This window comes from Microcebus murinus, chromosome 15, assembly GCF_040939455.1.
Source record: "Microcebus murinus isolate Inina chromosome 15, M.murinus_Inina_mat1.0, whole genome shotgun sequence".
Lineage (NCBI taxonomy): Eukaryota > Metazoa > Chordata > Mammalia > Primates > Cheirogaleidae > Microcebus > Microcebus murinus.
The window spans coordinates 62,796,518-62,848,419 of record NC_134118.1 but is presented as its reverse complement, the minus strand read 5'-3'; the positions used below and the strand labels follow the sequence as shown (position 1 = coordinate 62,848,419).

The following is a 51,902-nucleotide window of genomic DNA, read 5'->3' as shown; positions in this document are numbered from 1 at the left end:
GCTTTTAAAACTGTCCTCAAATGAAGAAAAGTTCCAGTGAGCTCCACAAACCTGATCGGTTTCAGCGTGAAATGTCATCTCTCTTGGGATCAGCAGGAATAGGTATCTACTTCTGTGAATCTTCCAGCTTGATACAGTTGTGCTTGTTTAATTGGCCCTTGATTTTTGATACCAAAGAATAACAACAAGGAATAGGAACACCATTTTGAATCTCTTGTAGTTTCAGTGTACAAGTACTGCATTTCTTTTATTAAATTTGTTCCTAAGTATTTCATTTGTTTTGTGACTATTATAAATAAAATGGATTTATTATTTTTAATTTTATATTGTCCATTATATAGAAGTACAATTGATTTTTTGTATATTGATTGTATATTTTGCAACCCTGCTGAAATCATTTATTAGCTCTGATAGGTTTTTTAAAATGTGAATTCCTTAATATTTTTTATATATAAGAGCTGTCATTTGTAGGTAGAGATTTTTTTACATTCTCCATTCCTATATGGATCTCTTTTATTTCTTTTTCTTATCTACTTGCCCTGGATAGAATCTTGTACAATGTCAAATAGAAATGATGCAAGCAGAGCTGATATGTCTGTCTGGTTCCTGACCTTAGAGAAAAAGCTTTCAGTCTTTCACCAGTAAGTATTATGTTAGCTGTGGGCTTTCTGTAGATGCCCTTTATCAGGTTCAGGAAGTTCCCTTATATTCCTAGTTTGGTGAGTGTTTTTATCATGAAAGGCTGATGGATTTTGTCAAAATCCAGCCTTTCAAAATTCTTTGTGCCTATTGAGATGATCATGCAGTTTTTGTTCTTTTTTCTATTAATATACATAGTGTATTACATTGATTAATTTTCATATGTTAAACAACCTTGTAACCCTGGGATAAATTTCATTTAGTCATCATGTATAATCCTTAATATATTGCTGGATTCTGTTTGCTAGTATTTTGTTGAGGATTTTGGCAACTGTATTATTAAGGTATATAGGTCTATAGGTTTCTTGTGATATCCTTGTCTTGGTTTGGATAGCTGGGTTATACTGGTCTCATAGAATGAGTTGGGAAATGATCCCTCTTCTTTGGTTTATGGAAAAGTTTGTGAAGGTCTTAATTCTTTAAACAATTAGTAGAATTCATCAGTGAAGTCATCTGGTCTTGGGCTTTTCTTTGTGGGAAGTTTTTAATTACTAACTCAATGTCTTTACTTATAGGTCCATTAAGATTTTGTCTTTCTTTTCGAGTCACTTTTGATAGTTTCTGTCTTTCTAGGAATTTGCCCACTTCATTTTAGTTATCTATTTTTTGGTGTATAATAATTCATAAGTTTTTCCCTTACATTTCTTTTTCTATCTCTGTATAAGTCCCATGACTTATTCTTTTTTTTTTTTTTGTAAATATTAACACACACTTTTTTTATTATATTAAAATCAGGCAATGGTGTGACAATAAAAAGGCTGCTTATGGAATACTGTTACGTTAAACTTTGCTTACAGGATGTTAAATCCTTAGAACTAACATTTTCCTCAGAAAAAGATGAATGGAAATCGCTTTTCAGATTTTCGACAGTTGCTGCTCAAAAGGTGGTTTTACACAAATATTAAATTAAAAAAAAACCAACTTTAGTACACAATGAATTGCTTTTATTTTGGTATGCATCCACATTTCAGCGTTTAGTGGTCCTGAATAGAAAGTAGAAAACCGCAGCAATTTGCCAGGAAGTCAGCCCGCCAATTTCAGGGATCTGCTGTGCACATTTAAATCTTTCTGGATCCCTGCTGAGGGTCTTGAGAAGCAGCAGCACCAAAACCAAAGTATGCACTGAATTCAAGGTTCTTTTTGTTCAAGTTGTCAGATTCCAAACTAGACCCCATTGGATTGCAAGGATGACCACATGAGAGCCCTGTTCAAAACTTCTTCAATGTTTAAAAGCAAAAGCAATTCCAGGAAAATAAAACAATTCAGAGGGACCGTGTGTGCTTAGGAGTGTCTTCATGTGGGCTTTCTCCAAGTTTAACCACCAAGGACTCTGAGAGCTGGCAGGTCTGAGTAACCTTGGTGACTGTTCTTTTCACCTTATCAAAACCTGAGCTAAGAACGCATCAGGTGATGATGACAGCAGAGAGTGGCAGGGCTGAGGACCCCAAATTCATTTCCCAGGCTGGTGGCATGAATAAATGAGGTTCCAAAACTAAACGAGGGAGGTCAGAGACTCTGTCCAACCTTACCTGATGGCTTCTGGCCAAAGCAAGGAGTGTCATGGAAAGTGTTGGGTGATGACAGAGCAAAGAGGGACTTGAGGAGGAGGGAGGAGAAGCAGCACCCCTCGATAAAGGTGGGGGAGAGAAGATATGGGGAGAGCCCTGAATTCCTCACCGAAGGCCAATCTCAGAGGGGAGCAGAGGGGTTACAATCCACGCTTTGGCCAAGGGCGGGAGTGGAGGAGAGTGGGGAGGGGACAATGGCTTGGAAGGAGGTATCGTTTAAGACTTAAAGAAAGAAACCAGGGGTGCAGGCAAAGCACCCCACACACCCAGCAGTAGTCCCACAGGCTGCGACCTGAAACCTTCACACTCATCTACTCTAACAGGCCCCCAAGCTGGAGGGCTGTTGCAGGGAGGGACGGAGGCGGGGGAAGGGGAGAGAAGGCAGAGACCCCAGGCCAGGTAATCAGCAGCAAGGTGATTGTGTGATGTGTCTTTTCACAGTCGAGTTAGATGTGCCCCACCAGTGATGATGGGAACCAATATAAATATACTTTCTTGATCCCAGAAGTCAACTATGTGGACAGTGGTTACACTTGACAGGATGATTTGTTATAGCACAACTTATGTATATCAAATGGACAAAAAATTAGCACCACTTGCAGTATCTTAAGATAAACTGCCTTTGAATGGGAGCTTCTTTTCCAGTACTTTGAGGTATACAAGGCGTATCTAGAAAATTTACTACTATGGAAAATGAAGAGTGCTTAAATCGAATGGGGGTAAGGGGAAGGGCCTATGGTTTTTCCTTTTGATTAATTGCTGTAACACTGTCCTTCAGGTGGCGGAGGGAGTTTCGTGTTTTCTTTAGACATCATTAGGCGCCGAAGCTCTTGCAGGACAACTTTGATGCTATTTGAATTCTGCCATTTTGCTAGCACTGATATGGCTCTTGGATCCACCACTCCATTAGAACTATTAACTCCATTCATATTCATTTTTGTCACAAATCTTACAAAGGGGGGTGCTTCTGGGTATGTAGGTCCACATTCTATTTTAAGGCTGTATATTCGGTTTTCATAAATTGTTCTTGGAGGCCCAATTATCATCCCTGTCCATCTTGTAAGTGTCATGTCTTCGTCATCTTCTAGATCCCAGATAACTGTGCCATCTCCTACTCCTTTCTGGCCTTCTTCGAGTTCTTCCAATAGTTGGAAATTGCGAGGGACTTTTACTCCCGAGCCCGTAGTGGCTGCCATCTTGCGTCGCTGTGGCTCGAAGGCCCTCCCCTGTCTTATTCTTGATTTTAGCAATTTGAGTCTTATCTCTTTTCTTTCATTTACTTCTTATTTATTTTATTTTATTTTTAAAATTTTGTAGAGATAGAATCTCACAAAATGAGCATTTCTTGCTCAGGCTTGTCTCAAACCCCTGATCTCAATTGATCCTCCTGCCACGACCTCCCAGAATGCTAGGATTACAGGCATGAGCCACCATGCCCGGGCTATATCATCTTGATTTAAAATTTACTTATGCAAAGTACTTATGATAGAGGAATCAACTAGGTTTTAGATATTGTATTATTTTTTGAATAATGGATAATGGAGTTGTGCTTTGGGTTTTCATAAATTATGACATACTGACATGCCTTATTGCTAGAGTAAAGGAAACATATCATTGGAAATTCTATGCATACTTAAAGACAGAGTTTTCAGGAATTTAAAAAGCTAATGTTAATATCTGGTTTTATGTTCTTCTGATATGAATGAATAATTGATAATATTACTAAAAAATCTGAAAGAAGTATAAGGCAGTCACTTCTTAGAGGTACTTTGTTTTAAAATCAATCATATAAAATATTTTAATTAGCTTAAAAAGGTCAATTTGTAAATACCTATTTTGTTATATCTAGACTTCAACATGTTTTACTTTTTAGGTGCTCAATATATGTTTTTTGAATGCTTTCCAAAATGAATTGAGATCTGAAAGAATTATCTTGAAATGTCATATAGATCAGGCCAATGGTTTAATTACTTGAATTATCTGAATGTCTTCATTTTTTCTTCAGTCTCCTTTTTTTAAGGCTCAGGATACAGATGGCACAGCATAAATAAAAAAAGAACATTAGGCCATCGTGATATGATAATAAACAATACTGGTTACAAGGAGAAGTTTTTCTTAGGATGGAAATCAGATCTGTTCAAAGGACACCTTGGCAAATTTTGCAATTAAGGTTGTTGATAGGAGACATCTGAAGCTCCATTCTGCTTTTCTTGGGGTGTCCCATGTTGGGCAATTGACAAACTGTCATATGTAGAGATGAGTAAACTGTGAGTCACATTAACCATTAAGTTTTATTCTACTCTGTTTACACAAGTGCAAAGATATGTAATAACTAGAATTGTTTTTATTTAATCTGTCACTCCATTGTTAAAGTGTATCAACTCTATCCTATGTTCACTCTGAAAAAATAGCAATCTAGTTACTCATTAGTCCAAAGTTCATACATATCCAATTTTCTCATGTGTTCTAAATCAGTTGCCATTCATTTGCTTTCTAGCTTCCACATTTTTAAGTTTATATCCTTCCCAGAACCTTTGACCAAACATGTAATATATTTGGGATACATTTATGTCTTTGATCTCAAAAGTTTATTTTATTTTTTAATAGCTCTGTTAATGAACATATGTGTTGGTGCAGAGCTTGCGATCTCAAATGTCTATAGAGGACAGGCAGGTGTTCTGGATGCTCTCACTGGGTCAAACCCTTGGCCAGGTCAGAGTCAGATATAATTGGTTAAGTTTGGGAGAATCCAGAGCAATAAAACTGGTGTTCTTGCTCCTGGCTGGGAGGCAGCGGCTACAGTAGTGTAGAAGGCAGGGTAGGTGTGACTTGAGGGGGTGAGACACAGGGCCTGAGAATCTCCACCCTGCTACTTCCCCACCGTTTGAACTTGAGGGGACAGTTTCAGAAGTTCTCATGTGTCCCCACTGAGGAACATGGACAGTCGGTGGGAGATGCCAGTCAGGGGCATTGCCACGGGGCCACCTGGAGCGAGAGGCAAAGGAGCACCACGGGAGCCTGCATGGCAGACTGCCTGGGCTGGGGCCAGCTGGAGTGAGCGCGCGTCTCACACACAGAGTCCACGACTCCAGGGAAGGCCGAGCTGAGAGTTTTGGAGGTGGGCGTGGAGGTGGGGTTACTGCCTGGGCCCAGCTATGTCAAGAAAACAGACCACAAGTGAAACCATGGATTTCAGCAGTGGATACAAGCCGGACCCCAGGAAACCAGCCACCTGTGCCCTCCTCAGGAGGCCTCTAAATTGGCCCCTGCTGGAGACGCCATCTTGGGAGGGAGGAAGAGGCAGTGGTGAGCCACTGAGCAAGGAGCCACAGGCCTGAGGGACGTTAAACCTTCAATTTGACTGAATATTCATCTGAAAGAGACATGGACTGTGTCAAAGCTGAAGAAACTGTTTTTGTTTTTTTCTTTTTTTTGAGACAGAGTCTCACTCTGTTGCCTGGGCTAGAGTGCCATGGCATCAGCCTACCTCACAGCAACCTCAAACTCCTGGGATCAAGTGATCCTCCTGCCTCAGCCTCCCAAGTAGATGGGACTACAGGCATACGCCACCATGCCGGCCTAATTTTTTATATATGTTTATATATATATATTTTTAGTTGTCCAGCTAATTTCTTTCCATTTTTTAGTGGAGACAGGGTCCCACTCTTGCTCAGGCTGGTCACGAACTCCTGAGCTCAAACGATCCACCCGCCTCGGCCTCCCAGAGTGCTAGGATTACAGACGTGAGCCACAGCGCCCGGCCTGAAGAATATGATTCAATTTGAAAGAGACTGAATTGCCTTTAACTAGCAAATTTAAATGTCCCTCCCAGCAGCAGAAATTTGGGGCTCAAAGAAAGAGTACAGGAGTTATAGAAACTGGAGAAACCACATTTTTCTTAAAATATTTGAGTTGTCAGTGTACACATCAAAATATGTTGGGCCCTCTCATTGAAATGTCGATGTTACCTGAATTCATTGAATGCCACTCCATTAGGTATTTTAAAAATGTTTTGTGTGTTTATTATGTCTGTTGCATCCAGTGGCATAATTGTTCGAATACGAAACTAAAGAAATTCAGGGACTTTCTCCCAACATGCACTGTAATAGTTAAAACAGTTACAGACAACTATAGATCATGCTAGAATACAAGACTGTTATTTGGTATTTACCACAATCACAGAGTCAACTTGTCGAGGAAAGACAGTTAGACTCACTCAAATATCTTGATGTTGACATGTTGGATGCCATAATATACACGTAAATTGTGGCGTGTGACATACAAAAGTTATTGCTTTAAATGTCGTTATTGCTAGCGCCAAAGATAAAAACAGTTGCAAAACATAGAGGTAACTGTATGTTTTTGTCATATAGCTGGCATCTGCCTCCCATCTCTTTTCCTCAATACACAATGAAATAAACGTCTAAAAGCCTTGGCTTCAGATTTGGAGTCGACAGTCTGCGAGATCCTCTGCCCAAAGCCATGAGGTTCTCCCCGTGCAAGTGCGCGTGGTGCGTGCGGGCGGCCTCAGTGGCGGGCCTAAGCTTTGGGGTACAGAGTGACCGTGTCATAGCCCTCGGGCGGCCGCGTGCGGGCTCTCGCGTGGGTCTCGCAGTACAGCTCCCCCTCCACGAAGAAGTAGCCCTTCTGCTTGAGGTTGAGGCTGCAGTCGGCGCACACGAAGCACTCGGGGTGCCGGTACTTGTCCCGCGCCTTCACCACCGCGCCGCTGTTGGGAAAAACGCGCTCCAGTGAAAAGGCCGCAGAGCACAAGTACGACACACACACAGAGAACACTCCACATAGGAGCTGTTTGTTGCAGTCAGGAAGCAATAGCCTCCGGCTGTCAAAGCGTGCACAGCTGTGAACAGTCCTTGTCACAGACAGCCAGGATGACCACAATAATCTGTCATGTTTCTCTCTGATGTTGATGTGTGAATATTTTTCAGATTTCCAAACATGTAGTTTATGAAAAACTTGCAGGATTCCACTGCATGATCTTTCCCCAGCCTTTCTTTTAGAAAGAGGGAGACGTGATACAGTTAAGGCAAACACCTCTGCAAAAGAGCTGATTTTGCCCAAGGCTGCTGTCTCCCCACTACAAGTCCCCTGATTGCTTTCTGTCTGGGTGGTCCAGCCTCTGTTCTATGGAGCACAGAGAAAAGAGATCAAGAAGAGAGCTGGGATTCCCACCGAGTGGGTGGACTGGTTTCTACTGTCAAAACAGCTCACTCCAAGTTAGGCGCAATAATTGCTTTTGGTAACATAATGCATAATGTAACAAATACATAATGCATACTGTATTTCACTGAGGTCCTCTCTGCTCACAAGCTCCCTGCCTTGCTATGTCCCTTTGGTCCCCAATTCCCTCCTTTGCCTGAATAAGGTCTATCCTGCACTGCCCTCATGGGATGTACGCTGAGATGGTGCCTCGGTGTGTGAGCTAAGGGGGGGGGGAGATAGAATAACGGATGGAAGAAGTAACCACATGGCCACATGGGACAATATGCAGTGGAGAGATTAGAATGATCTTAGTTAACCTGAAGATTTAAACTAGCAAGGATGGCAATTTAAATATAAAGCCCCTTGCAATGAAAGTTGACTGTATTTTTTGAAATTCTATTTCTTTAACCGAGAAATTGGGTAAAGATAATGTATTTTAATTAATAACCTCATGGTTCCTGTATCTGTTTCCCTGGGTTTATCCAGAAAGGAAAGTATTCAGTGACCACACATTAACAGAGGCAGGGCTTTTTAATGTTAAGTCATTCTTGGAAATAATTTTTTAATATACTTTTGGGCAACTTTTTTTCAGGAGAGTATATCTGAAATTATAAGTCAAGATTGCTGATTTACATTAAATGGCAATTTGGAGATACATCTAAGGAAGGCTGGTTACAGTGGGCTAAATGTTGGGGACCTTATATTTCAAGGTGATGAATAGAAATTTAAGTTTTTCATAATGGTCTTTTCTAAATAACGACTTAAAGTAGAAGAAATGGAGAACTGCCACCAAGATTTGTAGTGAGTTCCTGGGTCACACATGAAACTTACACGATGCCACTCCCACATTTGTCACAGAAGGGCAACTTCTGTGCCCCGCCAGCACCTCCGTGGGCTTTTGTAACGGGAGCTCTCACACTCCGGGTTCCAGCGGGACGGTCATCTGAAAAACAAAGCGTTTCCATTTATGGCAGGGGAGCAGCTGGCTACGGTTTGTGCTTTGCTTCTATTTTAAAGTGTGCACTTTAACCTAAGGAATTCTTAAGTTGCATCTGCACTATCTTTCCAAAAGGAGACTTTGTTCTGAAACAAGGCCTTACAAAGCAGAATTAGTTAAAACATTTTGCTGTCGGAGGGAGCTGTTATAAAATGCTCAAAGGAGCAGAGGGCATTGTTCATTTTCTCTTTTTTTTCTTACTGTGGTAAAATATATATAACATGAAATTTACCATTTTAATCACTTTTACTTGTGTAACTCAGTGACATTAAGTACATTCACAATGTTGTGCGACCACTATCAATGTCCATTTCCATAACTATTTCATCGCCCCACACAGAAACTCTGCACCCATCAAACAATAACTCCCATTTCCCCTCCGCTCCTCGTAACCCCAGGTAACTCTTTCTTGCTTTCTGTCACTATGAATTTGCCTATTCTAGATCTTTTCTACAAGTGGAATCATATAGGATGTGGTATTTTGTGCCTGGTTTCTCTCACTCAGCATAACATTTTTAAGGTTCATTCATGTTGCAGCATGTTTCAGAATTTCATTCCTTTTTAAGACTGAATGATATTCCACTGTATGAATTGACTATGTTTTGTTTATCCATTCATTTAGGTTTTTCTCACCTTTGGGCTGTTGTGAATAATATGAACATGGCTGTACAAGGACCTGCTTGAGCCCCTGCTTTCAGTTCTTTTGGGGATATATCCCAAAGTGGAGTTGCTGGAGCCTATGGTAATTCTATGTTTAACTTTTTGAGGAGCCCCCATGCTGTTTCCCACAGTGGCTGCACCCCTTTGCCTTTCCATTGGCAATGCACAGGGTTCCATTTCTCTACATCTTCCCCAACACTCACCATTGTCCATTTTTTTTTTTTTTTGATAGTTGTTATCCTAAGGTGACATTTTGCATTTTGTGTGACTTTTAAAGGACAGTCTGTATCTTTTGGGCGTGGAAAAGCATAGGTAAGAGCAGGAGCCCCGAAGATGGCTGGAGTGGGCTGGAGACCCAGCTCAGCTGCTCTGGCTGTGTGGCCTTGTGTAAGCCCACCCTGCCATGCCTAAGCACTCACTTGTTAACGAGGGCAAATAATAGCACCTACTTCACCAAGTTACTGCGAGGATTAAATGGTACAGTATGCAAAGCACTTAGCACAAAATTTGGAACATGGTGTAACCAGCTCTATGAACAAATGTCCATGACCCCTATATGGTTTTTTAACAATCCTCTCCCTCTCATGTTTAGATTCTCAGGCCAGTAGGGCATGATGACCAGAACCCTGAAACTTTTAACTAAGTACCTAACCTTTCTGAATTGTTTCCCAGAAATGGAATTTCTGCAAGACAAGGAGCTGAGATTCTCATGGCCCCTGAGTAGACTTCCTGACACCAAGACTCACTATCCCCAACAACCTACTCTGAATGTACTCTCCCGTTAGTTACACCATGACCTGCCCCAGCGCACACAGCCCTTCCTTCAAAATCCCAAACTCTCCGTTAGTTGGGGACACATTTGAGGCAGCTCCTCTGGTTCTCTCAAGAAGACATTGTTCTTCTTTAAAAAATTCCTTTCTTCCTTGGTGACGTGATCCAATAATTGGATCTCAGAGTGGGGAGCGACTGGACCAAGCCTGAAACCCCTTGTGGTTTTCATAACAGTAGTAAGGGGTCATTACAGCGTTATTATTATTTTTTGATGATGATGATACCCTAAATTGGGGTGGGGGGCAAAGCTGAGAAATTTTGCAATATCCATTTAAAACTGTACCTCCTGGTTCATTAGCTGAGCTAACCCTTGACTCCCATGGATAGAATTTGTCTTTGGTGTCCTTTTTCTTGACTGGTTTCAGTTGCTGGCTGCTTGGACACGCCCTGGAAGCTCCTTTCCTAAATGAGGCACCACCCAAATCCCTCTGAGCAAAGATTCATTTGTGACTGATGAAAATCTGGGTGACGTCCATTCCCTCTATGTTTGCCACCCTCTCCTCCCTGCCCTTCCAAGGGCCGCTATCGATAGTGTCTTAGCAGGTGGCGGCTGCTCACCGGGGCCATCGTTCACCAGCTCCTGGAGCACCCTGAAGGAGCCCGACTGGCGCGGCTGAGCGGGCTCATCCCGGCTGTCGTGGAGCATCCGGTACACGTCCGACTGGGGCGGCGCCGAGGCTGTGGGTTCACTGAAACACAAGCACCACCCGCAGAGCACGGTCAGGGCGCTGGGACGCCACGGATGCCCGTAAGCAGCAATGTCAGCAATCGCTCTAGGCCCAGCAACTCCCAAACAGAGAGCTGGTACTTTCAAGTGAGTCTCTATTATAATGAAAACTACAATGTGAATTCACACGGGCTGCCTTAAAACATGTCATTGAGCAGTAAACCTGGGAGTCACATCAGCACTTCTCCATTTGGCAAAATTCTTTGGAGGGGAAAGATGATTGATAGAAAGATAAAAGATAAAAGATGATTGATAGAAAATAGTAATTAAAAAAAACAAGACTGGTGTCTAATGGATATAGAATTATAGATGTGAACAAAACTTAACTTTTCTAAGAAAAAAGACAAAATATGCAGGATAGAAAGTGCAGGAGTGAGCCCAGTTTGATTATTCTCAGCCATAAAGTTGTCAATAAGATTCAGATTCACTTTTTTTTTTTTTTTTTTTGAGACAGAGTCTCACTTGTTTGCCCAGGCTAGAGTGCCGTGGCGTCAGCCTAGCTCACAGCAACCTCAAACTCCTGGGTTCAAGCGATCCTCCTGCCTCAGCCTCCCGAGTAGCTGGGACTACAGGCATGCGCCACCATGCCCGGCTAATTTTTTCTATATATATTAGTTGGCCAATTAATTTCTTTGTATTTATAGTAGAGACGAGGTCTCGCTCTTGCTCAGGCTGGTTTCGAACTCCTGACCTTGAGCAATCCGCCTGCCTCGGCCTCCCAGAGAGCTAGGATTACAGGCGTGAGCCACCGCGCCCGGCCCAGATTCACTTTTGATAGTAAACTAAAAGTATATGGTTTGACTTTGTTTTTAAGGTTAATTTGTTTCATTAACTTTTGGAAATAACAAAGATATCCTTTTACTTGTAAATTGAAGAAATTCAACTTCTCAGTGTTTGAAAACCCATAATATAGAAACTTTCATTTTTACATCTGTTATATTAACTACACTGTATTTTTAAAATAGCCACATTAAAATCCATTTACAATAATGATAGCAGCTTTATTTTAATATGCTTTCTATAAATACATTCATGAACAATAAAAATTATAATACTATGTCAGAGACTAAATACTTTATTATTTATGTCATTTAATTGCATTATCTAGAAAAGATAGTTGCTATCTATACATGTATTTATTACCTTCATCATACTTGAAAACGATCAACTTATTTAAAATTCTTTACAAAATGGCTTTGAGGTATGTTGTTATTATTAATAGCTCAATGTATTCATCCCAAAAGACATCTTTGGCATATTATTACATAGCACTCTTAAACATTATAATACTATAATTTATAAAAAGTAATTCTGTAATAGTGAAAGAAGTAATAACATTTTATCCTATAGTTAGTCTTTTTAGTCAAAAAAGCTTGATGGCAAAAATACTTTGAATAAATAGTCATAAAGAGAAAATTAGTCAAAATGAGCCCAGCGAAAATTAAGTATCTACATTAATAGCCTGAGGGTATTCATTTATAAACCTTTATGCATGATAAACATTTTAAATGGAAAAAATAATTACCTCTTCACAAGCTGCCGCCAGAATAGATAATAGGTATCATCTCTTATAAAATTCCTCTAAGCCTCTCACCCCCTTCCTAACTTTTGGGTCCCCAAGGACAGACTATACTGTAAGACAGAGTCTACTAGATTATAAATCAATTTTGAGAAGTATTAAAACAGATATTTGTAAAATACATTGCAGCTTTCAAGACACATATACATTTCGTCCTTACATGGTCTCATTTTATTGATCTCTGTCACATAAAGCTCCAACTTAGATAATCTCTTAAATCACTTTTATCATCAGGCCTAGACACTTGCAATAAATGCTTTGTAATTTTTAAAAAGCTTTCCACATAGCTTTCTTTCAATGAAGACGATGTTAAAAGACACCATTAAAGCTGACATTGCCCACGTGTTTAGTTAACATGCCCATGGTTCAAAAAGACTCATATTACCTCATTACGGGTGTTTCCCCTAGAGCTGTTGAAACCTGACCCTGAAGTGTTTCCATAATATTGTCATCTGAGTACAACTGCATAGGTGTATTAAACTGAGCATGGACAATCTTCACACCGGGAAGTTCCATTTCCAAAGGAATGTTAGGGGCCATCTTAGCAGCAACTTTCAAGTCACCTGGGCAAATGGTACTAACAGTACTGACAGAAGAAGGCGTGCTGCGTCCACTGCCGCAGTCAATGCCGGAGGGAGTGTTGCATCCACTGTGTTAATGACCACGTCACACAGAGGTGGCACAGAGAACCAGAAAATCCAGACAGAAGAACACAAGAGAACAAGTGCAGAGAGGTTAGAAGGAATAGAACACAAACAGTAAGAAGTGAATTATATCAAACTAAAATGCAATGTTTATTTCTGGCTAGAGTTTATTTTAAAAAGAGAAGATGTTTGAAAAATTCATGATTGAAACAAGTTTAATAAAATTTAAAAAGGGTCCAGGCGACACTGCATTTTTTGGCTGTGTTCTACCCGGTCGATATGTATGTAAGTTGAGGGCCACATGTAGAAAACCTTGCATATAACAGAAGCAGAAAAAGATGCAGCCATCTTCACTTTTTAAAAAATAGGCCAAATAATGTAAAACTTGGCACTATCACAGACAAATGATGGAGGGAAATTACACTGGCTGGACATATTTTTTACATTTCTGAAGTGCAATACGTGAAATTAAAGTATTAATGATTCTTCATAAATAGTAACAGAACATGCAGCATGAAGATCCAATCAAATACTTAGGTTGCACGTTTCCAAATCAGAAGCACGTTTCAGTAATGCAATTGAACTTTAACTGAATAGTGGTAATTGGCAACTTGTAGGTTATATGGTAAAGATTACATTTGAAGGCTATTTTGTAAATAATTTATTGTTACTATTTCAATATTTTCTATTTTTTTCTTTCATTTTGTAAAGAATACACTTTAAAGAACTGTTCAGTGGTTTAATACAGGCCCTAAAACCAGCCAATAAATGCTTGTCACCTTGAAATTAATGATTAGAAGGCAAATAAGTTGGTCTTGGACTTCTGGATGCTATCTAGGGCTAAGATATATTTTGAATACATAGACATTTCATGTACAATTTCAGAAGCACACATGTATTTCCATGCATAGTTCTCATTTCCTTTTAAAGACAAGTTGCAGGGACTTATTGTTAAAATATCAGAAAGGTCAGTCATGCAAGTTTAAGAACTAGGGAGATTTTATATTCTATATGAACCTAAAGAAGAGGTCAGTTACAACTGACATGCCAGTGACTAAAAAGTCATTTTTCTATGTGCATTTTAACTGCAACACGAGAGATGAATTTTTATGAGAAATTGGAATATACTAGGATATTTTTCTAAAAGTGTAGTCACAAGACAAAGCAAAATGAAATATTAGTATTAACATAAACATGCATCATACCTGCCAGTTAGAGTCCAGTTAGAATGGATTTATATGGTGTGTTTCTCTCAGGTCTGAGGATGGCCCCATATTTGCATTTATTCTCTGGAGTTACTAATGGTAATCTCAGTCCCAAAAACCAAAAGGATATTTATTGGGCAGTGATTTTTTTGACTTCATCAGTATTTCAGCCTGATTAGTCTCAACAACACATGTCACTAAATGGATTGAAAAATATTTTTTGTCTCATGTTACCTGGTGTAACTACCTACACAGCCTGGACCAGGCAGGTAAAAATGGGCTTGCTCCCTCACTTCCTGGGTGTTGAGTGCCTGTTTAGAACTCAATCTGTGCACTGGTTAGATCGCATACAAAAACGTTGAGAGGCCTATTCACCATTTTTGTAGGCTCAACAATACTCTAGCTCTTGAAATTGACTTCAGCTGGTAAAAGAATACAAGCAAATTCTCAGCTGGTAAAAGAATAGAAGCAAATCTTTAGACAGGATCACATTGATTTGACCTGCATGTAATGAAGTGTATGAAATTATAGTTTAGGGATTTACTACACTGAGTTAAATCTTAGGAGACTTTGGGCTTAAAATAATGAACCTACCCAACAAGCATCTATGACTCCTCTGTGTGCCAGGCATAGTTTTGGATACCGGATAAACTATCATCAATTTGGAACTTACAGATATGCCTTATCTTATAGTTGCAATTACTATTCTTTTTCCATTGTCAGTGTTCTTGTACATATGCGTTTGTGTACATAATTTTAGTTAAGCTTGCAAAAATTGAGTCTTCTATTTCTTAGTTCCTTTATCATTTCATTTAAGGGCCCATGTCTATTAAAAAGACAGGGATTAAACCCAATGCAAACAAGAATGACCTTTTTTTTTATAAATTTTTGGAACAATTTCAAAAGTCTCTTGAACTTTAGTTCCTGTGGTTATCATGACAGGTCCCCACAACATGTTCCTGATAAACTGGAAGGGCGGGTGCTGCGAATGAGGTTTCCTGAGGTTGGCTTCCTTGGTAAGATCACCCATAAGGTTGATGATGTGATCAATTACTTCATGCCCAGATAGGTCATTCAACAGAGAATTAATTTCTCTGGGGTGTGAACAGACTTTTGCGGGGAATGTTTCTGAGAGAAACTTGTCCAAAAATCACTCACAGAATTGTATTTTATCATTTGGATCTAAAATACCTTGTATGTATTTTTAATTATAACATTAGCCTTAAAATTTGTATATATTTTCATATAAAAACACCAGTCTTTTAGAATGTTTCAATTATGATGAAATAATGAAAAGAACTAGTAGCAAAACCCCAGGGCAATTAATAGGTTAAAAATTTAGCATGTCCAACTTAACTTCTGATTAAAGAAGTTGTGAATAGTATAGTTACAGGGTGACTAGAATTAACAATACTTAATTGCATGTTTCAAAATACCTAGAGGAGTAGATTTGGAATGATCCTAACAAAAAGAAATGATAAAGGTTTGAGGTGATGGACATCTCAGTTACCCTGATTTGATCATTATACATTGTATGCTTGTATCAAAATGTCACATGTACCCTGCAAATAAGTACAACTATTACTTTCCCATATACATTTAAATATTTTAAAAATAGTGTAGTTATAGCTTTATATGTAGCCACTGAAAATTCCACCTAGATGAAGAATCATTTGGTGGGAACAAGAAATTCAGAAGCCAAAGCAAATAGTTAGGTGGCACAGAGGAAAGGAGGGATGGTGGAGGCATTTTCAGAGTTAAGATTAGTGCACTGACACTTGTGTTTTAAGCAAACCCTGTCTTCTCACTAATGTTGATTCTTCAGTGAAAAAAAAAAAAAACAAACCCTGTCATTCTTGTTCCTACCCTCCCCTCCTCCAAATTCAGCTATATTAAAAGGTACCCTCAAATGACAAAATTAGTAGTGGCTTGGCATGTTTCAATCAAAATGAAAATATACAAGAAATACATTATATACCTGTGTCTCTCTGATTTTCCCTGATTTTTTGTACACTTCAATGCATTACAGGTGTTTAGCAAAGGCAGGATATGTGCTACCCTACTATGTCATTTTATTCAAGCCTCCTGAAGTCCTATAGCTTGAGTTAGTGGACTTAGTCATGCTAACCTCAAAAGAATGCAAGTACTTGTGATTAATTTTACTATGTTTCATTGGGAAGTATTAATATGTATATTTATTCACCAGTAAAATAACATTTTAACTTTTAACCCAGTGTTGTTATGTTACTGGGTATGTGATGGAGTGGAAAAGCTATTAAAAGTGGAGAAACAGGGAAAAGATGGAGAGATAAACAGAACAGGAACAAGGGAAGGAAGAGAAATAGAGAGGAACTATGCAGAGTTGCAAGCCAGAGGGAGGGATGATAGCTCCAGATTCTTCTTGCTACTCACCCAGGTAATATTATTGGGCACTTTTAGGATTTTATCCCTTTATCCAATGGGCTTTTGTTTTTGTGAGACAGCATCTCACTTTGTTGCCCAGGCTAGAGTAAGTGCCGTGGCGTCAGCCTAGCTCACAGCAACCTCAAACTCCTGGGCTCAAGCAATTCTGCTGCCTCAGCCTCCCAAGTAACTGGGACTACAGGCATGCGCCACCATGCCCGGCTCATTTTTTCTATATATATTAGTTGGCCAATTAATTTCTATTTATAATAGAGACGGGGTCTCGCTCTTGCCCAGGCTGGTTTTGAACTCCTGACCTTGAGCAATCCGCCCACCTCGGCCTCCCAGAGTGCTAGGATTACAGGCATGAGCCACTGCGCCCGGCCTATCCAATGGGCTTTTATTGAGCATTTACTTTGTCTATTTATAAATGCTCATTTATTGAATGTTTATTTTTTCTAATTTCTGTGTGCTGGGGATATAATGCTGAATGTCAGACCCTGCAGGTCCTGAGCTCACATGCTAGCGGGGAAGATGTGTTTGTCCATCATTGCCTTCTTAGCTTCTTTTTCCTGCTCTTCCATGCCAGGGCTCCTTGCTGGGTCTCATATCACAGAATTGGCTGGTTTATTTTAAGACAATTATCTGGCACTGCCTCTGGTTTATTGAAAAGTCTTAACATGCAAATCATCTATTAATATCAAGTGATGACTGACCACCCACAGCAGGAGCCATAAGCTCAGGTGTCTGCAGGGGACAGGAGGGTCACACGTGTGTGTAAAGGCCCATCTCACACTTAGGAGAGATGGGCATTTGGACAAGCTGGTGAGTAGCTGTCCCATCTAAGAGTGCTTACATTCAATTTTTAAAAATACAACAGGAGGGTTCAATAAAACATGTCTATGAATTGAATCCACCTATGGGCCACCAGCGTGAGATGTCTGATGTAAACCATTATTCAAGGTCCCACCAGGATCAATCCAGCCTAACGGCAGACTTCCCCTGGCTGACTGAGCTGAGGTCAGAGGGATGGATTTGAGGTTTCCTACAGTCACTATGTCCTGATGTGGCAACACAGGGCATTAATTTCTTTCTGCTTAGGTTGGAGTGCAGTTTCTAGAGAAGATATTTGCAAAGGATCATCTGAAGATGACCAGCTTCTCTGCCTGACAGGCAAGAATGAAGAGTTCGTTCATTATTAGCAGAGGTCCTCGGTGCTGTCCATGCGGAACCGAGACACTTCCCTCCCTCCCAACTCTCACTTTCTGCCTAACTCCACTCAGGTGGGAAAGTACCTCTTCAAGTGTCCTCTCTTCCTTTGCAAGGATCCATAAGGATGCAGATTTATATTTATGCAAGAGCTGGAATTAGTGGCATTTGAAGGTGCATGAGAAGCAGGCACTGAGGGGGGCTGACCGGAGTCTTTCAGACCTACAAGGCGACAGCCGCTTTCACTCGTGGGCCTGGGGGATGGGGAGGTGTGAGGGGGTTTCCATTTTCCTTCCCGTGGCAGGGCCTTCCTGACCTGGGATAGAGGACCTTTGCCTGACTCAAAGGTCACCGTGTTCTCAACGGATTCCCCAGAGTGACAGGTGCACTGTCTATAAATACACGTGATGATTGCATAGAATTTCACAGCTCTGTAATCTCGTCAATATTTACTCTTGGAAATGGAGGTTCTTTGGCTACTGTTCTCTGCCTAAGTGAGTTTGTTCTGTTTTGCTTTTGAAATAAGCTTCACAATGAAAAGCCACTCCACACTTCTAGAAGTTGCTTTCCCGGGGGGTTAGTGAGGCTCGATTAACGCGGCATGCGGGGGACCGGCGGAGCTGGCCGGGTGGGCACAGCGTGCGGAGCCCCAGCGCTGGGCGCACGCAAGGCCCGGCTCCACCACCGCGCAAGATGTCAGTGTAGCAGCACTGCACCTGCACCCCGTGAATATATACAAATTATTATTAAAAAATGAAAAAAAAAAAAAAAGTAAAGCACCATGCACTCCAAACTTCACAATCTCAGAGTTTATAACCTGCTTCGGCCTGGGATTATGAAAGGTTTGGGCCGAATATTGTGCTTGTGTTCAAAGTAGTTCACGTCCTGTAAAAACAAAGGGTTAAAAACGTCCCTCAGTGGAAGACGAACTTTTAAAAAATAAAATCAAATGAGCAATAACTGTATAGAGAGGATTATTTGCCACCAAATATTGTCATAACTAAGAAGGTGATGAAGGGACCAGAATGATTTCTTCTTTTCTTCCATCTAGTCGCCAAATGCCCGGGAACCGGCTGCCTGGGCTTTAGGACAATTAGCGCCACGTGCTAGATGCCTGCCTTTCAAATACAAAATTTGAGAGTGCCTTCAGGAAAGTAAAAACAAAACAGCAAGAGCTGGACTTCTGAAAGGAAAAGAAACCGTACCGTCATTGTTAAGCACACCGTGGCCAGAACGGAGAGTCCAATACTTACGTTTGAGGCGAACTAGGAATGAGGCCCCGCAGCTGCCCGTGGAGCGCATCTTGTATATTGCCAGTTGAATAGAGCCCAATGGGTGAGTTATAGGAAGCGCTCACTACCTGCCTTTTGTCATCAATGTTTGCTGCTGCAACAAAAGGCTGGGCCCTTCTGTTGTGCGCGGTACCAATGGGTTTGAATTCCTGTACAATGGCAGACAAAATACACAGAGCCACACAGTGTACAACAGCCGTTAATGAGCAGAACGAACAGCATCGCTGCAGCTAATAAAGGCTTCTTTACTCACTGCAGGATTAGTGGGAAGGTTAGAACAAGAGTTAGCTATAAACCTTTCTATCATTTTTCTCTGAAATGTACATGTGCTATATTCACCTAGCCAACGTTAAGGTGCAAAGGAAGGGACCTTATTTAAAATATTATAACATAATGCAAACATTGTATTATATTCTCTTGTTACCCCCCTACTGACTTCTTCATCTGTAGCTTGAAGACATTCTAAGGATTCATTTGAATATGGAAATTTTGTGTCAGAAATGAGATTTAGGGCTTAGAAAAAATTATTACACTTAATGTTTTTTCAAGTAGAACTTCTGTGTGCTTTCTCTTCTATTAATATCTTCATAAATTTCCCCCTACTTTAAGAAGTGGGAGAGTAAAACAGTAGGGGAACGAGCATTTATGAATAAATATATCACATCATTGTAACTGATCCAAGTAATAATTCTGTTTTTAAAAATACCTTCAACAAAAAAACAAATTTGTGATTTGGATTAAGCTATAATCTTCATTTTAGAGAAATGCTAAGAATTAAAAGACTCCTTCTGACAGCAGGAATAACATATGTATTATAGGAACCCCCCCACTTTTACTGTGATGATTTCATATTGTGTGTCTAAAGGACTCTTTTTTTTTTTTTTTTTTTTTTGAGACACAGTCTCGCTTTGTTGCCCAGGCTAGAGTGAGTGCCGTGGCGTCAGCCTAGCTCACAGCAACCTCAATCTCCTGGGCTCAAGCGATCCTTCTGCCTCAGGCTCCCAAGTAGCTGGGACTACAGGCATGTACCACCATGCCCGGCTAATTTTTTGTATATATATTATTTGGCCAATTAATTTCTTTCTATTTTATAGTAGAGACGGGGGTCTCGCTGTTGTTCAGGCTGGTTTCGAACTCCTGACCTCGAACTCCCGCCTTGGCCTCCCAGAGTGCTAGGATTACAGGCGTGAGCCACCGCGTCTGGCCTAAAGGACTCTTTTTGTTTACTCTAGTCCTCAAAAGACTAAAGTCCGTAATTCAGAGACAGCTAACATATACGATTATGATTCACAAAAGAATTTCACTTTATTGCTTGGGGGGAAAGGACCTAACATCAGAGTCCTAAAATCTGAGTTTGAAATATGCCTGAGTGATCTGAAACCCTACATTATTAGTTTTTAATGTAGAAATAATATTTTTCAGTTTTTGTATAGATTTATAATTTTGTGAAGCTATTATAATTTTTTTCTTCAAGGCAATAGAAGAAAACCACAAGAGAATGCCAAAGTATACAGAAGCCAATTCTCTTTCCTAACCTTTCTAATTGGCAGAATTAGCAAGATAAATCTTTTTTTTTTTTTTTTTTTTGAGACAGAGTCTCACTTTGTTGCCCAGGCTAGAGTGAGTGCCATGGTGTCAGCCTAGCTCATAGCAACCTCAAACTCCTGGGCTCAAGCGATCCTCCTGCCTCAGCCTCCCGAGTAGCTGGGACTACAGGCATGCGCCACCATGCCCGGCTAATTTTTTTCTATATATATTAGTTGTCCAATTAATTTCTTTCTATTTATAGTAGAGACAGGGTCTCGCTCTTGCTCAGGCTGACCTCGAACTCCTTAGCTCAAATGATCCACCCGGCCTGACCTCCCAGAGAGCTAGGATTACAGGCGTGAGCCACCGCGCCCGGCCTAAGATAAATCTTTATAGCAATGTTTTCATGTACACATTCACATCAACTTACTTACTTTTGTGAATTTGCCACTAGTGTTTCACACAGATGTCGAATAGCACACACATGTATTATTATTGTGATGTTACTGGAAAGAGAGAATTTTCATTAGGAAATTAAAATATCCTATAATATTCTTGTTCACATCATTTTTTTTCTTCTTGTCATTACAAATGAGTGAGTTGTAGGATAGTGCTTCTCTGTTAAAAAAGAGACTACCTGGCCAGGTACAGTGGCTCATGTCTGTAATCCGACCACTTTGGGAGGATCGCGTGAGGCCAGGAGTTCAATACCAGCCTGGGTAATATAGTGAGACCCCATCTCTACAAAAAATAAAAAAAATAGCCAGGTGTGATGGCATGCACCTGTAGCCCCAGCTACAGGGCAGGCTGAGGCAGGAGGATCAGCTGAGTCCCAGAGTTTGAGGCTGCAGTGAGCTATGATGATGCCACTGCACTGCAGCCCAGGCAACAAAGTGGCACCCTTTGTGTGCCAAAATGGCACAAAAGAAAGAAAGGAAGAAGAAGAAAAGGAGGAGGAGGAGGAAGGAAAGAAAAAAAGAAAAAAGAGAAAGAAAGAATAAAAGGGGCTGTCTCTCTTTTTCAGAGGCGACACCAGAGTTTTTCATAGAGATTCCTGTGCCTGAGAATATGAACAATTTCCTGTAGGGGCTCCACCTGCACAGTGCTTTCTTTTGGTTCTTTTGAGCAAGGAGTCTTCACACATACTCTCTCTGTCCCGATCTAGGCCTGTGGGCAAAGCCTACTTAAAAAAAAAAATAGTTATGGCAAATCAAATGGGGTGCAGCTTCAAATCCTAGCCCACCAAGTCTTTGACTTGGGCTGCCCCAAATCTCATGGTGCCTGGGAGTCTGAGATGGGGTTCAGAGCTGCTGTTCTCTCACCAGCCTTGGGCAGCACATTTTAACAGTCTCCTAACCTGAGAAGCAGGTCTGAGGTGAATACAGTTTAGCCTATGCTTCTATAGTGTGATTGAACAGATTGATAGCTTGTTCATTTAACCTTTTTTCTTCATAATAACAGCTCACTGCTGGGGAGTTGGTTGGGTGACATTATTGTTGCTGCTATTAGGTAGCAGAATGACTAAAACGACCAAATATAGCTTTAGAAAAATGCTAAATCCCAGAACCTGTGAAAATATGTGTAGCCAAACATTTATACAGTGGTCCAATCTGATTGTTTTAATGGATTTAGTAATGAGTTTGGATTGGTTGCTTTTTTATGATTAACCATTATGATTAGCCATTATTATGCCATGAAAAGAGTGAACTGGAAATAATTGTAAATTTTGACAATGGCCACGATTCAAGCCTTTTTGATATGAAAGAAGACAGAAGGCTAATTGCCTAAATGCCTAATTTAGTTTTGGTGGATTATAAATCTCTCAGGCTAATTAAGGAGTGAATTAGGCAGTACTGAATGACTCAAGCTTTGTAAAGTTTAGCTTTTTTTTCTTTTTTCCTAAACAAAATATGGCCTGCCTTAAAGATTTTGGTAAATAGAATTTGCAAAAAACTAGTTAACAAATGATAATGGCTTTGTGGGAAAAAAAAAACCCGAAAAACAACCTCTGCTCTTATTTCTTCCTAGCCATAAACATGGATGGTGATTGTCCTGTACATGAGGCAACTCCTCTATAAGTATTTGCGCATAATAATCTCTAGTAGTACCTCCAAGTAGCAGCACATCAGTTAATCAGCTCCAAGCCTTTTCTTTGCCATGTCCAGTTTTGGTTATATATATTGCAAGATCACGAATGAGTAATTTGTTAAAAAATTTTCTATTTTCTACTCAGATCATAAAAGGAAGTGTTTCTAAAACAGGCTGTAAACGTTTTTATTTAGGCTTTGCGAAGCATTAGTTTATGGGCTTCCAGAGTCATTCCAAAAAGCACAATGAAGTATATACACCAAAGGTAAACAAGAAATTTAAGTAGGGCACTGAGAGGCAACATTCTGTCCAAGTCTTACATCATTGTTGATGGCCAAACTGAATCAAATGACAAAACCAATTAGAAGTTGGCTGTTCCACGTTAACTCCCTTTTATTTTTCCTGGAAAAATTGTGAGTAACAGAAAATAACAGTATAAAATGTATACAGCATTTAACATAGTCCAGTGTTTATCCAGAAAAAACTGTAAATAATTCTTGTCTCTTAGGAATTCAATAAGTAATCATTCCCATTAATGAATATATTTACAAATATTATTTTTTAAATGTTAGGAGCTTATATTAAGAAATAATATTTTGAATTAATGAAATGCTAGAGCTGCCCCAAGGAAAGCGAAGCAACTGGACAGACTCTGCTGAGGTTGGGAGAATCCAGCTCTTGCCAGAAGTCCTCCAAGTCCTTGGAATGACTTTGGCAATGATCGCAGTCAAAGACAGTTCACCTTTCAGCTTCGTATGTGGAGAAATTGTTCGCAGATAAAGATTCAGGCAATCTTTATAATTCAGAGCCATCTCCAACAGAAACGGCATGTTTGAGTTCTATATATAGATAAACATAACAGGAATCAAAGCATATATATATATGAGAAAATGGTGGGGAAATAAGAAAAGCAAACTATATGAAGTGATTGTATATTTGACCAAGCCACAATCAGGAAATGATTATATTTCATCATGTTGGAAATTTATGAACAATCACCCCCTCCTACACTCATCCCTTGAATGGAAAATAAAGTCATTTTCTCTCCGGTGATCTGTTTCCAGTGTTTCCCATGTCTCACTGGGGAAGAGTTTGGGGAAATGGTAATAATGAAAGTTTGTTTTGTGTAGGCTGCCATCCAGTTATCATAGCATTGTGGTTTAAAGTTAATTTTCTGAAAATATAGATGACTTCAACCTACACACTTCTAGACTGTGCATGGAAGTTCATCTTTTTTTTTTTTTTTTTTTTTTTTTTTTGAGACAGAGTCTCACTTTGTTGCCCAGGCTAGAGTGAGTGCTGTGGCGTCAGCCTAGCTCACAGCAACCTTAAACTCCTGGGCTCAGCAATCCTCCTGCCTCAGCCTCCCGAGTAGCTGGGACTACAGGCATGCGCCACCATGCCCGGCTAATTTTTTGTATATATATATTTTTAGTTGGTCAATTAATTTCTTTCTATTTTTGGTAGAGACAGGGTCTCGCTCAGGCTGGTTTCGAACTCCTGACCTTGAGCAATTCGCCCGCCTCAGCCTCCCAGAGTGCTAGGATTACAGGCGTGAGCCACCACGCCCGGCTGGAAGTTCATCTTTATTATCAAATCTTCTACAGCAAGGATGAAATCCTTTATATGGAAATGGAGACACTTTTCTTCTTGTTTGGAACCATTTTTGCTTCTGAAAAGCATCTTTCCTGTATTGTGATAGGCACATTATACCTTTGAGCTGTTTAACTAACAGTAAACAAAGATAAAGGTAATGGTTTATTTGAGAATGTAAGCTTTGAAGAAGGACCAAGAGCTCCTTTAATCTAGAGGAATGCCTTGTACAGAAAAATGCATATGCCGGCTCATAGACCATGTTTAGATTTATATGGAAGGGGTTTACTCAATTGCTGGGAGTTGATCTAGACAATGTCTAAGGACTCTTTTAAGCCTGAGATTCAAGTCAAAATTCATGAAAATAGAATTTATTGATTGATAGCATGGAGACATGAAAAAATCTAGATAGTAAAATTTTATATCAACTGTTACTGTCACTGTGTAAGAAAAATTTCCCCAAGCCTAACCGTATGCATAGGGGAAAAGACCAGAAATAAATATACTAGCATTTTATTATTTATGGGTGGGCTTGCATAGTAGGATATAGCTTTTTTTAATGAATAGATATTACTTTTAAAATGAAAAAGAATATTTTATTCCAATAGCAAAACCACATAACTTAAAATAAGATTTGACTTGGGTTGAGAAATAAGAATTCAAATTTTGTATTGCTCAATGGCATTTTGCTGTTCATCTACAATGACGTCTTAAAGCACAATATATTAACAGCAAGTGTTTCTCTGACTCACACACCTTTGTTGTCCAGAACAGTGCTCTGAAGTTGTCATTTTGAAAAAAAAAAAACCAAAAAACTATAACCATAGCTAAGCCTTTCTCCAATCTCAGTCCACAAGTTAAATTCACCATCTGATGATGGTGTACTAGATACTAGAATGTACTAGAATACATTTTGTTCTAGTGTATGTGTGTGCTACAGGAATTTCAAATAGTGGATGATGAATTGCAACGTAGTTATTTTGTGCAGGGAATAGAGAATGTCTGTCCTGAAGTACCAAGTTCTGTGAACTGGTCATGCAGAAATCCGGCCCGAGAGTCTCCTGAGGAAAAGGAGTAGAAAGGCTGTGGCCTATCAGGAGAAGAGCTGAAACTGTTCTTATCTCGGAGCCTTTCAAACACTGGCTTCCAGGAGAGGATGCCAGTGGGAATGAGTCACGACTCAAATTAAGGGAATGTTCAAAGGCTCCGTCTGACTAGTTGCTACAGCCCTTAACCCAATCTTCACTTTTTTTTTTAATTATTGATTTGTTTGGTTTTTATTTTAGTTTTTGTGGTTTTATTTTTTTTCCCTGAGAGAAATTATATGTATCCATACCAGACAAAATCTTCATGTTAGTATGTAACTTCATGGAGTCTTGGCACTATTCAGTAGTGAATAGCAGATCAAATAAAGGTACATTCCCCTAAAGAACAAGAAAATTCTTGGGCAGGCCTGTCAACTGGAGAGTGGACAGAGTGTCCCCTACATATGGAGGACAGAGATCTTTCTGTCTGGAGGGCCTAGAAGCCATTTCAGTGGCAATAAGCACCCAGATCTCGGTTTCTCGATACCATTCTCCACTAAAAGGGACCAAGGCTCCTTGAAGCAATGGTTAATTCCAGAGCTGGGGCAGAAAAAGTATCAACAGAATCTGGAATATCCTTATGTTCCAGAAAGTAAGCGAGTGCTCAAAGAATGTTGAAGATATGTCAGGAGGACACAGGAGCTCTCTTGAAGGGACTTGCTCAAGCGAAATCTGGGGCCATTTGAGCATCAAAATAAATAATGATAGTAATGCATTATAATCCATTGACTAAAATAAGAATCCACGTGTGCTTGTTTATATAAATAACTGTGAGAAAAAGGAAAACTCTCTCTGTACAGTCGAATGCCAGCCAATAAAGGAAGAAGAAATAATAACAAATTTTAAAACAATGGTTTGTAATAATCTTAGTAATGGTTGGTTTAGGCAATGAATGCTAAACTAGTGGGTGAAAGTTTAATGAGGAATAGGATATTTAGATAGTCTCAAAGTATTTCCCAACACATAACTGATTAACTGTAAAGAGAAAAACAGTAACAGTGGAGAAATTGGCAGCCACTGCCTTTGCTAAGTTATCAAAATTAGCATCATCAGAAATGGGTCAAATCAGTATCATGTGCCCCCTGATGTAATGTCCAGAAAAGGACACATCACTTTTATGATACTATTGCCAAAAATGCATAATCTGAATCTAATCATAAAGAAATATCAGACAAACCCAAACTGAGTGGCATTATACAAACTAGCCTGTATTCTTCAAAGATGTCAAGGTTGTAAAAGAAAAAAAAATCCTTTTTTTAAAAACAATCTATTCCATTCTTCCCTTTTTTAGTATCATACATATCCCTGCTTCCTAACACCAAAATGCAGGACACGTGGGCTAAGAAATGACTGACAAAAGCCAGAGTATTTAAAATTAGGATTATATTTTAACATACAATTTTGAGAATAACCATTGTCATAAATTGATACTTGTAAACTTGCAAAAGAGGCCTGTTTTAAAGCTACAACTCAGAGAATTCCCTTAAACTCTAATTCTGGAGAGATGTTAGCAAAACACCGGCTGTGGGCAGGGAACCTGTGGCCTCAGGGCCACGTGTGGCCCTGCACATCCCCAAGTGCAGTCTCTCGACTGAATCCAAACATCACAGAACAAATCCCCTTATGAAGAGGATTTATTCTGTAAAATTTGAATTCAGTCAAAAGGCTACATCCAGAAGGCCACATGTGGTCCCAAGGCCACAGGTTCCCACCTCTGCATGATCTGCCAGGGAGGGAGGTGCACCTGGGACCAGGATCACTAGGGATTAGGTACTTTGGTCAAATTTGCCTGAGTGGCCTCATACCATACATCTCATGTTGATGTAACTGGGTCTAAAAAATTAGGAGAAATTCTAAATGAAAAAATAACTTGCAGAAGGGCGCAGTACAATTTTGGATGTGTGCCGTATATGGAAAAGGAAATGCAGAATTCCATCCAGTTTGTCCAGGGAATGATAAGAAGTTGGATGGTCAGTAAATGCATGTATTCGGCTCTAAATTCTTCTTTTCTTTTCTTTTCTTTTCTTTTCTTTTCTTTTCTTTTCTTTTCTTTTCTTTTCTTTTCTTTTCTTTTCTTTTCTTTTCTTTTCTTTCTTTCTCTCTCTCTTCTTTCTCTCTCTTTCTCTTTCTTCTCTCTCCTTCTTCCTTTTCTTCCTTCCTCTTTCCTCCCTCCCTCCCTCTCTCTTTCTTTCTTTCCACCACATAATCTCCTTGTCTCATGTGTGGCCTCCAAGTGATAAACTGACGAAGGTGACAGAAAGCAGGAAGGCTTGGACATTACTGCGAAGGACTACAGAAAAGTGACAGCTCTGCCTTGAGCAAGTTTTTCTTCTTCCAGTCTTTGCTTCTATCCAGAAAATGTTGATTGAAGTGTTATTACTCACCGGCCCACCTAGTGTGCCAGGGTGGGCCAGCATCAGCACTCAGCTCCCTTCTCTTTATGTTTATTACCTGTCCCGTCTGTTTTACCTTTTGCTCACTTACCCTCAGAAGCAGAAAGTCTTATCTGACCTAAATTTCCCACTCAACTTTCAAGATCCCTTTTACAATGCCACAGCTGGGCGTGGTGCAGACACCACTCTGTGTCTTGGTTTCCGGGACTGGCCCTGGCAATGTTGGGAAATGCATGGTCCATCTCTGGGCCTCCAGGTCCTGTCATTCATGTCAGCTATTCGCTGAGCTGCACACTGTGCCTGGGGGACTCCAAGTGAAGAGAACGGCCTCATGGTTCCTGCCTTCGTAAATATTCCGTGTCCTCTCACTCCATTTGGAGCCTGTGTTCTCTTCTTGCTTTTAGTGATTTTAGGCTGAGACGCTACCTTCCTGTTAGTCAAAAGCCTAGGACAAGCATCTAATAAACTCATTTCCTCTAAAGATTATATTACTCAGGATGCTTCTTCTCCTGGAGGGATTGCATTTTAAGTGAAAATAAAGCTTTGGCCCCACGTAATTTTTAATGACCCTTGTAGCAGTAGTGAGGAAGGCATTCCTGGCTCCTAGGAAGCCCGATAACGTAGGCAACGTCCTATCTCACCAGCAAGAAAGGCCAGGAGACTTTCTGATTGCAGCCTGGGACGGGTGTACCACACTAATAGTAGTAAGACCTACCACTTACTTGAGTATCTCTATGAGCAAACCAATGTGCCAAGCTCTTTGCTTGCATTATTTTATTTAAAATTTTGAGAATCCCTAGGAGATACATGTACTTATATTATTCTATGTCTGTTTTATGCAGAAGAAAACAGAGGCTTATGGAGACAAGTGGAAAACAAAAACAAAAAAAATTCAGGAGTTCATGATTCTGACAGGAGAAACCCTACTAAGGCATAAATTATACACATGTTTTCAGTTCATTTTCATTAGATTTATAGAAAAACAACACATTGGGAATATCCAATCAGGCTAGTAGGAATACTGTTTTCAAAAGGGATATTAAACCTATTTCTAAACCTCAGGAGTTTCTAAGTTGAGGTTCTAGAACTCTTTAATTAATTATATTTTTTAGTACATCACAATCGAAGTTTGATTTAATTTCAGTCTTCCGGATCTTTTGCAAGTAGACATAGTTGGATAAGCATTAGATGATTAGTTTAATTTAGCTCATCAGAGTTGCCTCCAGGGAAAATCCTTTATTTTTTGTAATTCAGACACTCTGGCAGAATATCACCATGATAACATAGTGTACAACTCTTTTCACAGAATAACTCAATTATAGAACACCAGAACTGAGAATTAAAGAAGGATGTAAAATAAGATCTGGCGAGACCACGGAGGATTGAAGTTCACGATGACTGTTAGATTAGAGACACCTGTTTCAAATGGGTAGGTCTTATTTTTGGTTTGCTTTGTTTTAACAACTTAAACTTCTTAGATTTCCTCATGGTCATTTGGCAGAAGTCCATCATAAGAAATGAAAAAAAAAAAATAAGTGGACTCTATGTAGATTTAGCCAAGTTCTTCCTGATCAGAACATATTTGTCTTTCAACATGATGTTCACCTACATACACTTCCCCTTTTCCTTGATGTAAGAAAACATGGATAATATAAATTCATCTCAGGGAATAAGGACAGACAACTGCTTCGTCAGGTGAAACTTGTTCCTGTTTTTATATTTGCCTCCTCTTTCTCTTGGAAGGCATCCCCATCATTTAAAAGAAAATACAATGTCCTATCATTTACTCTGAAGGTCATACCTGGGGCTCTGATTCCAAGTTGATTTTAAAAGGGTGAGCTTTCCCATCTTCAGCCACCTGTGGGGACCATAAGCGAGTTTCTGCTCTGTAAATAAAATAAAATTTGTAAACCCCACATTCTCATGGTACTTCCAGTTTTAGTATACTTTAATTCCCCACTGTGTTGGTGAAAATGCTAGCAACCGTTATTAATTTAAACAAAAGCAATATTTTTTGCCTATTATTCTGTACTTTCACATCCAATTAGGTTTACATTTTTAGTGTCCTTTTGGGGGATTTTGGACTAGATCAAACCTGCCTGGAGCCCACTGCGCAGTTTCTGGAGAAAGTAGGCCTCCAATGCTGTGGGCAGTAGCACAGGAGAGGGAGGCTCTGTCCTGCAGATGCCAGGAGGCAAACTCCCTGGGCCTCCTCTTCTTCCCTCCTGCCTTACCCAGGCCACCCCAGGAGACAGTGAGTGACCTGCCACGTGGATTTGCTACTGGCATCAGGGAAATGTGCCTTCTACGGCCCTTCTCATGCATCTACCTGGGACCCTGTGGTTCCTAAGGGACTGGGTGCTCGGCAGGAACAAGGTTCTGCATAGACTGGGAAAGGATCTATTCCACTCTGTGAAATGAGAGATTGGTAGATCGACTGATCCTTCCATACCACAGCAGGGAAGATTGTGAATACGATAGTAATGGGATAACACAAAGATCCACTGTGATAAAAAAAATCATGATTTTCCTGGTTCAGTTTGAGATCAGGGATCTGATAGCAAGAGATCAGGTTCAATTTCTTAAATTTTTTTTTTTTTTTTTTGGTCAGGAATGTCCCAGTATCTAACACACTCATGGTGCACATGCACTCTTTTTTTTTTTTTATTTCGGCATATTTGCACATGCACTCTTATACCTTCTAGGCTGAATTCTGTACAAAACAGCCAAAGGCATACAGAATATTAGGAACCAATTTTGAACATGATCACCTTTTGGCAAGTCAAGAGATTCTTTTAGGAGAATCTCTAAATTCTATTTTATTCTCTACCACCTTGAGAACAGCAGTACAACTAGTCCTGCTGTTCAGTGTTTATGTGGCCAGTGGTTCTATTTTCAGAATCAATTAACTGGGTTAGTATAGGAAAAAATTCTCCCAGCCTATTTCATTAGTCTGACATTCCAGAGAATTCTTTTTAGAAATGATCTGTCAACAACTACTAGCTTGACTGATTTTAGTGAAAAGCAGATGATGGTGGCTGATACATAAAAAAGCCAGTCAAAATTCTAGGCCCTGGGACACTCCTTCTTACTGGGAAGATGAAACCATTTATAGTTCTGGTTCAGGTTCTCCTGCAAAACAGATCCGATTTCAGCACCATGAATTAAGGCGCACCTGTCAATTTTGAGACACAGCTGGTGTGCTGCTGCTTTAATCCTGTCCTGCGCATCAGCATGAGTCATGGACTCTGTACCAAAGCCATCAATGGCCAGGATGACATCTCCAGGACACAGGTTGGCAGCTGCCGCCTTGCTTCCTGGAGTAATCTGGAAGAAATCAGGGCACCATTTAAAAACCAGCATCCGGCAATTTCTTGAATTTTGTGCCTGACATTTTAATTTCAGCCTGGTAACATTTATAATGTTTCACTGGGCAGAAAATCTTAAGTCTAATTTACAATAACTCTTAATTGGTCAATTGTGTTAGCCTTATTTTTACATCATGTTAAATAATTTTGTTTCTTACTAACCACACTTTATCATTGCATCTGTTATTCTCTTTTAAAACATCTTGCATAACTGTCTGGAATCATGTTTTCTTCATTTAGAAAACAATTTGTTTTTTTAGCTTTTTGTTATCCATAAGTCTCTAATTGGGAATAGAGTTTTACTAAATTTAGTCAACTTTTATATTTAAATTGAAACTGCTTTAACATCCCTATAATTTATCATCTTTAAAATTCATACAAGAGACATGCAATGGGCTGAATGTTTATGTCCTCCCCAAATTCATATGGTGAAATCCTAACTCCCAATGTGATGGTATTGGAGGTGGAACCTTTGGGAGCGAATTGGCTCAGAAGTGGGATTGGTGCACTTATAAAAGAGACCTCAGAGAGCTCTCTTTGCTCTCTTTCCACCATGTGAGGAAGCAACAAAGCTGTCTGCAACCCAGAAGAGGTCCCTCATCAGAACCCAAGCATCCTAGTACCCTGACCTGAGACTTCCAACCTCTAGCATTCTGAGAAATAAATTTCTGTTGTTTATAAGCTACCCAGTTTATTGAACCTTGTTATAACAGCCTGAACTAAGACAGGACACCTAGGGTATAGAAATCCAGAGAAAGAATCACTCTTGCACTAACAAGAAGATGCCAGATAATATATAAAACTATAGCTTTTCTTGAACTCTTTGGAGAGCTGAAGTCACAGGGCAGTGAACATGAAATCTAAAGAAAGAGAGGCACTTCCAAGAAAAGATAAGATATGAGCATGGGCTGAGCTGTAGCAGAACACAGAGGAAGATGTGGCCACCATATTAGTAGTTAAGAAGAATTCAGCTAAAATCATTATCAAATTGCTAAAGATTGAGTCTGAGTTAGCATGCGTATATATAGAACCCCTGAGAACTGCAGATACAAGGGAAGTTTGTATTCACTCAAGATTTCTTCTCCATGAATAAAGAACAGATAAAATAAATGGAAAACAACTAACAAGATGATAGATTTTAATTAAACCATATCAGTTACATATCATTAAATGTAAATGGTCTAAACACACCAATTAAAAAAACAGAGATTGTCAAACCAGGTAAAAAAGCAAGATCTAATTTTATGCTGTCTATAACAAAGCCACATTTGGGGCAGAGGGTGGATAGGAATGAAAGGTATACTTAAGGATATGGGATGTGGCAAAATATGGCTTTCCATATTTTTAAATGTTTAAAAATAGAAAATTTGAAAGTATTACTATGTCGAGTATTCAGTTAAAGGCAATGATTTTTTTGACTGCTATATCTACTCCCAATTTCTCTGGGTGAATCCCAACTATATACCTCTTCCTAGGCTCACATGAATCTTACCCTGCCCACTTATGTCATATCATTTTACATCATTCCTGTTGCACCTTATCCACGGTGCTGTAGCCCTCCTGATTTCCTTTCAGTTCCTCAAATAGGCCGCACTTGTACTCTCTTTGGGGCTTTATACACACTGTTGTTTCTGCCTGAAATGCTTGCCCCACACCTCACCCGGTTGCTCCTGCTCAGACATTAGGTCTAGGCTCAAAGGCTACCTTCTCAGAGACACTTCCCCTAACATGTGAAGTAGCTTCTCTAGTTGCTCCCCCATCTTTCTTCGCCAGTACACCTTGTTCATTTCCTTCATGAAAACTATGTACACCTTTATGTTGGTTTATTTACCTGTATGTTGCCTGTCCTCCCAACTGGACTAGAAGCACTTCAGGACATGTATAATATTATGTCTATTTCTAATACTTCATAGTATATACCCTAGTGTTTAGAATTCATGAAAAATTAATTGAAGGATGAATAAAAAGGCCATTTAAATCATAGCTTGTAGAAAAAAGTGTTAGTCCTCATATGCCCAAAGGTATGGCTATTAATGTCAACCTATCAGTGTTATGTTCCCACTAGTTAGAGCTGAATAATAGAACTTGACTTAAATCTCTAACTGCTCCAGAAATAAACCATCTAATAAAATTAGATGGTTCCTAATGCTTTACTTGAGGATTAGTCATTAATTTATTTGATTTTTCTTCATTTGCTTATTCTAGCTATCTATTTAACTTTGTGGTTCTAACAGAGATCCATGTTCATCTAAATAAATAAAATTACTAAAATAATAAATTCTCATCTGTCCTAGATCTTATGCCTCATCACTAAAATGTTTATGCACTTACTTTATTTCTGTGATCATCTTACGGTAGAAAATCACGATGATTTTTCCAATAGGAACAGTTACTAGAAGCTGAGTGAAGACACTGGGGATCATTACATGGGAGCCTGTTGGAGGCATTTCATACATGTTTTCCATTTATAGATTCTCCCAGACCCAGAACTGTTAGAAGAACAAAAGTTTCCATCCCCAATGTGAATTGTAGGGATAAAAATAATCTTAAACTTTTAATTTTCTCTGGTATAGTTTGTCAAAATCAGTATTTTCTATTTTTAAACTTCTAAGACCAGAATACTTTCCTTTGAGTTAAAACACGATAAAGTATGTCTCAATGTGCTTGCTTTTAAAGCCTGACTTAGCTTTTCTAACATACTTAAATAGATTTAAGTTACGTAACACTCAAACTTGATTTGGAAAAGGCTAACTTTCTTTTAGCTTGAGTTAGGATGAGTGGAAAGTAGGGCTGTGTATATATGTGTCTATATCCATTTTAAACAGAAACATCTGAACTTGGACATCGAACAGCTATTGAATATCTAACTTGGAGATCTTAGATATTGAATATTACTAAAATGTATTACCAATATTAATACTAAAGGTAATAATACCATCTTATGCAAAATGTTATATTTGCAAAGTTCCTTCTCCCACCTTTGACTGTCAGAATAACTCTCTAAGACGGGTGGATAAAGAAGACTGCCTCTGATTGTCAGAGGAGAAGAGGTGTCTAAGTAACCTGTGGCTTCCTGCTAAGTTGGGAGCAGCTATACAGCTATGTCAGCAGCTCTTTCAGAAGTCAGCTAGGAAAGGCGTTTGACAGTGATGGCCAGAACCCACTTCTGACTTTGCATTCAACCTGGTCATGCTAACCTGGGACCAAAAAGGAGGGAGTTGATGAAGAAGAAAAAAATCACATGGAGAGAGGGATGAGAGAGAAGAAACATGATGCCTTTACTTCTTCCAAGTTTTCAAGTTGTGCTCATCTAGTGATCAGAAAACGACTGCTAAATTGACCTGGGTTTAGTGAGTTAAACTATGTTTAATCATAACTATCTATTATTTCCCAGCATTACTTTTGATTACTACTTTATTATAATATTCTTACCTTATATTATTATATTATTACTCATGGTTTATTATTACCATGTTTTCCCAAATTAAGAGAAGAGAGAGCTGAAATGAGGCATGGAGTTTTTCAATGGATTATTTATTATTTAGGTTCATTGGGGTCTCAAACATCAAAAGTACTAGAGAGAGAATTGGACATAGTACTGCAATCAATCACTTAGCACCATGTTTTCAAGCTTGTGTGATTATAAGGGTCACCTGGGGTCTTTGTTGAACATAAAGGCTCTAATTCTACTCCAGATGCCTGGGATCAGGAATCAGAATCTCTAGGACAGGAGCCAGGGAATTTGTGTTTTTAACGAGTGCCTCAGATGATTTCTATTATTCACATTAACCTATTACTTGGGCCCATCTGGGAAAAAATTAATTTATAAAGCATCTATAATTTTTCTATTGATGTGGGAGACATAAGGGAAGTTGAAGATATGGCCCTGGTATGATTGTTATGTTAAGAATAAAAATTACTGAAACAGTGATGGCACAAGACAAGTATACACTGAAGCGCTGCATGGATGGAAATCATGAGAAACCCCATCATTCAGCTGTTCTCCATACCTACCAAATAAACTCCATATGCCTCCCTAGAATCTAAAGCCCTGCAGCACCTGGCTACAAATGACATTTCTAGAACCATATCTGATGCCAGCTATATGAGAATGTCTGCATGCACCTGGGCCTGGGTAGTTTCAAAAGTTTTCTGGGTGGTTCTATTTAATATGCTGCCAGGGTTGAGAACTATTATTATATTATTATTGAGAACTAACATCTTGCTTAATTCTTAAGATAATCTCACAAAATAGTTATTTCTATATTAAGATGGAAAAACTGATGCTCAGAAAGTATAAGAAGCTTGCTTAGGGTCTTTCCCCCGACTTCTCCTATCTCTTTGGCCGTACTTTTCTGGTAGAATCCTGGACAGGTTTGTATCATGGCAAGTTACGTACATGTCCCTTCTCTTCTACTGATATGTGAGCTTCTCAGGAGATAGAAACCCAGCTAAATTATAACTGTGCCCTCACAGTGCCTTTTACATACAAGACGTTCTGCATGTAATAGATATTTGTGGGATGCATGAATGTTACGAACACATGAAAACTAGTGCTTTCACGTGTAGACATGGTCTTTATTAGAACAAAATTAAATAGGTTTTCATTCACATTAACCTTTCCACTACATTTCTTTTGGCCTGGAAAAGAATTGCATTCAACTGTAAACAGTCCTTTCTAAAAGTTTAAATTTCAAATCCAGTTTATAATAAAGTCATACACTTTTCTATGTTAAAGTCTACAAAACTTAAGAATACGCTAACATTTTCTGTGCTGGTACCCAAGTCCATATAGCATTCTCAGTTTCAACATCCTCGATCCTGGGTGTGCTCCAGACAGGAAGGAGGGAGATATGGAGAATGGAAAGGAGGATTCTGAGAGAGACAAACTGGCATCACATGTATACAATCATTTTATGTCACATACACAAAAGAAGCTTGTCCTGTACACTAGTCCTCCTTTATCTGCCACTTGCTTTCTGAGGTTTCAGTTACTTGTGGGCAACCTCTGTCTAAAAATATTAAACAAAAAATTCCAGAAATAAGCAATTTTCATAAGTTTTAAATTGTGCGCCGTTCTGAGTGGTGGAGTGAAACCTCACAGCCATCCTATTCCGTCTCTCCCAGGTCGTGAATTGTCCCGTTGTCCAGCATATCCATACTATAGATGCTACCTGCCCCTGAGTCACTTCGTACCTGTCTCAGCAGACCGACTGTCATACTGTTGTGGTGCTTGTGTTCAGGTAACTCTTATTTTACTTAACAATGGCCCCAAAGTGCAAAAGTAGTGTGCCTAATTTATAAGTTAAACTTTATCACAGGTATATACATGCAGGAAAAAACCTAGCGCATATAGGGTTTGGTACGAGTCTCAGTTTCAGTCATCCACTGGCAGGGTCTTGGAATGTACCCCTCTCTGGTGAGGGGTGAGGGGCACTATCATACTCCACAGGAATTTTTTGAAAGGAAATCTGTAACTGTCTGTGAGAGCAGATCCACCTTTCAGACGGTCCAAAAACTTAACAGAGAGACTCCTTTGAACTTTCTTGCAAGAAAGAGAACAGATGCTCACTTAGAGAGGTGAACCTTAAAATTTACTCTGCGAAATGCTTAGGCCAGTTATACATGATATTTGAAATAGCAACTCCTCCCACCTAAACTGAACATCCAAAACTTAAATTTTGCATTGCACAAAGTATAGCACACTTATGGCCCAGAACATGCTTTCCTACAAACTGTGTATATGATAAGCAAGTGCTAAATTTGTTTTGAGAATGTCTGGTGTTTGATTTACCTTACTTTTGATTTTTTTTTTATGATACAAAGACTCATCTGGATGATTAACTGGATTGTAAACAATTATGAGGTGGGGCGTCCTGTCCTAATTTTGTGAACTGTAGTTTCAATTGATGGCGAGAGTTCTATCTGTCACTCTTCCACAAACTCTGGCTGGAGCTCCATCGTCTAGGAGTATTGCTATAGTCTGTACTTGTATAGCGTGAGGCAGGGAGGGACGGGTCTAGCTTGTAGGAGGAAGAAGTTGATTTAATGGACTTGAGGAAATACATCTCATTTATGGGACTTTTTGTGGTATTGAGGGTACATACAACCTTATTCACTACTTTTTAAAATAATATAAAAATTATAAAAGTAATGAAATAATTCTACTACCTAATAACACTGACAATTATTTCTGCATAATACTTTTTAGTCTTTTTCCAAATGATTTTCAGTATTCTTAAAATTTCAGTGAAAATATTTTCAATTAGGTGTTCACTAAAGCATAAAAGTTCAAGTGCATAATGCCTTCATTTATTAAATAAGAATCTACTATGTCTATAGCTTTGGGGACACTTGGGGTACAAAACAGTTTACCTTAACCTGTTCTCCTGGAGTTAAATTAATTAAAGAGAAAAGGCATAGTCAAATGAAAAAATCATATCTGGTCATGCACTGTTACTGAACCAAGTGTCAAAATGAGTGACATAAATTAGTTGTGAGTTAGAAATTCCAGACAGAATTGGCTTCCCAGTTAATAATTTTTATTATATCAAATACATTTCCAATAGCTTCTATTATTCAACTCAAGAATGTAAGTACTACTTTAAAATAAATATTTATATTATCAACAGCTTCAAATTTAAAAACGTATGATTAAATTATATTGATATGTTACACAGTGTCAGCAAAATATTTCTTTTAAAATCTTTTAAATAATTTTTGTGACAAAATTATTTGTGATTTAATATAAATATGATTTATTCTTTGTTAGGATTCAAAAGCTTATTTCATTTAATATAAACAAATGAAAACTATACTCCAGAAACTGGAAATATTTCTTAGTAGAGATAATGGAAACTGTTTTCTTTGGTAAATCTATAAAAGGAATTGCTTGGCCCAGATCACTGAAGCATTTTCTGCTTAATTTACTTAGGAACATTTTTTTGGGGTGGGTTAAACAGTCTTCATGTCCCATATAAAAACACATGTCAGATGTGTTTATATGTTTTTGAAAAATGTAAAACAAAGCTTGAAATGTTTCATTGTACACTTCTATACGATACATGCTTTGAGAAATTTTTAAAATGACGTTGGTTCCCAAGTCTCATAGACATCTACAAATAAAACAGAATTTAAAAGGTATTACCTTGTTCAAAATCTATATGAGCAATCAGATTACAAAGTATACATTTATAAAATACAGTATAAGCAGCAAGGAGAAGAAGAAAACAAAGTACAATATTCTGAAAGCAAAAGTATAATATTATGAAAGCTTATGCCTTTAAATAGGTTTCAAATACTTTATATGTGGTAACTAAAAGAATAATATTAATTTTATATTAAGAAAAACACTTATGTTAGAAAAAAAAATCAACTAGACCAAATAATGCTTTAGAATTAATTATAGAAATTTACTGACAGGAGAGAAACCCTGCGGTTTCATTTTTACCTTTTTATTGTTCGCAATTAGACAATACTCTTGAGAACACTAAGAAAAGCTTGACTTTGACTATTAAAGTATTAGTTTCAGAGTTACTAGCCTGAGTGTTTACTTCCCACCTGGTAAACTAAACTGACAAGTTTTCTTTGTGATTTGAGTTATAGGTGATGGATCCTAAGCCAAGTTCCCAGTTTTGGAAAATATTTATTCAACATGCCTGGAAACTCAGGAATACGCATGAGGAGTATTTTCTCTGTCTGGGCTGACACGAGCGGCTCCAATTTGGCCAACCCCGGTTGCGCCCCGCGATCAGCGCTGCTGCTGACGTTTCCACCCAGACAAGGAAAACTCCGGGATGCGCCTCCGGCTCCGAGAAACAAGCGCAGTGTCAGCCCTCCTTCCCGGGACTCCTTCCCGGCTCCACCTGTTTGCGACCCAAGGGAGACGGGGCGTGGGGGGCGAGAAGGCACCCCAGCCCCCGCAGTGGCCTCTCCTCGGGAAGTCGCTGGGGACCCAGGGGATGCGGAGAGCTTTCGGGCTGACTTTGAGACCCCTCTAAGCCGCTCCGCATCCTGCGAACTTCACCTTGGCACAGTCGCCGCCGCCCAGGACCGACCGCGCGGTCGCGCCCGCCCCACCGGGCTCCCCGGCTACCCCTGGCCCAGCGGACCCCGGCGTCTCCCTGGACGCCACAGTCCCCGACTGGCTGCGAAAGCAAGACCGGCAAATGCTTACCCTGGTGATGACCAAAGGCTGGTTGAAGTCGATGCCCCCCGAGAGCCTGAAGCCCCAGGGCGCGGGGCCCGGCAGGACCACGGTCTGGGGCATGGTGCCTCCTGGCGCTGCCTTCCGCGGGGCGCAGCGACGGGCGGCCCTGCCCACCGGGAGTGTCCCCGACCGCGGCGGGGGAGCTTTATCCTGGCCCGGGGTGACGTCACTGGTCCCCCCTCCTCCCCGTCCCCTCCCACCAAGGAGAGCTCCAACTTTGGAAGTGGGAGCCGGGCCGAGCCGCGGGAGTCACCGCGCACCGCTGGGCGCAGCCTCGCGACCCTCTGGCGCGCCTGGAGGAGGCTCGGGTTACAGCGCCCTCGCTCCTAGAGGCGCACCTGTCTGTCCTCCGGTGTGTCCCTGCTTGCCGCTCAGCGGTGCACTTGGGGCGAAGTTAAAGGCAGTCGGACCACAGCCTTCATGCTTTCGATTAAAATAAAAAACAAGCATCATCAATACAGCAAGTTGTTTAGCAATTTGGGGAGTGCGGCAATACTTACTAGATCTGCGACTTTGGCTAAGTCGCTTAACGTCCTTAAACCTCAGTTTCCCCACCTGTCAAGTATGGGTAATAGCTGTACCTACCTTGGAGGGTTACTGTGAGAATTTAATGAGCACTTCTGCACAGCAAAATTCTCAATAAATAGTAAGCATTTCTACAATTAAAAATATATGTACATATTTACATATATTTATGGGTATATAATATACTTTAATAAGTATATAAATATATGTAAACATTTTTATAAATGAAATCTAAAAGTGAAAATGTGCAAACATATACCCTATCCATGAATCCTCTATTATAGAAGTTCATATGAATGGATGATGAATCAATACACTCAAAATATAAATACAAAGAATTTTGAGTGAAGCAATTGTCGCCTCCTTCAGCTTTGGTCTCTCTAGACTATGTTTTGGATACTTGGGAGGGGAGTGTAACTGTCACCTAGGAGTTGAGGCTGCCCTGTGGGAAGGAAGCTGCGGCCAGGGTGAGGGTGCCCAGTGGAGTGTGAGTGGTGGACCAAGAGGACCTCAACATGCGCCGGAACTGCCCAGAGGAGAAAGGAAAGGCTGAGTATTCACTGAGCATCTTTATGGTCCAGGTGTAAAGCAATTGCTTGACATGTGTGATCTTGGTTCATCCTATCATTTTGTTTTAAGGTGAGGAGATAATTTCTTAGAAGTTAAGTAACTTGCTTAAGGTCACACAGCTAATAAATGGTAAAACTGACCTAGCAAACTCAGGTCTGCCTGACTCCAATGTCTGCCTGGTGTAGGAATAATGATCGGGAGGGCCCAGGTGGGTCCCGCTGTAGTCTCAGAGTGGAATCCAGTATATCCGGTGGCATGCAGCAGGATGCTCCAATTCCCAAAGAGAGCGGGGAGGACGAGAGAAGAGATGCATGAAGTGCCTTTAAAACCCAAGAGCAAGGCTCTTGGGCATAACGCCCACTATGACAGGCCACACCAGTCCAGGAGAGCAGAGCCGTACTACACCTTTAAGAGAGCAGTTTGTTTGGAAGCACTTTTAAGACTGAGAAAAGAGGAAGAAGACATAGGAAACTGTAAGCAAAGTGAACCAGATTGGGAAAGTTTAAATCCCAAAACCAGGATGGGTAATACTTTGTCACTGCAGTGGATTATGTGAAAGTCCCAGGGAACAGGTGCTTTATAGTTCCAGACATTTCCCCATGCCCACCTATGTTGTTATCAGGTATGTGAGCATCATATGCTCTTGCTGATTTCGCTGGCTGTATTACTGCCAGCACTTTTCTCCTGCCCGTCACTGGCTGTGTCTGTATGGTACAAACATACACACACATGCACACACGCAGAGGTCAATTCAGAAAAAAAATGAGACAAGTTATTTGGTGTTGTGTGATTGCAATAATTGTTTATACCTTACCTCATGAGCACATTTATAAAAGATTTTTTTCTTTGCCTTTTTTACCAGTCCTTTTGGCATTATTTAGATGTAGGCAGCATCTCTACAGCTGCAGTATGACACCTGATGAATTCCTAAGGCTCATTTATATATTTATGAAAGTAGGATAAATATATTTATAACAGTAAGATAAATATATTTATCCTACTGTTCACTGAGACCAGAAGAAAGTGTCCGAGGTGACTGTCGAGGTAGAGGTGAGAATAGCTGTGATGGAGTATTCTAAGGAAGAAGCACTGGCCCAGTCCTAATTACTCCTAGAGTCCTGCTTTTAGTTTAAATGTTGTTCTAAAGAGAAGTTCTTTTTGCATGACTCTTTCATTTATTTTCTTTTTCCATTTTGAAGCAAAACAGTGGGGCAGTGTCTTGTACCATGAATGGAATAAGAATCAACCGTCCCTGGGAAAGGTGTCAAGGAAAGCTTCCAGAGGAAGGGATGCTAGAGCTGGATCTTGAAGGGTAAGTGTTTTCCAGGTGGCTGGAATTGGGAGGGGCATAGGAGGGAGGACATTTAAGGCAGAAAGAACTATATAGGATGTGCAGTGGCAGGGTGACAAGGAACAGATGGCAAATTAGGAAATAGCAAGTAATTTGGTGTGGGTAGAACGTAGCATGTCAGATAGAGACAGGAGACAAGATTCATGGTAGTCAGGGGCCATATCGGTAGGGAGGATTTTGTATGTTACACTAAGGTTTTGGCTTTATCCTATAGGCAGCATTTGAAGAGTTTTAAGGAACATGTACAGTGGTCAGATTTACATTTACAAGCATTATTCTGGGAGGTGGGAGGAAGACTGCCAATTGAAGGAGATAGAAAGCAAGGGGTCCAGTTACGACTGCAATGATCCAGGAGAAGATGTGGACTGGGGCAGTGGGGATGGGGAGTGGGCAGCTATGGGAACCACTAAGATGTTAACTGGCACAATCTGGGGACACATCTCACATGGGATTAGGGAGAAATTAGGAGATTTGGATGGCTCCCAGACTTCTGCATTGAGTTTTACATGAATGGTGGGATTATTAACAAGGAGAAAATGTGTAGGAAGCACAAGATATTTTTGTTTTAATTAGGGAATGGTGGATTAGAGCACTGTTTTAGTTGTGCTGATTCTGAAGTGCCTGTACAGTCTCTGTGCCATGTGGTACACTAAGAGGAAGAATTGGAGCCAGACTACCTAGGTGACATGCCAGCTCTATTGTACTTGTCATGTGATCTGAAGGCAAGTGATTGAACATCTTTGTTAAAATGGTGGTAATAATAGTATTTGCCTCCTAGAGTTACTGTGAGGTTTACATGAGTTAATAAGATACTTAGAAGTGTGCCTGGCACATGCTATATGTGCATGTAATCGTTTGCTGTTATTGTTATTAGTGGGAGTAGTATAGTGAGCAATTGGATATATAAATGGAGAATTTGGGCTTGAGAATGAATATTTTGGAGTTATAGTTGAATCTGTGGTTGTAAGTTAGACGGTTTTAAAAAAGTGATTGCAAATTCTTTGACATCCTTCATTTCAAGAGGTAGAATACATGTCTCCTCCCCTTGAACTTGCATAGATGTGTGAGTCTTATGTCACCATGAATGAAGTGAGAGTGACACAGACTTCCGAGGCTGGGTCAGAAAAGGTGATGTAGCTGCTGCTTCGTTGATCATAACACTCGTGCCTGACACCCTGAGTTGCCAGCTCAGAGCTCTGGGGAAGCCCAGGCTGCACAGAGAGGTCACATGTTGGTACCACTATTGGTACTCCCAGACCAGGCACCAGACATATGAGTAAAGATATTTCTTTTCAGTATGTCTTAGTCATTTTGGGGCTGCTATCACAAAATACCATAGACAGGGTGGCTTAAACAGAAAACTTTATTTCTTACAGCCTGGAGCCTGAGAGGTCCAAGATCAAGGTGCTGGTCGATTTGGTATCTGGTGAGGGCCCTCTTCCTGGTTTACAGATGGCTGCCTTCTTGCTGCGTCCTTGAGAGAAAGCACTAGTCTTCCTCTTCTTATAGGGACACTAATCTCATCCTGGGAGCTCCACCCTCATGACCTCCTCTAACCCTAACCACCTCCCAAGGGTCCTACATCCTGATACCATCACACTGGGGGTTATGGTTCCAACCTATGAATTTTGGGAGGGGGGCACATTCTGTTCGTAACACAGTCTGCAGCCCTTAAGTCACCCCCAGCCTCTGGGTCCCCTCAGCTCAGCCTGTGGACATCGTGGGGTGGAGAGGAGTCACCCCCCTTACGCTCTCTGGAGTCTTGACCTGTAGCATCTGTGAGCATAATGAAATGGCTGTTTTAAGCTTCTGACTTTGAGGATGATTCGCTACGGAGCAAGAGTACCAGAGAGAGGATGAAATTGCCCAAGGAAGTCAGGTCTGCAAGGCGAGAAGAGCATCTGCTCGATGATTGAGCCCCCAAAAACAGGAACAGCAGCATTTAAGGGGTGGGAGAAAAGGAGGACCAGAGAAGAATATGTTTTTCCTCTTATAAAAAAGGTCAAAGAATACCATGAGAGTGGCGGCGTGGAGGACAAGTGAGGAGAAAAGTTCAAGGAGAGAAGGCGACTAAGAGAGGGAGGTGAAGGTCAAGTTGTGCTGATGAGTGCCTGTCAGATCTGGTGGTTCCTCCGGGCAGTGCCACCAGAATGGCGGACAGAGGCAGCCTGCGTGGGAGTCGCAGAGGGAGGTGAAGAAGGAAAATCCTTCCAAGGAATTTGTTAACAAAAGGGAAGCGGAGAGCTAGGATCCTCTGCTGAATGGGACTCGGGTTATTATTATTTTTTTTTAGATGGGAGCGGCTTTGTGACTGTTGCTGAAGTGGGAGAACAGAAGATGCTGAGAACACAGAGCAGAGACACGGGAGGATCAAGGCCAGGGGTTGGTGGCGGCAGGAGTACCAGTGTCACCAGGTCAGACCCTTCCAAGAACGGCTGCAGTTCCCGTAAACTGAGGTGTGTTAACACCACGGTAATAGATGATCTAGCTCTCTAGTTCATTTTAAATTCTCCCTGCACGCGACAGGCCCTCGGGACATCTCTGGACGGTGGCAAGTGTTCTGTGATTGCTTCCCTGCCTGCCATCGCTCCTGTGCTTGCACCTCACAGACGCCTGCCTCGTTGAGGCTCCTCACCGTCCGGTCCCTAGGCTAGCACACTTTGCTGCCCCTGGGACAGAGCAACACACAGAGCAAGGGCTTGGAGGGCCTCTCGTTAGCGTGCCAGGGACGAGGTTCAGATTTGTCTCCACGTCATGCGGCAGTCATCACAGAGACTGGCCAGCGGCTCTCCCTCTGCTTCCCAAGTTTTCTATACCTTAATTTCTTTTTCACCTTCTTTTTCTTCCTTTCTTCTTTCCTTCTTTTCCTTTCTCCTTCCCTCTCTACCTCCTTTTCTTTACTTCTATCTTTAAGGGAGGAGTATGTATGTGTTTAAATCTTAGGTTCCCTTAGCCAGCTCAATACGCTCCTGTCTTCAAAAAGCTTAGGTGCTTATTAGAAATGCAAATTCCTGGGCTCCACCCTCAGGAGATTTGAATTTGGTTGCTGAGGCCAAAACCCACTGTGGGTGGTCTGTGTACCACACATTAAGAAAGCGTCATTTCAATCAATGCATAGGATTATAATTTCTTATGCTATGTTTTTAGATGTGCTGTTCCTTCTTTCTGGAACATTCTCTTTTTTTCTAGCAGATCCCACATCTTTTCCACATTTCCTGGGAATATTGACCTCTGTATGGACCTCAGACTTTTTCCTTGCTTAATTCTTAGATCTGGGCAATATACCACAATTTTGTGCTTTGCCATCTTCCAATCTAGCCGAACACCTAGCAATGATAGGTGCTGGGGTAAGCAAAGGAAGGAGGAATGGATCTGAACTTAGGGAGGCACCTGATCTTACAAGGATGACTTTTTCATGAGGGCAACTTTTTCACTCCCTATCAGACAACAGGCTCCTCCAGGGCAGGGGTTGCATTTCTTTGGAATCTACCACAACCGCCAGCCCCGCGCTGGGCACCGAGGAGGTGGTCAGCAGGTACTGACAGGGAGAAGCAGGTTTGGTCCTGAGGTTTGTTGGATTGGGGAAGCTGACTTTTCCCTCTCGATTTTTCCTTCAACAGTAGTCCTCCCAAGAAGTACCTTCCTGGACAGTTGCCATCATGCCCATTGTTTGCAGTTTCATCTCCTTCAAGTTCACCTCGCTATCGGTATATTTGCATGCACTTGCTGGCCTGGCTGCACAAACCAACTTATCTAAGGTCCTGGGCAGGCAGCCAATACTCCTAAGCCCTTCCACGCATTGTGTGTGACTTCCGCTTTGGTAAGAGCCCACGCGATTTTCATGCTTCGGAGGATTTGGGCCCTTGTGAAATCTCTTCTGGGGAATTAGCCACACTGAATTCCATGCTTTGTGTCTGCCCTGAGTGCTGGCAGGAGCCTATATTGTTGCATTCCCACGTCGTCACACTCCTTAGGCCAGTGTGATGGTTCAGCTCAAGTTCATTTGGTATTCCCCTCTGAAATGTCACGGAGTTTCCCCTCTGTTTGTTCCGAATTAACTAATAACAATCAAGGGACTCATTAGTATGCAGGAAAACATGAACTGAGACATTGTGGGTGAGCAGCACATTGAGGCCTCTTCTGGGCACCAGCTCCTGTTGCTGTTGCCGCTGCCGTGGGGGTACAGTGCTCTCGCTGACTGCAGAGTTGGGAAGAAAGAGGGTGCTTGTGTGTGTGCATGTGCATGGCGCGTAGTTTTGTGTGTGTGCACGTGTGTGCGTGTGCATGTGTGTGTTAGTCAGGGTGGGGAGATGTTCCCATTTTCCCATTTGAGCAGCTTACCTGGGGCGTGGCCATCCTTGCCAGATTATCTTCTGGTTGGATCTCAAGCTGAACGAGGGCAGGTTGCTTCCTGCAACTGGCAGGTGGAGAAAGATGCTTCTTTCTTTGTGGACCAAGGATCTGGTTCCGGTTGCATGAAAGTGAGCTCCACTAGAAGAGCTGCCATGAAATGGCAGGCATTGTGCTAGGCATTTAACATTGCCAATTACTTCTAATTCTTAAAACAAACCTGCAAAATGGATAGGATTATCCTAGCATACAGGACTGGGAGAAGGTGAGAGATATACTGTAAATGGATTCAGACCTGGAATTCGGAGCTGGATTCAGACCCGGCTCTGCCTCTTTCTGCCACTTCCAGATTCTTCTACTATTTCATGTTGCCTTTTAAAAGTGCACATTCGCTAAGGGTTATTGACCCAAGGGTCCCCCTCTCAACCTCTGTTGATGGTTTGTACACTGGTTTGAACTCCCAAGAAGCCAGCAGCCCTATTCAAACTGAAGTTTCATTCTCCCCGAGGGCTGGGGCAGAATCACTAAGCGCTATGGAGAATGACTCCTCTAAAAGTTGGAGTCCATTTCCCTCATCACGGCCTGATAATGCCGTTCTCAGAATCCTAGAAATTCCTGCCTGAATGTGTCTCAGGAAATCAGCAAGACCTGGTCCTCAGCCGAATGATATTTCACTTGCTAGGGTTAAGCGGCCTCATATTCTCTTCCAGTGTGCCTTCCCACGTCTTTAACGACGCCGGAGAGCGATCGGAAGAGCCAAGACACATATTTGTGATAGAAACACATCTGATCCATTCTCCAGTAACAGAGAACATGCATTTTTGGGGCTTTTCTGTTTGGAGTCAGTTATCATCACTATGAAAACATTTCAGATGAGAATGGAGCAGACGGACCCCAGGGGAACTGTACGGGGAGTTCTCCACTTGGATGGCGGAACGCCTGGCCTTGGTTTAGTGGCTCCCGAGGTTTGAAGCGCAGCACTTGCTCCAGTGTTTAATCTATCACAGACGCCTCCTCCCTGAGCATTTCCACCTGCTTCGCCGCCGCTGGGAGCCAGGGCTGGTCTCCTAACAGATAAAATGTGTGTGTTCTGCACTAGACGTGTCAGTCAAGCCAAGAGAGAACTGGGCTCCATATATAGTCATGCTACAGATGTTTAGTTTTTATCTTTTTTCAAAAAATTCTTTAAAGGTGAAAAATGGGGTTAATAACTAATTACTTTATATGGCCCATATTGAAATAATAAGGAAATGTTATTTATATTCTAGTATAATGGGCTCAGACTCCTCTTAGAAAAAGAGAGACACATTCTGGAGTGGAGGAAAATTAATGTTTTTGCCCCGTTATTTATTTATTTTTGGTTTTCTGGTGACACTGGGCAGGAAATGAACATTTTAAGTTTTAAGGCCCTGGCAGGTAGCCGTGGCTGACAGGGAAGTCTTCTCTGCAGGAGAACCATTTGGAAGAAAAGCACGCTTGCCGAAACTCCCCTGGAATAATGAAATCACTGTTGTAGACATAGATTGGATGTTCATGATACAAGTTAAAAACAAACTTAGTGAAGGCTCTGGGCTGTTAAAATTGTCCATCCCTTGGATTCTGCTGTACCAGAATCATCTGGATTTTCTCTGACATCTGGATGCTTTATGGTTCCTGGGAGAGGTCCCGCTCTCTAATAATCTCTTACATGTCAATGATCCTGAGACTCACCTCTTGTTTTGGAATCTCACTGGTGGTTTCACTAAAGCCCATGCCCTTTTCTACTTAAAAATTAAAGCCTGCCTCCCAGTCAAATCTATGGCCCCTCCCCACTTTTTTTTTTTTGCTGCATGCAAGATCCATATAATGAAGCTGCTATTCAACATTTTCTCGCAGGGGAACCCAGACTCAACTTATCTAAAATCCAAATCATTTGCTTCTTTCTTTTCTTCTCCCCTCTGACCTGGTGAAGAGCCCCACCACAATAGTCACCCGACGTCCAGACCTGAGCATTAGTCTTCCACACCTCTCCACAAGCACCCCAAATATATGACGAGCCACCAAGTCTTATGGATCACACTGGCACATGACCATCTCTTGTATCCAAACCCTTGTCCCTGTGTCTACTCTTTTCCTTCTGGCTTTCATGGACACTTCCTGTGGTGACTAGAAAGTTCTCCTCACCTCCTTCCTTACCTTTGGTTTCACCCCTTCAGTTCGCTTTGCACACTGCTACTGCAGTGATCGTTTCTAAAAGGTAAGTGTAACCATGGACCTTACCTGTTTGAAACTCTTCTGCGGATCTCCAGTGGCATTCGGGATAGATATCAAACTCTGTGGCTTCTCCTGCAGGTCTTGAAGCTCTGCCTCAAACTGGGTCTCTAGACTCAACTTGCCCCGGTCCCTGAACAGACACCATTTCTCCAGCCATCTGAAACTGTGGTTCCCAAAACTCACTGATCTGTGTAGTGTTGATAAATCTTTGGCCACAATGCTTCATTGGCCTGGAATTTATTTATCCATTCATTTAGTAAATAATTTATTCAACAAATGTGTGTGGAGTGTGTATTCTGTACCAGACACTCTTCCAACGATTGTGGGCACAGCAGTGAACAGGAAGATGACAAGGGTCCTGCTCTCGTGAAACTCACATTCTAGTAGACGAAGACAGTAGACAAGTAGATAATGAATTTCAGATAGTTCTGAAAGTTGTGAAGGCAATGAACCAGGGTAATGAGGTAGCAGATACCAAAAGGTAGATGCGAATCTGCAGGGTTCTCTGGGAAGAGCTATTTTACAGAGATCTTGGCTGGGAGGGAACAACTGCCATGAGGTCTTGGGGAGCAGCAGGTATGGAGGCCCTGAGTCGAGGACACTCCGAGCATGTTCAAGGAGCATGTCGAAGACCAGTGTGGCTGCAGTGAAGACATGAGGGAGAGTGTGTGCAAAGATGAGGAGCAAGAGGTGGGCTGACCAAGTCGTGTGAGATCTTGTGGGCCATAGCCAAGAGCAGAATTTTTAATTTAAACAGGGGAATGATAGGGTCAGATTTCTATTTTAAAAAGACTGCTCTAAAATGGCAAGTGTTGGCAGGATGTGGAGAAATTGGAAGACGTATATTTCTGGTGAGAATGTAAAATGGTGCAGCCACTGTGGAAAACAGTTTGGCAGTTCCTCAGCAAGTGACCTCACAGAGTTACCACACAACCCAGCAGTTCAGTCCTAGGCACGTAATCAAGAACAGGTGTTCAAACAAAAACTTGTACAGGAATGTCCATAGCAGCACTGTTTATAATAGCCCAAAGGTGGAAACAACCCAAATGTCCGTCAGCCAACGAATGAATAAACAAAATGTGGTATATCCATATACTGGAATGTCATTCAGCCATAAAAATGAATGAAATATTTATGCCTACTACAGCATGGATGAACCTTGAAAATGTTAGGCTATGTGAAAGAAGACAGGCACGAAAGGCCACATATCGTATGATTCCATTTATATGACTATCCAGAACAGGCAAATCCATAGTGATAGAAAACATACTAGTAGTTTCCAGGGACAAGAAGATGTGAGAAATGGGAGTGACTACTTGATGGCAGCAGGGTTTCCTTTTGGGGGGATGAAAATGTTCTGGAACTAGATTGTGAATTTGCTTAGTGTCACTGAATCGCGTACACTTTAAAATGGTGAAAGTGGTAAATTTTAAGTTGTGTGCATGAGTCAGCTTGAGCTGTCATAACGAAATACTCCAGGTTGGGTGGCTTAAATAACAGGAATTTATTTTCTCACAGTTCTGGAGGCTGAGAAGTTCAAGATCAAGGTGCCAGCAGGAGTGATGTCTAGAGAGGGCTCTCTCCTTGGACTGCGGACGGCCACCTTCTTGCTGTGTGCTCAGATGATCTTTCCTCAGTGTGTGCATGGGGACAGGGAAAGACAGAGACAGCAAGCTCTCTGGCGTCTCCTCATATGATATTAATCCCATCCAATCAGGGCCCCACACTTATGACCTCATTTACCTTTAATCACTTTGTTACCCCATATATAACCACATCAAGGATTAGAGCTTTGATACACGAATTTTGGGGACGCCAATTGTATGCATTTTTATCACAAAAAAATTCTTCTGGCTACTGTGGGGAGCATGACCACAGTGAAAGCAGGGAGATTAGTAGGAGACTGGTGCAATCAACCAAGTGAGGGACAACAGTGGTTTGAACTAGCGTGTGTTCGAGAGGGGACTCAGTCTTTGCCTTCTTGTTTTCATGCGGAGAGACTTTTCTGGCATAGCATTCTTGCCTTCTCACACCACCCTCACTCTTCCTATTGTTTAAGTGGTGGGGGAGGGCCACGGGTGTCCACGTTTCTAACTGGGTGGAGCTATACTATTAATAGGCTCTAAGGATGGGCCTCTGTGCCTTTCCTTGCCTCTGCTTTCAGGCCCAGTGTGAGATCATAATCCGGGTCTGCACACCCAAACTTCCGGCCTGGACCATTGTCAGTGCCCATGGGGACGGCAGTGGTGAGGGAGGAGGGCGGAGAGGATTAGCCAGTTCACTTGACTACAAAATAATATGTTTTTCCAATCAGCTTCGTCACAAGGAGGGTGAGATGTTGACTTCCGCCTTCGTGGCTCGCTCCCCCTACTCCATAAAGCCTTCAAGTCTCAGCTCCAGTGTGAACGTTCTCTGGGAAGCATTCTCCGACCCTCTCCGCTCTCTAGTAGCGCTTATGTGCCTCTCCTCTGTTTTCCTACAGGACCATATCCATCCCCCTAGCCTAGCGCACACCACACCATATTGCAATCCCTTCTTACGTGTCCTCTCTGTTAGAGACAAACCACGTGCTCCCCATACACATCGTATTTCACACTGTCGCAATGCAGGGGCTCAAAAGACATTAAAGTTCTTAGGGGTAAGGCCAATCTTAACCTCTTTCTCTCTCCAATAAGCGATGCAAGGCCCGACACAGTAGGTGTTCAATAAATGTTTGTTGGACATGCAGCTCCAACGGGAAATATAGTGTTCCTGACTCACCTTTCTTTATAAAAGAGAGAACATAAGAAAGCCTCCAAATCTTCCTAACTTACTATCAAAAGTTAACTTGGCTTGTGGAAGAGACTAGATCCACAAATCACATGTGGCTATTCAAATGGCAGAAGATGCCCATCGAGGCAAGTTCTTTCACGTTTGTGTTAAACTCATGACTGTGACATTCGACTGGAGTTTGCAGTCTTCTTTGAAGGTTTTCTGGCTTTCCAAAGTAATAGAACAACATCTTGGAGTTGATTGCCCGAGAGTCAATGGGGCACATCACGTTGGTGTGTGTTTTCAATCCTTGGGATCATGAAAGGTAGCAATATCCTTGGGGTCACCTAAAGTCTCAGAACATTGGGAAAAGTAAACATAAATTATATATTTCTTTAGGTGCAAAAATGGTCTTCTGATTGGGTTCCTTTCTGTTTCTTGGTGGCAGTTTATAGATTTGCATGAGAAGAAGTCACGGAACTAGCATTATTTTGCCTTCTGTCTTTATGGAGTATATTTGGCTATTTTGTGAGATGTTCTGGGTTTAAAAAAAATGACCATCTATCAAGAGGTTATGGGCTTTGGGTTTTTTTTAAAAACCAATGAATATGAGTTTTTGCCGCTCTGTGCACACATTCTCATCCGGTTTTCCTGTAACCAGGGACCAAATGATTCTGGTAGTTGGCTGGGCTGGCTCACGGCTGTGGTCTGAGGATATAAAATGGGTTGAACCTAGCTTGTGAATCGTTTAAACCTAGCAGTGGAATCCTTTAATTTGCATTTTTTAAATTTCTACTCTCCA

General features: G+C 41.0%; 1 protein-coding gene and 1 pseudogene across 3 annotated transcripts; both read right to left on the bottom strand.

Annotated features, from left to right (window-relative positions):
• Positions 1 to 2,591: 2,591 nt before the first annotated feature.
• LOC142876369 (ubiquitin-conjugating enzyme E2 variant 1 pseudogene) lies at positions 2,592 to 6,169 on the bottom strand (annotated as a pseudogene).
• Positions 6,170 to 6,264: 95 nt separating this feature from the next.
• On the bottom strand, positions 6,265 to 39,456 carry PDLIM3 (PDZ and LIM domain 3). Of its 3 annotated transcripts, XM_012784913.3 has the most exons (8): positions 39,268 to 39,455; positions 30,899 to 31,050; positions 29,525 to 29,609; positions 18,563 to 18,630; positions 12,670 to 12,933; positions 10,537 to 10,667; positions 8,322 to 8,433; positions 6,265 to 6,996 (listed from the first exon to the last, which is right to left on the bottom strand). In XM_012784913.3, the coding sequence occupies exons 1-8, from the start codon at positions 39,358 to 39,360 to the stop codon at positions 6,807 to 6,809; spliced, it is 1,095 nt and encodes a 364-aa protein (XP_012640367.1). In that variant the 5' UTR covers positions 39,361 to 39,455; the 3' UTR covers positions 6,265 to 6,806. The 3 variants fall into 3 exon arrangements, with proteins under 3 accessions (XP_012640367.1, XP_012640368.1, XP_012640369.1); XM_012784914.3 differs by lacking the exons at positions 12,670 to 12,933; positions 18,563 to 18,630 and adding an exon at positions 18,999 to 19,186 and having other exon boundaries at positions 39,268 to 39,456; XM_012784915.3 differs by lacking the exon at positions 12,670 to 12,933.
• Positions 39,457 to 51,902: the final 12,446 nt, after the last annotated feature.

Coding starts and splice junctions, on each gene's coding strand:
- PDLIM3 (XM_012784913.3), bottom strand. CDS start 39,360: ATGCCCCAGACCGTGGTCCTGCCGGGCCCCGCGCCCTGGGGCTTCAGG. Junction 31,051..39,267: donor AGCCTTTGGTCATCACCAGG/GTAAGCATTTGC, acceptor GATTTCTTCCAG/ATTACTCCAGGAAGCAAGGC. Junction 6,997..8,321: donor AAATGTGGGAGTGGCATCGT/GTAAGTTTCATG, acceptor TTTTCCCAACAG/CGGCGCGGTGGTGAAGGCGC.